Source organism: Xiphias gladius, chromosome 14 (assembly GCF_016859285.1).
Source record: "Xiphias gladius isolate SHS-SW01 ecotype Sanya breed wild chromosome 14, ASM1685928v1, whole genome shotgun sequence".
NCBI lineage: Eukaryota > Metazoa > Chordata > Actinopteri > Istiophoriformes > Xiphiidae > Xiphias > Xiphias gladius.
The window spans coordinates 17880302-17952390 of NC_053413.1; the positions used below are offsets into that span (position 1 = coordinate 17880302).

Here is a 72089-nt window from a genome sequence, read left to right on the forward strand (position 1 = left end):
TTGCAGTTAATCATACAACATTGTGGCATTGTAATTCAAACAACTTCACCCCCCTCTTGTTCAACAATCATCATTTTCTTCATCCCCTCCTCCCAAATTACCACCACACTTCACTGAACAAGGTCAACGGTCTAAGATAAGGGTGGCTACAAAGGGTCTCACTTGTGCTGATGGAAATAGCCCAATTAACAGAGGGTTCCAGGCCCCGGATTTCAGTTAATATAGTTTTCCATCATCCATATCCTGATGATGTACACACACACACACACACACACACACACACACACACAACAACCTTTGTCTTAAATAGAAGCACAAAGGCATATCCTTTTATAGTCCTCCCCCTATTGTTGGCAGTGTGGTTGGGAATGGAGGGGTGGGGGGTGAAGATGACACCTGTGGATAGTGGATAAAGGGACCTAGCCTCTAATGGGCCGCCTCCAGCCGCAGTGTGCTACATCCCTCTAGATCTAGATCCCTCTGCAGTGTCAGTCCTCCCCATTTGTCTCCTGAGAGCTTCTTGCAATGGCCCCTAAGAAGAAGGAAGAGCCTAAACCCGCAGCACCAGCGGCCCCAAAACCCCCAGAGCCAGAGCGCCCCAAGACCCCGGTGTTTGACCCTGCATCAGTGACGGTAAAACAACATGAACAGCAATATTAAGCAATGCCGGAAGACTGTAAATTGACTTGAGATGAAGATAGATTTGAATGTGTTAGTCCTTTACTGATGATTACTCACACTGGAAATTACACTTAACATCTATAGATTTGTTTATTAAAATAGGGAAAATAGTCACGTTTGTATTTCTCTCACAATTAGTTTATAGCTAATAAGGGTGATTTCATAGAAACTGTTCAATGGTTACTAGCCAAGTTGGTGTTTAAAGAGCATCAGAGACCCCATGTGACCTAAACTTGGCAGTGCAAGCAAAACAGACTGCTATGACTTCTTGGTGGAGTTCAGAGGAAAACTAGCTGATACCACATATTATGGAAAGATCTTCTGCTGACTTGGCCCCTTCTCAATGGATACATTTTTCCCTGGTTGAATGAGCCGCGATGTTACAATGGAGCGCCGTTAAAGCCACAAAATATGATCTTCATTATGTCTGTGAATAGCAGAGCACCCGCACCATTCCTGCGAGGGAGAAAAGGGTGGAAAAACCAAGAGGAAGAAAAATCTAGATAATTACATCCACCACCATCCCTCTTTAAACATGCTTAGATAAGTTTTTAGATAACATTTTTACACAGCCTCATGGAAGGGGATGGGGTTTGTAGATATCCAGACATCAAGTGAGGGCAGCATCTGATGAGAGTCCAAAAAATACATGTATAAATAGTCAACATTTGTCATGGGTATTCAGAACTAGGCTTTATTTTTAGACTTAGAATGACACATTAAACGGGAGTGCAATGCAGATTGTAAACGTGAACTGTCTTACAGTTTAGCTTGGCTTCTCATCTCTTTACACTTGAGAACACCAACATACTATGTTGTACTGAACTGAACATAAATTAAAAAAAAAAAAACTAACAAGATAGGAGCACATGTTTTAACTCAACGCATTTCAGTAATTCTAAATCTAAATTGTGTGGGACTGTGAAATGAATCAGCTTCATTAATTTTTTTTAAAAGTTCAGCACATGTACACGCAAATATCCAGCCCAATCAGTAGGCTGTGAATTACTGACCTTGCTGGTGTTTATAGTACCAATGATTCTTGGCCAAATATTGCATCCAAAAATAAACTCAAATGAATCTAACAGTAGCTGACAGTATACATACTGTAAGAAGGGGGTGTTAGACCCAAGGTCACCGATAAACAATGTACTATGATCAGAACAGATGCATACTGTAACTTGATCTGCTGGAATGGCATGATGAGGGTGGAGGCATGGTTAGGGGTCATGCTTAACAGTTTATCTGGTTTTTCAAATGAATTTCCTCTTCCGTCAATCCCGTTCACGTGCACTGTGAGCTGCACTAATTCCTGAATGAGCAGCAGCATCTAATGGCCCTGTTTGCTTTGTGTCTTTTCAGCTGGGATTCACCCCTGAGCAAATTGAGGGTAAGGTCGAGTTCATTGTTACAGTTGTCATTTGTGTTGCATGGACTGTCTGCTATTTATGGAGGGAATGAATGTTTTTTTGTGATCGTGCTCTCCATTAGTGTGTGAGAGATGTTCAACAACAGCTGAGGATACAGCGGTTCAGCGATGTGCTATTATTTTAAAGTAAACACATCATTCGAAGTTTGAAAGGAGGCGTATGTCAGTCAAGGTAGAGTCATACACCTTAGGGTTTGACTCTTTGTCTTCAACAGAGGACCCTTTTATCCGAGGCATGCCATTATACATCATTGCTCTGCTACACAGGCAGTATCTTCAAGGCGTCTCGTCAAAGATTCTTCACTCTTAGATCACAATGAACTGAAAGGAATTCAAAAAGAATAACCTTTTTTTTTCATTTTTCTTCACAGATTTCAAAGATGCTTTCCAGCTGTTTGACAGGACTCCAAACAATGAGATGAAAATCACTTACGCCCAGTGTGGTGACCTGGTTAGGGCTTTGGGCCAGAATCCTACCAATGCAGAGATCTTGTATGTCCTTGGAAAGCCCAAGCCTGAAGGTTGGTAGTATGCAAATCAGTATACTGTATGTGCATAGACAGACTGGCGTCAATAGTCTTTGCTGAATCTGGTTCAAAGGCAGCGTCTGTTGAATACAGAGGAAGGTTCAAATACGGTTCAACACTGGTCCATGGCTAAAAACCATTCGGTTTTGTTTTTTTTTCCTTTGGTAAAATCACCACTTTCGTTATTTTCCACAGAAATGCAGATCAAGATGCTCGACTTTGACCAGTTTCTTCCCATACACCAACACCTTTGCAAGGCCAAAGACCGTGGAACATTTGAGGACTTTGTGGAGGGTTTGAGGGTGTTTGACAAGGAGGGGAACGGCACAGTCATGGGAGCTGAGCTCAGGCATGTTCTGGCAACACTGGGTGAGTCGAGCAGTCGTACGGCAAAGAGATTTAACTAAGCTTCCATTATAAGAATACACACTGACCCCACAGTTCTCCTGCTTTCTTCCTTATGGACCACAGGTGAGAAGATGAGGGAGGACGAGGTGGAGCAGCTAATGCAAAACCAAGAGGATGCTAATGGATGCATAAATTATGAAGCCTTTGTAAAATACATTATGGCATCTTAAAGAGGGTACATGTGTATTTATTGTTAATCTGGTGCAACATCACTCTGCATTATGAAATCAGTATGAGTGAGTAATCCGTTTGTGTCTCCTTCACTAGAAAACCAAGACCCTGATTTCTTCACTGCAGAAGACCTTTATGTTTCTGTAAATCCAATCTTGTATATTTCTCATTTCCATGCCTCTCAAATGGATCTATAACTCATCAATACTTCACCTTGTTTGTCTAAGACCGCTTGTGTTAATGCTTTGAATGCATTGAACATTGCCCCTGTTCGTATTGTAGATCATGGTAAATAAATAAATACATTTTGATGGTGCTCCCTTTTTCAAAACAACGCTCCTTAGCTGTGGTTTATTGTCTGTATGCTCTGCAGGTGTTTGCAGTGTTTGGAAAAAAGTTTTGCTGCAGAGAGAGTTATACACTTTATGTCATTAGAGAAAATAGTAATTGAAGTAAATTAAGAGTCAAATTAAAAGAGGGAAGATTTTCTCCGTTTTCTCTTGCTTTGATTCCTGCTTTCATCAGGATGGAAATTATTAACAGATTGAAAATTGTTTGTCCCTTTAGAGATTAAAAAATAACTATACAAGAACATGTGTTTCAAACCAGCACTGACACACACCACAACAAATTACATTATATCTCTGAAACAAAAATAAAAATCTTTTTCTGGTTTATTAAGTTTAATGACCCTAAAAACGCATTACCTACAATACACAGATATTTATTTTGTCAGTTTAATTTTAATTTCCATTATCTATTGAAGTGGTTGAAAATTTTGGCCACCATATCTTCTTGAAATGAGAACACTGAAGTTCAAAGGGAAACAAAAAGTTCAAGAATTATAAAACAATACAAATACGATGAAATTTCGTTTCTCTTAGGATCATGGCATGAAAAAACAGATAACATTTGATGGCTGTGAGTTAATCAAAAACCAAATCAGGTGTAAAAGAGAAAAAAAAAAAAAAAAAAAAAAAAATATATATATATATATATATATATATATATAATATGGATCCAATAATGGGTGTCATCATTTGAAGGAAATGTGAAGAAAAGTAGTATGTCTTCTCTTTGGCCAGCAGATGGCGAAGTTGCTCAACAAAATACAACATCAGGCCATTCCTTTGCTGAATAAATGAAGGGTCCTGAAAGTTTGGTTAAGGTTTTTGACTCCTTCAGTACAGATTCAAAGCGCCAGTGCTGTTTTCACATACAAATGAGAGCATAATAAACAAATCAGGGCAAAATGACACGACAGCCCATCCATGCCAGAGTACTGAGAGTCACTCATTTTCAAATTCCCATTCAAATTCCCATTTGCACCGTTGCATACACATAGCTGATGAATGTAGATCTTTCAACACTTAGAAAAAAGACTAGTAATCAGCCTAATTAACATAAGTGCTAGAAGCTTCTTCCTTCAGAAATGCAAAGCACACATGCATTTACTTCTGGCTGTTGAATAAGCCCTCTCTTTTTCTCTCTGTTCCGTTTACTAACTCACACTTCCAGTTACCGTGAAACAACACAACCCCCTCAGAGAACTGAATATGACGGCTATGATATATATGATTGTTACACTGCTGGTTTGTGTTTGCTTATTGCTTAGCTGTGTTTTGCCAACTGCCGTGTTGCTAACAGTGGGCTGACTAGCCCCATGAAATACCAGTAGGTTCACGTTGGCCGAGCCGACTGAGGCTAAAGATAGCGAGCCCCTTAAGTTTTCCACATTTATTTCCGATCATCAATCTGATGTGCATCATTTTATACATATATCCCCAAAATATATACACGTTTCGCCTCTTCGAAAATGGGTTTGAACATTGTTTGGCTGCACAACATGAGTTGGTAATGACTCACCCATCGGCTTGTCAGGGGATAAACAAATTTGGAAACAAATTCATACATGCTATTTTAATTTTAATATTAATATGTCAGGTCATCTCTGCTGGCCTTCAACACACATCGAACATCTCTGCCAGTCAGGTCTCAACTTCCAGCCTGAGCGTCAGGCTATATATTTAGCCATTATTTGTGCACAGCCAATTTTCCACTGGACCTCCAGCACAGCACCAGTTTATGGTTGCTGGGATATTCTGACTCAACTTCTGAGCTTCAGTAATTCAGTCAACCAGCTGTATCATAATGAAATCATTTCCTTGATGTGATTCCAGGTAAAGAGCAATGCTGTCCTTGTCAAAATGCATTTTAATCTTATTCAACCCCAGTTCCCAATGGCTCTTCCTTAGGACAAATATATTGCTGAAATCAAACATTCTCCTTTTACATTCTTTGTCTTGGCTTGATTGCTTTGATTCATCAGACAGATACTGTATTTCTCATTCCATTTACATTTTTATTGGCCAAAGGATTGAGCTAAAGCATATAAATCTATTGGCACCTCTGATTTTCAGCTTACATAAAATAAGCCCAAATGCATACCACCATACCGCCACCAAGAGCATCAGTTTAACATTGTTTCCCAGTAGTGAATGATTTGTTGGCAACAGGTGCTTCATGGAACAGTCACGTTACTTTACTCTAACCAATGGAAAAAATATTTTACATGTTGAACATTGTAATGGAAATTAATTAGGATTTAATTTAATATACTCAACCTAGACATTTTGCATCTGCTGTTACTATTATAAACATAAAGGTTGTGGTGCTTCACTTGAACTGTACAACAGTTAAAGGTGGAACTATTTAGTATTGCACTTCCTTTAAGTTGGGTCACTAAAGACACCTTAAAAAAAGAAGAGACCCCACAGTGTGGGACCCCGCAGTTCCCATCATGCAACCAGTAGTATTTTCATCAGACCCCCCCCCCCAAAAAAAATGTCAAACTCCATGGCCCCATTTTGTAACACAGGCAGGGTCCTGTCCTCCGTATTTTTCTGGGAATTTTGAGTACTAGCAACTTTAGGGGAAATTACATTACATTCTAAACAATATAGGCTCCTTAATCTTGACTGCTCCTACGCCAACAAACTAAATCAATAATTAAAGGATATTCACTTTTACCACCCTGAATGGTATTCTTTGATGTGTGTAAAAGGCTTTGAAACAACATTTAGAGTTTGATGTTGGGAAATAACACCTTCAAAAATGTAATTGAAGATTTCAAATAATTAAAACATTTTTTTTATCCTTTCCATTTCATGTCTGGCCAAAATTTTCAAGGTTGAGGATAGAAGCAATTGCAGGGACTTGGACCGAAGAGCTTAGTATTTCTAAAATTCCTGGCTAGAGCCTGAACACAGACTGTTTTAAATTACTCTCCAACACTTGACTGGTCAGACTTGACAAGCCTCCCCAGGAGCCACTGAAAACATTATACAGCTGTTTTCACAGGCTGAGTAGTAATCCCAATGACAAATAAACTGACTTTGTGTGTAAAAAAATAGGGTGCTCTTTAAAGGATGCCACTCAGGATTTATATTTTGGAGGAGACCATTCTTTCTAAAAGTAATAATTCCTCAAGTGATCAATCACCCTTGACATATCTTTGTTTTTTGTTTTGAAGTTAATACATAGTGTTATGGGAGTCACCTCATCATAAGATTATAAATGACAAAGCATTGTTAAGGCTGTAGTTGTAGCCTCAGGTTGTCATGCCAGTCATTTACTGGCATGACAACCATGACTGGTGAAATAGAGTTCAATATAGACACAAGGGAGCTCAGGGCAATCAATCCACAATGAAGTGCAGATGTGCTGCTCGCTCTGGCATTGGCACACTGCATAATATCTCATCTACTGTCTGCCTTTCATGCTGTTGTCAACAATCAAAAGCATTAATCGTCACAACAAGCCTTTATTAGGCTGCATCAGAGTCCTGACTAATTGTTTGGGGATGCATAACTCAAGTCCTGAGGGTTCTAGGCACAGGCAGTAGTTTCTGCTCCACTTCACTCCAGCACATCCTGACATGTATGAAACTATATCTCGATTCATATTAGATAAATGAGCAGGCACTCTCTCAGGGCATCTTCAATTCCATCACTAAAAACTATATTTAAAAGACAATTACATGCCACAGTGCCAGTGAAGCTGCAGTAGTCTACTATATCATAAGAATAATTACTTGATTGAGTCATTACAAGATTTTATTTCATACACTGCTTGGAGATAGGAGAGATAAATAGCAAATGAGTCAACTAAACAGATCCTATTAGTGCAGTCTGTGGTTAATGTCAAATTGCCCAGTGTAACTGAACAGACAAAATGCATCCTATCCTCTTGCAAGCACTGATAACTGTTGTTTACAAGCTCCCTCGAATATGTGAGAAGTTTGTTCTCATGAAAAGCCAGAGAACAGAAATAAGTAATGAGTATGATTTTTAATTTAAATATTTTTCATTTCGCATGTGCATGTACAAATGTATATCAGTAACACAATGATATATCATTTACAGAGACATTAGCTTCCTTTTCACAAAAAAAAAAGAAAAAGAAAATGCATTTCCTTTTGTTTGTAAGGCAACATGGCTGGTTCAACAAAGAGTTTTCCATAAAGTCAGTTGGTCAAATGTTCAGTTATAGGTTACCAAATCTGACACACACTGCATTGAATACATTTAATCATGTACAAGAAATGGTGTACAAAATAACGCCAACAATATTTGGTCCACGAAGTACAGTGGGAACAATAGAAATATGTAGACAATAGAAATTCTGCATGTTGGTAAACATAGTTTGTCTCTTTGGTGAGTTTGAATAAATTATTTATTTACTTATTTATGTATGAAAATATTTCACAACGATTCTGTAATGGACTTTCTGTGTTTCATATGAGGCGACGACAGCGTGTGCAGTGTGTTACAGCTGCACAAGCTCTGATGCAGGAAACAGAGATGAAAATATTTAAAATCACTTTGGATGATCGACATTTGACATAACAGATAATATCAGTCCACTTTAGCAGCACATCAACAAAAAACATGTCTGAAGTAATGTAACAAAAGTTTACAAAATACAAATTCGAAATTTACATTTTAAAACAAAGACTGCTGAATTATTTTATACTCTGTACAACACCCTCAAATACATTTCATCACAGATCTCACAGAAGTTTAGAATATTTTACTTTTTTTTTACTCCAACGCATGACTGCAGATCCAGTGGATTTTATTCCTGTATCAAATCCTTGTAAAAAATATAAAGAGATAAATAACACACAAATAAATAAATACAAACCAAAGTAAATATATAATAAAACAAGATTATTATTTTTTTAAAATGTCCAATATTTTGGGGAAATATGCTTGTTCACTCTCTTACCAAGAGTTAGATGAGAAGATCAATACCACTGTCATGGCTCTACACTAAACATGAATCTACAAATAGGGGCCGCTTAGCTTAGCATAAAGACTGTGATTTCCCGGAGTCTTATTGCCGCCACAAGGTTGCTAGGCAACCTTCAAAGACTCCTTCGGACACGGCCGGGCTAGCTGTTTCCCAGTTTCCAGTCTTTATGCTAGCTAAGCTAACCAGCTGCCGGCTTCAACTTCATAATTAAAAAAAAGACATGACAGTTGAATAGATCGTCTCATCTAATTCTTTGCAACAAATTGAATGAGCATATATCCCAAAATTTCAAACTATTCTTAATTGTTCCACCTGACAGACCAAAATAGTCTTTCTGATGAATATAGGGACACACAGAGGAACATCTGCATGAAAGCAGACCTTTTTTGATGTTCAAATCCTATTCAAAACTAAGGCTTCCTCTCCCCTCTTTATCCTTTTGTAGAAAACAAAGGCAGTTTTGTTAGTCATTGCACATAGATAGCGGTTCCAAGTATTACTGTGTGAGCAGCCTGAGTAAGAGTTGTTGTTGTTGCCCGGCAGTATGTTGATCTGACCAGGGACAGCGATTGGTGCTCACTACATCAAGCTTCTCTTCTCTTGAACCAGCAGCTTAGTTCTGACACTGAGAGAGAAAGCCTCATGGATTTTAAAAGGCCAAAAGAATTTAATCTGCTTCCACTGTGCTTGCATGATAAAGCCATGCATGGCACTTAACACACATATAACTTATAATACATAAATGACTTCAAATCACTTTCATACACACACACACACACACGTATATATATATATAAATGCATATATATGTATATATACACGCACATATACATATATATACACATATATATATCTGTGTGTGTATATATATATATGTGCGTATATATATATATATATATATATATATATATATATGTGTGTGTGTATATACATATATACACACACATATACACACACACACATATATATATACACACACACATATACATATTCATAATATATATGTATATATATGTGTGTGTGTATATATATATATATATATATATATATATATATATATATATATATACATATATACATAAAAACCTTTATCTTTACTAGTTGGGGAGAGAGCTTTAATTGAGGACTGCTCATCCATCAGCCTCAGGAAATTCAAACACATAACACAAAAAATTGCTCTTTATGTTTGCACCCTCCTCTGAAGGGAAAAAAGCTAAATCCAACAAGGGGGAAAAAACAATGGTGGAAACAAATAGCTGGAACACAGCATTAGAGAGGAAGCTTATCTTGTGAATAACTATTTTAAAACAGTACAGTACGAGACTAAAACTTCAACATTGTATAAAAGAACACAGACTTAAAGGAGGAGACTCCTCTGAGGAAACATTATAAAGACTCCATGAGAATGGCATAGTTGTAATAAATCACATTGAGCAAAACGTTCAGTATACCTGTTAGGAAAGTGTTCTGGTGAATACAAATTATTCACTTCACACTTAAATTATTTTGAGTCCCTTTTCAGTGCAGAGAGCAGTGGCACTTTTAAATCGTATGCCTTTTGTTCTGTACAGTTTTTTTTATATTTAATTCAGGTGAACCATCTTCTTCCCCAAAGCTTCTTTCCAAGCTGTCAAAAGCAGGCTGTTGATGCCAGGGAGCAGTTAACTCAAAAAGCATTTTTTTAATTTTTATGTTTAACATACAGCATAATACAAATGGCTGTTTTGGCAACATTATGAATGCATCTTAGTCAATGCAAGTATTCCTCGTTGCACTCACACAAACTAACAACGGAGCCACATTCCCACAAGTGTATGAAGTATCCTGCTGCGAATCTCGTAGGATTATCTTGCTCCACTTATAACCACAGAGCAGTAAGATGACAACAACAAGAAGACTGTAAGATCAGACGATAAGACTTGTTGTGATGTGACAGTTTGATGATGATGTCTGTTTTATGTCTTTTAAATACGCCCTCAAACCCTCATACCTCATGTACAGTATGTTACGGGGTATAAATCCACCATCTTATGTGTCCATTCTACTTCATGTGCAGTTAAAGTGTAATTTTAGGTGCTGTTTGTTTTTCTCACCAGTCAACAGAAGTCACATCTGACACACTGTGGCCTTGTCAGAGGAATCAGTTTGTTCTGTAAATCACTTCATTATTCGGACCGGGGAAAAAAAAAAAAAACGAGTAAGTCTGTTCCCTCAGATGCTTTAGTGGAGATTACAGCATGTGCTTGTCCCCCTGGTCACACAGCTGTGGTCTGTTTGATGCTGTGGAAGCTGATCCTGGTTGGAGATGTGGGGATGGACATGGCTCGTGCCACTCTCACTCGAAGGGCGTGGTTGTCCTGCCAGCGATGCCACCGTTTCCTTACTGCAGAACGTACCTTAAATGTTGAGGATAAAGAGTGGTATTATTAGACTTATTGTAACTACTTAATGTGCGCAGAGAAGAGGAAATGCTACAACTTCATACCTTTACCTTGGTTTTTTGTTGAGGTAATAGTTTGACATTCCATTGAGTACGAAGCTAACGGCCAGGATACAGTTAGCTTAGCCCAGCATAATGACTGGAAGCCCTTTTAAAGATCACTAATTAACACCTTACTTGTTTGGTTTTTGTGGGCCTACGGATTAAACAAACAAATATAATGTGTTAATTGCGTGAGGCGCTGGTAGGCAGATTTTTTAATTCTTTTTTTTTTTTTTTGGAGAGAGTCAGACCAGCTATTCTGTCTCTGGCTTTCATTCCAAAAGCTAAATGGGAAAACAGTTAGCTTAGCATAAAGACAGAAAACCGAGGGGAAAAAGCTATAGATATAAGATAAGCCGGATATAAGATACAAAATGTTAATTAGTGAGATTCAAAGGTTTTGGTAGGCAGATTTTTGTTTTTATCTTTGAACAGACCCAGACTAGCTGTTTCCCCTTGTTTTCAGTCTTTATGCTAAGCTAAGTGTCTCCTGGCAGTAGCTTCATACTTAAGAGACATATATGAGAGGTGTGTCAATTTTCTTGTTTAAGGAAATAAAAAGATCCACTCATCTAACTTTTGGCAAGAAAGTGAACAAGCTCATTTCAAGCTCCTTCTTTAATGTTGAATCCTACAAACAGTCCAGAAACAATGTAAGAGCAAAGTGTACCATATGTGGAATTTCTTAAAGAATTTACATTTTTGGGTTTATTGAAATAACCTTTTGTTATCACTGTAAATGTTTTACAGGCCAAATGTGGAAACATTTTGAACCATGCCCAACAAAGCATTTCCCCACCTTTTTATTACCTTTCAAATCAGGTACCAGGCGAGAGGAAGAAGAATTACTACAAACAAGAAAACTCCCCGCATCTGTGTAAGCACATGACCTTAACACATAACCTTAACACCACGCAATCTTTTCTTCCAGTCGCAATCTTGAACTTGCATTAAATAATTTTACAAGAGGGGGGTGACTTAAATTCCTCACAATTAATCATCAAATTAACCGTCTCTCCACCCCAGCATTTCAATTATTCGGGGGCTGGGAGAGAGCTACAAGAGGGTCCTTTATTTTTCACAATTACTGACAAATGTGTAATATTTAAATGGCATTGATGACTTTCAAACAGCTGGATATCAAGCCATGGGCTTTTATTTCAATTAGATGAAAATGACGGAGCTCAATTAAGGGGTTTTATCATCATATTGGTACAATTTCACTGATGGAACAGAAACTCTTTTAGCAGTTTTTTTCTCTCTTTTGAAAGCTACCTGATCATACCTCTGTTTGAACTTTAAAAGTGTCACCTATGAGGTAAGTCCAATAAATATTACCAAACTAATCAAGGAAATACATTTGGGATTTTATATCAAGAAAGACATTTCAAAATTAAATGAAATTCATAAATACTGAGTCTTTTGCAAAACTCCAGTGACTCACCTCTCCATTAAGAAAGCAGTAAAATACTGACACAAAGAACCCCTGCAGAATAAGACATATTACAATTAGAAGTAGGAAGTGTGAAAGTATTGTGTAAAGGCACCTTAATTAAACATAAGAGCATTCAGATGCTGCAGTCATGAAATAAAAGGGCAAAGTATGTGTTAAATTTTATGAGAAATGTTTTCATGCCAAAAATTATTCTTTAATATGAAGAAACTCTGCTTGAAATCCCTTTTTCCTTTTTCCTCCCGCTCAGTCTTACATTTAAACACAGTACATAGAGAGATTCAAAAAATAAATAAATATAAAAATAAAAAAAATAGACCACAGAGCAGAGCTCGTGCCCATGTGCCCCTGTTAATCCTGACAGCTGAGAGCACTGAACATGAGGCAGAAGGGCCATATTGTGTGTAAGCCCAGCCAGAATGCTACTTCAAATCATCTTCCCACAAGCAGGCTCATAACCTGAAAAGACATCCTAAAAGAAGTGATACAACTCGATGATAAAACACATTATGAAATCACATTCACACGCTCGCTTTATGGTCAGTGTGTGCCGGTTCTCTAGGCCAGCGTCACATTGTATCATTATCCTTATTCTCACCTGGAAAGACTGTAAAAAGGAGTTGAAATAGATGAAAACAATTTGTGAGATGTCATCCTCCCCCGGATTCACAAAGAAGAGCATGTAGGTGATGCCCAGCAGAGGTAGCAAGACCAGTGTTGCTTTCACGGCTTTTCTGTGAAGACAAGGATGGAACCTCATTTATAACAACGCTACAACAAGAACTTGGATTTCATCTGAGTTGGTTTTTAGAAAATACGTCATCCTGCGTCAGTGGCAGAGTGGGAAAAACACACCTACTACCACTTTGCTTCTCACAGTATCAAAACATTATTATGAAGTCTACTTTGCAAGATGGGTACCACTTTCTATCAAGGCACTCTTTATAAAGGGTTTATGAGATGCACTCTAACTGACAAACTTTATAAATAGTTAACAAATCATTCACTAAGGCTTTGAAGATCAGTTGTAAGCACTGTGAAAACTAGATTTTTTTTAAAGTGTTTATCCTTTTTATTTGGTAATGTAGTCATACATTTTCGTGATGCATTAACAAAGACTGTGCTTTTTCTTCCCGATAATAAAAGATGTTAATAAGTCAAAAAGAGTTTTTAAAATAATCACTTGAGCTGCCCATTAGACGGGGTCCTTCCTGATGGAATAAAGAGCGAGCTAAAAAGACAAAGCAAGTGTAATGCTGGAGGAGGACGAACGCCAACCAAAGGCGTTTTTCAAAATCTCGAAACTCAAGATGTTTAAAGCGAAGAAATATTATTCAAAAAAATATTTTCTGCCAATGGTCTCGACGTGTTGTGACAGGCCAGAACTTTAAAGAAAAATCCCATCTTTCCTTGTCAAATTCACTTCCTTGTCTACCCTGTTCATGCAATTCAGTTAAAACCAGCAGCATTTTCGAAAGGAACCATTATGTTCTATTCTGAGGTCAACAATTCATGACTGACACACATATCCCCCACTCATTTAAATCTGCATGGCTCACATCAGCATATCTGTCGCCCCAACAACCATTAATCCAGCTCTAGTCTGAAAAGCCTGAATTTAAGTTGTGAGACCTGTGACACCGTAAACACCGCCATAAATTCGAAACAATCCCTGTTAGGAGGAAAATACACTTGACACGGCAATAAAAGGCGAATGAAAATAAACTCACAATTTCAGTAGTCACATGCACAGCATAACAGCATAAAAAAGGATGGCACACGGCTCACCTTTCTCAAGTACAAACCAAATCTCTGCAATTACTCACTCATCAAGTCCTCTCAGAAACATGACAGGTTTTCCCACCTCTGAAGTTTACCGGTGGGACTAAATGAAATGGCCTCTTGCATACAAGGACTGCAACTACCTTGTGCTCACTCAGGTCAATTTGTTTTTTTTGACTTCATTAAAAAAAAAAAAAAAAAAAAACTCTGAAAGGCACATCCACCGCAGCATTTTTTAGAACATAGTCCTCAATCCTTTCTACTGTCTCCCATCGGCTTTAGAGGAGATTACTGTAACACGACAAATTAAATTTCACCTTTGATTTTCAAGGAAACTGCCATGTAACTTAATTTGACCATCTGTCCTATAATTTTGGAAGTTTTGTAGGAAACGTACTGAAACTACAACTGAAAAAATTAACACGTGAATGATTAGAAAGGATTTTGGGGGAGATTTTTTGACCACTTTGTGCCCAAAAAAAATGCTTTACTTGTTTGAAGTGTCACTGTTTGAGTAAAACACATAAAAAAACAGTTCTAAGGTCTTATTGTGATTTATTGTTTTTCATTTACCAGCAATAACTGCAATTACAGACAATACTTAGCCTGAATGAGCACACAGCCATAAAAAGCCATAAAAACAATAATGGTTCTCCACTATTACAGTACTTGCAGTGATTTGATTTTATTGTCATTTACATCAGCTTTCTAAATTAGCTACTTCGATGCTAAAAATGCATTTCTTCACAGCCTTAAAGCGCTGCACGTTGTCCTTGGAAGGAGCAAACAGCAGGAGAAGGAGCGTTCATTTCTATATTGTACGCAATCAGGCACAGAATCCACTCACCTGTATTGTATTGTTTCAGACGTAGTTGAAGCTCTTAGTTTGGTCATAAGAATTCTTACTATGTTGAAGAGGAAAACAAAGTTTATCTAGAAAAAAAAAGGAAATAATTAGTTTTGAAACCTGTTCTAATGTATTCCGCTGAAATAAACCGAGAGCAATTTTTTGGCTGCGAACAGACTTTTCCCATTGAATATTGAGTAGGAGGAGTAGAGGGCGACAGTCAAAAACAGGACAGTGTCAGAGGAGCACACGAATCAGAACTGGTCACTGCACTACAACATGCTGGTGACAGCTTGTACATAACCATCAGTGGATACATTTCTATGAATACAATTAATTATTTTTCAGGATTCTTGAGTGTGAAAATGCCTTAACCCATCAGGAAGATTAATTCCACCTTTCCACGGGCTAGTTGCAGGATGGAAATGGCTTACATTATAAAACCATTTTCCTTTCAGGGGCAGATTTTTAAAAAAAAATCAGTTTACACCCACAAGCAGACATTAGTCATAAATCTTATGTTAGTGTAAAATGTGTGTTTTATGAAAAAACACTACGAGCATATAATGTGAAAATAATGGCCATGTGTGCACAATGCAATGGCTTCCTGCGTTGTCACTTACCAGAAGCACAAGAATAACTGGTCCCTGGTAAATGTAATCCATATATTTCCCAGGTTCTTTACCAAACCAACATCTGTTGACAGAGGAGAAAAAAGAATCAACAGTATTTAATTGAGGAAAATTTTAGGAAAACATTAAAGGAACTTGGCAATAGATTTGAATACTTACTGTTCGTTTTCATAGTACAACTTTCCAATGGCCCAGGCTACTATTATAGGGAATGGAATACCTGTAAAAAAGAAACAAAAAGATGAGTGAACAAGGAACAACATAAAACATTTATAATTGTCACAGCTCATTCATGCATTAATTCATCCTCTGCCTTCTCCATATTACTAACTCTCCTGTCATTTCTGACCCTGACCTGCCCTCTAATCACCGATTCCCTAATCACCCCTTAGTACTTATACCGGCCAATTTTTGTTTCATTCCCTGCCAGGTTGTCTACTGTGCTTTTCACACTGTCCTTCTTGCCAGTTGCCTGCCTGACCGTTTTGGGATTTTGCCTGACTGTTACCAATCTCTGCCCACACCCTGACTTTGCCTACTGTTTGCCCTTGCCTGCCTCTGCCTGCCGAGCTTTAATAAAGGTGAACTGTTTTGAACTTTCACCGGTGTCTCTGAGTCATGCTACTAATTCCTCCTGAACCTGAGCCATGACAATAAGGGGCATAGAATATTGTTGGAAAAAACTTTTAATAAAACCATAGGTATACTATAGATTTTTTTTTAAAAAGCGTGCTATACTGTACATATGAAAATCATTGTTAAAGTTAGTTTAAATTATCCCAGAAAAATACCAACTCATGTTAAATGCTACCACTTCTTCAAATGCAGAGGCACCATTCCCCATTTCGTGTAGGCCTATTTGCAGATCTCTATGCTGAAAACAGACCACGTTTCAACAGCAATCTGTGATCAGCATGAGTTGTTCACTATAGGCACACCACAAGAAGATTTTTATGCAGCACTTTTTTTTTTTCACTCTTTTTTTTTTTTTAATTTAACCTTTTCACACTACAACACTTGCATCTAGCAAATGAATCTACTATCCTTTGTATTCATGTCAACACATGGTCTGTGTTTCAGAGCTTACAGCTATATATTTAGAAAGTGTTTTGAAATCTTTTTGCTGCATGCTCAGATGAAGGTTAAAAAGTAAACCCCTTTGGCATATCTTACTGCTACCCCAAAGTACTCAGGACTGAAGTTCAAGGAAAGTCCACTCCTTTTAAACATTGATTCTTGACTTTTTCACCCTGCCAGTGACCCAAAAAGCTAACTGAGCACAACCACCTCTAGATAAATATCAGACAAAGTGGATCAGATTATCGAAAAGGTGAAACAATCAGTAAAATGACCTTTAATGGAGCTGAGAGAAAACAGATATAAACCTTTTCTGATCCCAGCTAAAGTCAGGCGTCTAGTGGAGGACAAATGTAATCTGCCCCAATTCCTTCATGTCCTAATGAATTCTTATTAACAGTCTCTCAAGAGTAATATCAGTGGCACAGTGATAATCCAGTCTCTTTACTGGCTCCTGGTTTCCTGCAAGCAGGTGTAGTAATGATGAAAGAATAAGAGAATTTTTGTAGATTATTACTGTATTCATACTATTTTCTTATATTTATATTACTGTATGTGTAGTACGTTCCCTGTAGCTACTGTACCTGTTTCTATTTGAGCATGACTCTTAACAAGTCATTTTAGTTTCTTATTCTATACTATGTATTGCATTTAAATAATTGTTCCTATATATGATTCACAGATGAAAGATTGTGCAGTAGATGATGGGTATCAATTGCAGAAACTGAAAATATTATTATATAAGATATTGTGTGCAAGGAAAATACATCCGACAGGGTATGTAGTCAGACTGTAAAACTGGATTAAGGCAATACCCGGGTTTAATCTACACCTGCAGGAGTGCTTTGTGAATTTCAAGTACCGGTGAGTCGAGAGTCCTCAAAGAGGAAGCCGCACAGATAATATAATCATCATAAGAAAAGCTGTCAGTTTCTTAATATTTTAATCTTACCAGGTAATCAAAACTAGATTGAAATGTGGGATATGTCCCTTTGGTTATTTCTGTTTTAAGGCCCATATGAGCTTCCCAGTCATGTCATCCAATTGTTATTACCAATAATATGTTAACCGCTAGTTTTCTATTTATATTTCATTCCTGTGTTAAGCTCTGTTGCTTCATTTTAGCATGACCTATATGTAGTAAATTATCTGCTTTTTCTTTCTACAAGAACACACAATGTCCATTGCATAAAAAGAAAGGCAGGAAATGACACGCAGTCTCAGCGAAGCAATGAAGCATGTTTCCAAGGACATTTTTCTGCCTCAAGATGGAATATTCTGAAGCTGGTTTTGGTTCTGTCCAACTTACAACATGCTTCCTCCGACAATTTAAGTTAAGGTGCGCATAGGATTAGTATGTTTTCAATGTATGTAAGCATCAGTGATGCCAACATAATCATGTATGTTCAAAATTAATAAAACACATTTATAATAATTCATAATCTCAGGAAGAAGATTGTGTGATCAAGTGATCAAAAGCTCCAGAAGAGCCTTTAAATGGACCTTGAGTTGAGACTTGTTTTATCTTGTTTTCCTGGTTAAGAATTAAATTTGAAACTCAATTGTTAAGCAACAATGGATGATAAGTCCTTAAAGGACTCATCTACTGATGAAGATTATGTGATATGATCAAAAGTTCTAAATTAGCTACTAAATGAGCTTTTTCCCCCGTTTTTTTTTTTTTTTTTTGCTGTTTCCAAGGTCAAGAATGAGCTTCACCAAATACATATCAATCTACAAAATCACTGCCTTTGAGTTAATATTAAGTTTAAATTGGGTTTCATGGCCTGGTCGACTCAGGTCCTAATTTTTGCATTAAAATCCCTAAGAAAAGTGTTATAAAAATTAGAAAAAGGTTCAACCAGAAAACCTTGTTTTAATACATTACCATGCATTAGAAGGAGTAAACAATTCTACTGCCATTTAGCATGTTCAGTTTGAATTAAAAGAATTTAAATGCACCAAATCATCAATCCTGTGTATTGCATAGAACCAAGAGTTGAAGTGTAGCGTTAATAATGTGCTGTCAGCATGAACATACTCACACCACCCAATGAAAAGGAAGACCCACTTTCTGAGCTTATCGGTTGAATAAGTCATTACAATGGCTGTGTGAAGGTAACATCCTTCAACAAACATCCAAAAAAAGTTTGTCACCACAAAGTAGTTGTATATTGTCGTGATTATTCGACACCACGGCTGAAAAAGAGGAAGAAAAGGACCAGACGCAAAGTCATTAAACAGAAACACAACTACTTTTCTTGGCAGGAAGTCGTTCATATCTTATTCAGACTAACTTATTAAGACTTTTTAATGGCTTTCTGTACTCTCATCTTAAGTAATAATACATGACAACAGCAAATAATACATCAGTGCTGTTACCTCGTTGCTCTCATGAATATTGTGGTCGATCAACTGAAGCAAAAACCACATAACATTCCTCAGTATGAAGGTGGTGATCAAATTCCAGTGGATGATGTTTCGAAGACATCGTATGCTCCTAAACCACAAGTCAAATGGACGACATGTTTGATTATCACGCTTTCATAGAGACAGTATTCATACTGCAGTAGTAGGGTTAGATGAGAATGTGTTTCTTATACTTTCAATGTTTGGGTAGTCATGTTACTGCAGATAAAGGCTTCTTCTTTCCAGTCTTATCTTTTAAAAGAAAATGTTCTTAAAAGTATGCCGAATTAGCTATTAGTTCGAGTCTGCACTATATCCATGGAAGTACAGACAACTATCAATGAATTTCCTTGATACTGAAGAAAACCTAAAAATGGGACAATTCTCCAGCAAGTTCTGGAATTATAAGAAGCACCCTTTTATTCTATTATATCTGAGTAGATTTATGGGCATTTATTCGCAGACATCAGAGATATTTATATCCCCAGAAAGTACAAGTCACACTGAATATGTGATCATGTGTATCATGTGTGTGTGTGTGTGAAGATTTGACTCAGTTGTGACTCAGAGAAAAAGGAGTGTGATCTTGATGCAAATTGGGGTTTTTAGAACTCCCACTACTAAATATTTTAGATATGGCGGGTAATCATGCTTTAAAAAGCTATTAAAAGTTGAATAATTTAATTTGTCAGGCTTTTAATGCAGAGTTTTAGGTTCAGATGATGGTCAGAATGCTTTTCTAACAACTTTCTATCCTGCAGAGAATATACTTCCATGGGTAAAAAACACACAAAGTGGTTGTAGATTGTTCCATGAAATCTAAAGAGATTTAATCCCGGAACAAAATATTGACTATTTTGGTCTTTGATCTGAAGAAATCAATATTTTGTTTCAGAAGCCCACATTGACCAAACCTCATTGCACAACCCAGCTGAGGCTGCTTAGTGTTTGCCCTTTTCCTGTCATAGCAGATGTAGGGGTGTGTGTGTGTGTGTGTGTGTGTGTGTGTGTGTGTGTGTGTGTGTGTGTGTGTGTGTGTGCGTGCATGCATGTGTGTGTATTTAAACCAGGACATGAAAAGAGGTACAACTGCCTTGATAAAAAAGTGTTATGAAATACACATTATGCCTTTCCAGAGTCCATTTGACATATGCGAGTTAATGATAAGCATTCTGAGGCTATTACATTCATTTTCCTGATTGTCTCCTATGAGTTCTCAGGCATACAGGACACATTTAGATAGGCACTATTTCTGTACTTGCCTTAAGCACAAGAAGAGAATGAAGGCCACGACTAGAGCTCCCACAGAGATACAGTGGCCTAGGTAGTTGATGATCAGCGCTATTTTATAATGCATTGGATATTTTCTCTGGAAAGACAACAGGTGAATTACTTCTTTAATGCACATATGGATAACAGAACAAAGAAAAGAGGTTAGGAATACATGAAAACATGAAAAGAACCAGTGCGGATCTACCTATCAGTCTGGGCTGCACTGCATTGAGAGAAAGAAAATGTCATTGACATATTTAAGATGTCGTGGCTTAAAATGATCTGAGAAAATAGAGCAAGGCCCAGAAATACATATAATCAGGAGACACGATGTGAGGTAATCAGGCCAAAACGCGTTACGTACTATATATCAGTCTTGCAGTTTGCCCTCAGGCTTTGCTTACAGGGACACAGACAATATTGTATTTATGTGGTTGTTAAGTCACCTGGAAACAAATATATGAAGTGTTTGAAACAAAATGCAGTTCAGTAAGCTTTAAGCGATCAAAACACCACAGTTACTTTCCTATATCTGACTGGTTTTTGCTGTGTTCCATTAGTGTAATGATGAGAGACTGTGATGAGCATTCATCTCAGATGATTAACAGATTGTGTACAGAATGAAGGACATAGCAGGAATACGCCTGTGTCGCCACACTAACCTTCTCCTCCAAAATGGGCTCACAATTGGAGTAATTGCTCTTCAACGCCCACGTCCCATTTTCCATGCACTCCCTGTAAGCACTCCCTGCAAGAGAAGAGTTAGAAGCACGGCTAAGAAAGCTGTAGTTGTAGAATTGTTGCAAATATTGTTAGTGTTACTTGGTGACATTTATTGAGAGATAGATAGAGAGATTTCCCATCTCAATCTGTCTACATCATCAGACACTGCATTCAGCCGGGTCAATGCTGGTGTAAGGCATCTATTTGTGGTGGCAAGTTTATAGAAGTAGTTTGCCAAGCAGGTAATTTCAAACATCCTTGTGATTTCTTCAAAGCTCAGTTCAAAGTTGAGCACCACCATCTGTCTGAGTCTTACACAGAGCACCGATTTAGAAATACAAAATGTTATTCATGGTGGGGAAATGCAAAGCCTCTTACTCTGTCAGTTTATTTGCATATCTTTTAAAACCCGCCCTCTATAATCAACTTTGAACTGAATATTTCATTTTGCACTCCCTCACCGTGCATTCAGCCCGCTCTTTATCTCTTTAACACTGACAAATTTACAAAAGGTTGCAGGGACACGGAGCAGCAATAAATTTGTAAAGGTTATTCTCTTCTATTCTATTATAACTGGTCACTTAAAGTGATAATTTTAATCACTCTGCTGCTAAAATACTCATCATGTATTTAGGTTTTTTATTGTGGTGCATAAAAACTCCTATCTATTATACTGCTGTCAGAAGTCACCACTGTCAGATTTATACTCAAAATAAACATAAAAACTGTTAGTATCTTTTATTGTTATTGTACGAAAACAGTCTTCTCAAAGGCCATGGCCTCCAGTGTGTATTATTCAACTCCAAATGCTTGTATGTCAGATTACTGTATTCTGAATTCACTGTATGATGAGTTTAGCTCAACATTATTTGATAAATATGTTCTTTGTTGTATCAAATGATTCAATTTCTCGTGAGTATATGAGCCTTAGAGGCTTTATTATATTTATTATACTTCCCAGAATACATGAACGGATAAACGAATAAATATATTCGACTCAGTGTTCAGAAAGTTGCATAATACTGATGTTTTCCCATTGGGGATTAGCAGTTTAGACAAGTCTCACACAAGTGAATTTTTTGTAATGTTTATATTCACTCATCCTGACTCAGAGATTCTTGTAAACAACAGCGGGGAAACCAACCACCTCAGAGATTCCTACAGCGACTCTTCAAGCAATGGCAGCAGCAGCAGCAGCAGCAGAGTAAGATCCTTTGCATTGGAATTAATGTTGCGTAATATGACATTTGTGTTTAGAGAGCAGAGAGCAGAAATCTGCTTGTGGCAGCTAGAAACAAAGAAGTAGAAACAGCTCCTTTAAGAAAGCTCACATTAAGCTTTTCATTCGTCTTACGGCAATAAGTGCTGTATTTTGACTAGACAATGCTTTGTGTTCTGTTTACAAGGGACAATCCCAACTCTGAGCTATTTGAGTCAGTGCGGTTTAGCACAGAGGAGAGTGGTAAATCAAAGTCAGTTAACCACTACAGCTCTTGAACGAGTAGAATGTGCATCCCCTGAGACGCAGTGAAATAGTCAATTGCAGTACATTCTAAAGCAAACTGTGCTTGTTTGTTTGACTTTGTGAAAAACTGCCTTGACATTTCCATTGATCAGTTGCCATGTGGGATTTATTAATTTGGGTTCCTGTGCAGTCAAAGCAACCGTGATAGGACAGCTAATGTCTCACGCATGGTTTGAACGTGAACTAAGACAAATAAGCCAGTCAATCGGGGCTGCAGATTGTGTTTGTACCATCAGTGAGGACATGCGGTGATGAAGGTAGTGATTCAACTCTATGGTCCTTTTCAAAGCTGTTTCTGTTGTTGGATTGGGCTCCTCACACCATATGGGATACATCCTTGACAATAATGCAGTCCAATACAGCAACAACACAAACTACCCCTGAATCAAGAGCTCTTTTTACACAATAATAGGCTTTATTGAAGGGATTCACATTTTCATCTTTGTATTTACTCTATTGTGCAAATGTTGTGTCCACTTTCTAATGAAGAGTTCGTAAGCTGTAACTGATGTCTTTATTAATAGATAATAAATCATTTGCTGATGCTTCATAGATCAGTTATAAGCCTTTAATATTAACAGCTTCTTGGGTTGCCAGGTTGTAAAAAAATCCTTCTGGCAGGTTTATCCAGCATGGCATTTTTTTTTTGGTCATATTGGCCCTTTAATTTATCATGAAAACCTTCCAATCTGACCATTTGACCTCTGACCTTCTGGCCTTCTAACCACTGCAGACTCGATGGGTCATTGTTAAAACCCCTTTATTAATGATTTATTAACATTTATATCTGCAGGCTTGATGGCTTATAGAAAGAAACCCATAAATATTTATTGATCACCAACATCTATAACTGTATTATAATATGATGCAGAGCATAAACATCAGCCAAAAGGTTTTTTTTTCCCGTGCTGGTAAACCAAAAAGTGTTCTTATGAATGGTCTATAACTTGATGATGTACATTTCAAATCTATTACAAAAAGCCAATTAAAGGGCTCCTTGGACAGTGGAACATTAACATCAAACATGTGGTTTCACTTATATCCACTTGTTTTTACACACAGTTTCAAGCTAACCCCACTTTAATTCAAAGCTATTTATAGAAAAAGAAATTAAAAAGAAATTATTGAAGAAATCCTTACTCAGCATTTGAAGGAAAGTGGAAAATTACAACACATGTTTGTTTATTTGTTTACAAATTAGAATACACCAAATTAAATGGGACGGGGCGATACTTTGTGTAAATTTGATTATATAGAATATATGTTGATTTCAGCGAGACGTCTGCTTCAATTCCCTATCGATTCAGCAGTTCCTAGAGAGAGATTTACTGTTGACTCTTCTACAATGAATTCTTTTAGGATTAATCAAACTTTTCTATTTCCATTTCCATTCCAAACTGTCCATTTCTATTTGCACTCTGCCTGATTGTCTATTGTGCCATCTCAGCTGTAGCTTTCCAGCCTCACTTGCCTGTTTTCCTGCCTGTTTTGAGCTCCTGCTTGTTTTTGGACTTTGCCTTTTGCCTGCTCTTTAGCCTTCTTTTTTGTGCATGTTGCCCGGTCCTGTTTGTCCTTGCTGGCTCTTGTCTGCTGAGCCTAATAACGGTGAACTGTTTTGAACTTTTTATCGGTGTCTCTGAGTTGTGCATTTGAATCCTTCCAGTTCTGAGCTGCGACAAAGCGATTATATTTCTATTCCTTATCCCAACACAATCATTAAAATAAAATGCATGATAGATAATCTGCGCAGATCATCGTAATCATATGCCCTTTATGTCATTGAGACAGTTTTCGGTAATCTAGCTGAGAGTCGGCCCGACATCATCTACAGGACACTGGCATCACTTCAGGTCAACAACAGCTAAAATTCCCCCAGTCAGGGAAGTCTGCAACATCTGAAGTAACAACCAAGCAAGTCAGAGAGCCGGTGTTCTCTGCCAGTCCAAGATATTACTCTTTTCAACTCCATCATGTTTCACTTGCAAAACATGATATCAAACTGCACCTTTATGTCGCCTGAGCTAATATTACCTTAGCAGTGCAAGGTGCTTCCCAGATAAAGTTCTCAGTCTCTCCAGGCAAATATCACACTGGGTTTGTGAAACAAGCAGTGATGGTGCAGAAATAGAGGAAGGGGAGCAGGTTGTGAGGTTTGTCCCTGTGAGCTATTCCACTGAGGCAGGACTAATTCAAGGCACTGGTACAGGGAGAGCGTATTTCTGTCCAACCATCTGTCCATTACGCATGATAAAGCTATTCTCTTCACATTTTTTTCCTTACGGTGCGTTATATTTACACTGTTACAATAAAAATCACATAATGACTCAGTCTCTGTCGAGTTTGGGATGAATATGAGGTGTTAAAAATGCTGTAAGCAACCTAACACTGATCAAACCTCACTGATGTAAAGATTAAAGGAGGAGAGGAGATTAAAGAAATGTGCAATTCCCAGTTGGCCTACTCTGTGCCAACGTTGCCCACCTCCTCTACCAGCCACCCCGCCAACTTTCTTGCTTTTCATGGATACCCAAATAGGTGTATGGAAACAAACACCATATGATTGTTCACGGATTAGAAGATTGGAAGCTTGTTTGTCGAGATAACTGAGGAAATGAGCTTTGAATTACGTAAGATACAATAAGTGATGCTTCAATTAGGGATGGAAAACATGATAGATTCAGTTATCAACTGTGAAATAAATTAGTAATAAATTATCCAAATTAATCTGGCAGACAAACCAAACAGTCTGTGGCTTCACTGCTGCTGAGCTTGACCTGTTTCTTTCAGCTGATTGTTGCTGTGCTACCAACCGTGGGATCTGCAACAATGCCACAGGAATAATACAGTACAACATTTTTCACTTAAAGGTTGTGTAAGCCTGCCTTTCTTTCTCTGGTGTTTGATTGCTCTGTGCTTGAGCTTGTCATCTGTCTCTTAAGCTTTGTGTTACTTTTGTGCTAGGAGGTTGGTTTTCTGATGGATGGACTCAAAAAAAATAAAGTAATAAAAAGACATGACTGCTATGCGTCCTCAAAGCACCAAGCTGCTGCTCACAGCTTATCACAAATTACTCACTTCTTTCAAGTTGTTTTGTGAAATAGTCAGGAAAACTGGAGCCCTCTATTTGGATGAGTTTCAAATTGTTGAAAAGCTCAAAGGCTATAATATCTCAGAGTTGAGTGATCAAAACAGCTCATGCTAGTTATACACCTGAACCAGTTCCAACAGTGTTTCCCTCAAGCCATATGAAATGTAATTTCAGATTTTGTGCGGATTAAGTAAAGTAGGCCATACCATAACAGCGTCAGAATATCACAGCTCATTGCAGTTTGGTATTTCATTTAGGCAGCAGGAACGGGAGCAAAGCTGCAATGTTATCTCCACAGACGTCAGAAGACAAGTTAGGACACGAAGGCAGGAGTCGAGGGGGCGCAAATAAAACATGACATTACAGAGAGCATGGTGAGGGAATAATGAGAAAGAGTAACAGTTCAATCAAAACTTTTTACAGCACTTACCACCTGCAGTGATTTAGCAGAGGTAAAATTCACAACTACTGTAGTCACATATACTAAATGATGTGAATATCACAAATATTTAACTATTTTATTAAACTGGGCCATGTTTCCCAAAAGCATCTTTATCTTAACCTGGTCATAAAATCCACTTTAGGAGTGTTTCCTAAAGCCGTCGTAATTTAAGATGCTCTGGGAAATGATCCCAGATTAACAAGTCCCTCCCACCTTTGTAGAATGATAAATCCATTTTAAAAGCTGCAAGAGGAGCTGAAAACTGCATGTTTTACTGATGACTTTATTTTTTTTTTAAATTATTTTAAAATCTGATTAGGTCTTAAGCCACTTGGTAAGTGACAAATTTTCTTAAGACTAGCGTCTGCCTCATACATCTGTTAAAAACCTTCTTAAACTTCATTCTACCCAGTAATGAGCTTTACAGGGTAGCAAGCTGAAAGCTCCGACTGTTGACTGTGCATTAAAGGGGAATGCCATCGATTTTACATATCAAAGTCTGTTTACAGATCTTGGTGAGTACCACTGCATAAGTGACAAACCTGGAGGTGTAGAGTTTGAGAGAAGTGAGCTGACCAGACGTCTGCAGCCCACTCCTCATCTCTGCTTGAGCCTGGTGCTTTGAGGCTACGTTGGCTATTAATAGAAGAGCACACCAGAACTGATCGGAAGAATTCCAATGAAAAAAACTAGCTTTGTGTCGTTTAAGCTTACACTTTGTGATTTATGTATTCTTAATGTAGAATGCTTTTATGTCACTTCAATTTAAAGGTGCCATATGTAAGTTTTTGTGTTATGTTTGTTCTTTAATTGTCATGATGGTTCCTATAATTCTCTGTCGTTGTTTTTGCTTTTTTTTTGTGTGGTCCAGCAGCCCCTCCTGCCCTTTTTGTCTTCAATGCAAAAGTGTGCTTTTCAAAGAGCAAATAAAAACTTTTTATCATAGCTGGAAGGAATGCCCTCAACTATATATTTAGCCAAAAGACATACCAGAAGACACTCGGCAGACAGGTTTGAAAGATTGATGCAGAATTAAATCACATGAGAAAACGGGACAAAGGCGCTCCCTCTGTGCAATATGATGAAAAACCCAAGCTGTTCTCTATCTGGAGAGAAATGATAGGACCGTCTCCAGGTTCCAAAAATCATATATTAATGACCCAGATGACCTGTGGCTCAGATCATAAAATGTTAGTCTCCAGTGAGTCTAACCTGTCAACATTAATTTGACAACATCACCACATTAAAATGCAACTGTTCCCAAGCCCTTGTTTGATCAAACAAAACATGGCAGCTAAACCACTTCACAAAAAATAATACTGTCATGTCCTTGTCACATTCACTCTTTTTGTCAGAGGTGCTGATCCTTTTCAAAGCAAAACAGGGTGCCTGGCTCTCTGGCATTATCAGTGCACACTCCAGAAATGACCGGATTACCCCAAACAAATCTCTGGGAGGTTTATTCTGAGGAGGCAGTCAAAGCCCAGACTCTGTTAGATCCGTAATCACACATACATTACAAAACTATTTGAACTCATCCCACCAGGTAAGAGCTTTTCTGGTACTGTGGCACTATTACTCTGATGCTCAGAGCTGTTATAGCTTCAGATATATGCATTTGTAATTAGCACTTCATTTTTTAAATAGGCTAACAGAAAAAAACCTTAACTCATAACCTGACATGTCTCATTTAAAAATCAGTTTTAGGGGATTATTTACGCATCTAATTATGTCCTTTAAATTCTTCGGGGAAAATGAACTTCTTGCATTAAACAGAGCCAATGGAATAAATGTTACACAGTACATACACGGTTTAATGGTTTAAAAATCAAATACACATTTAACAAACTGTGCTGAATATCTTTGTTTTGTCATCTATTCCATCTGTGAAATCTCGACACACTCATGGCTTCTATAAAGGGAACAGCCCAAGGGGAGGAACAACTCCAGAGAAAGATGTTAAAACTTTTTCTGTCATGCTCATTTGTAGCTAGTGCAGAAATGTTACTGACATATTTTTGTCGACAAAATTAGTCACCCACTTCTACTGTAGTTGCTTCTTGTATTTAAAAATATACCTTGGAAACATAACTAGCGTGGGTGTCGACATTAGTTGGATAACAAAAAGGCTATCATTTGTACTAAAGCCAACGAGAAGGGAAAATCTAGTGCAGGAGAGAAAAAATTCCATTGTTTCTTTACTGTTTTCTCTACTGTGTCATGCTCTTCCTCCTACGGCTGACGGTGGAGATGGCAGATGGAGACGTGGCTATAGAAATACTGCACCAGGTTTAAAGACCGAAATTTGTCAGAGTGACTGGGTCTTGGCGCAACCACGCAAGCTCAGGTCAAAGTGCACTGAGCCAATCAACAAAAGACATATGGGGTTAGTCTCAAAAGCTTTAGCTGCTTGCCTGACCAACCTGCTACAGTACCAACAAAGTACAGTACAGTGGCTCACTTTGGTGTCTTTAACCCAAACCCATGCTGCATAAAGAGTGCAGGAACATCTTTCCCTGCAAATTGACACGATAGACCCATATATATGTTCTATTTTGAAGGAATTTTGAAGGGATTTTTTTTTGGGGTGAAATACTGCTGTGCAATTTTATCTCTTAAGCCCTCATACTCATCGATTAATCTCTGCATTTTAAACTAGAAACAGCTTTAAGATGAATCAAAATAACTCTTTTAAATTCGGCAATTGCAACCCGAGGGAAAAATAAAAATTTCACACCTCTGACACAAGATTATTTGGTCACCCCACAATCTTTGCAAATAAAGCAAAAAAACTACAAATCAAAATCTTCCAAGCACAGAACATGATAACAACGGTTTTTATTACAGGCCAGGGACTTCATGCATCAGTGGCAGAGTAAAAGCTGAGGCTCAAATGCAGTGGGTAGGCCAGTGCCTCTCGATTGTCGTACTGAAGCAATGTTCTCATGAGCTAAGTGTAATTAATTGTGATGATCTATTAGCACATTGAACATACAGTAAAAGAATGATATGCATGTGAATTTCCTCTCTGTTTTCCACTTTGACTGGTTAAACACACCATTGTGCTTAAGTATAGCCTCACAGAGCTACTACCATGGCTGTAGGCTTTTAGTCTTGTAAGTAGAAGACCAGTCTCTTTTCACATGATTTGACCCCAGGAGTAATTTTGTATTGTTTTTTGGTGTCCAGGAGGATGGAAAGTGTGATTAGGTATTATTGACATTTTTACTTCTTATCACTGGGTTAAAATGTATTCTACACATGTACCTTCATTTAGGATTACTTGGAGTCCTTCTCATTGAAAACCAGCATCTTGTTTAAGAGATCAATAAAAACAACTGGAAAAACAAACACATTTTTTCCCCTGTGGATTCACACATCACACATAGTGTAGGGAGTGATGTTTAACATTCTCTGAAGGACTCAGAACAAACCACCTGTCTGTGTGACTTGGTGATCTGATCAGCGAGTGCTGCTCCCTCATTAGGTTGCAGAAACTATTTCAAGAAGCAAAACGGCGGCTGAGCAACCTCGTGGAAATTATGCCAGTTTACAAAGAATAGCTTGTTCGGCTTCAGGGCAAATTTGAACGCACGTTTCAGTAGGATGTCAGCAGACAATTGGAGGTTAATGAACACTTTTGTGAGATTTCTGTGTCAGCTCTGCTGGAAATTGGAGGATTTTTTATGTCTCATAACATGTCAATTGTACATATGGGGCTGAAGAATTACTGTAAACATTTCCCCAGAGGAGGGAGGGCGGGAAGAAATATGATTGGCACTCTCATTACACTTGAGATGGTTCACTGAATTTAATAAATGAACTAATCGGAAGGAGCATGATGTACGTACATGACATACGTTTTAATGTATTACCTGCTTATGCCCTATGGCGAGGATGTATGGGCATTACTTATATTCATGAATCCAAATAGTAAAACATTAATGAACCTGAAATGAATATGTTCTTTTTTCAATTCGCCCAGTATTACTTAGATAACTAAATGGGCGCTTATTTTCAATATGAAGAGAATTTAAAGCGAGAAGAAAGTGACTTTCCTCAGTTGAACTAAAAGGAAGGGGGCAGGTTTTGTTTGGATTTCAGAGTAAGTCAGCTGGAACCGAGAGAGAGAGTAAGCAACTGCTATTATTCTTCTAAGTAAAGATTTTGTTAATTTTTCTTTATAATTGAATATGCAGATTTGAAGAGTTGTGAATGTCATTGCATAAAATTAAGTTTATGACCCCAGCTGGAGAACATGCGAGACATGATGCACAGTTCAAGGTGGGGATTTTTATTCATTTTAATAATTATTCATGGATGTTTATATCTGGGTTTATAAAACCCCTATGTTAAATTCCCCCCAAAAAAATCAAACTCTGTTTTTACTGTAAATTATTAGTTCTCATATACAAATGTTTTGCATTTAGAATTCCATATGATTGATAAAACATTGTAATACCATTCTGTGCACAAGTTTAATACACAACAGGAGCCAAGCTATTTATATAGCTAAATACAGTGGGTTTCAACTAACGACTAATTCCATTCTGCTGATCATTTTCTTGATTAATTAAGTGATCAATGTGGTCCATAAAATTCCATAAAATTGTGAAAAATGTCCATCACAATTTCTCAAAACTCAAGTTTTATTTTTTTTGTCAACTGACTAATCTCTTAAACCCTCTCAATGTTCAGTTTGATCCAAATTCAGATAAAAATAATGTGGATGGTTGAACAAATAGTAGCTTCACTGCCTGTGTCTTGTAAGCATCACACCATGAACTGCAGTGAAAGGGAGTTTGGGTAACTCTATTGCCTCTTGTTTAGCAGGGAACACTGAATCGACTAAAAAGCATTGTGCCTTGAGCAATAGCTACTGATGCAGACAGGCCAACAGAGCCTGAGGAAGAGTAGCTGGTTAATCTTTTACTCGCAGCTGTGTCTCTTACACTATCCTGTTTGTCTTCATGCCCTCATAACACATTAGATATAGCTACAACTGTAACTCACAGATTCTTGCTTGCTGTCAAACTCCCTCACCTCGAAGCCGTTCTGAAGTCAGTTGGTGAGAAAAAATGAGGAAAAGGCAGTGTGCTACAAGTCCGTGGTCCTGAGGGAAGCCAACCAGCCAAACATGGAGCATAGCGTGTCTGGGTAATGGAAACATATTATATCACATGACACAAGTAAGAAGCATGCGTATGCTATCACAACTGATAAGACATCATCCAAGTAATTTAGAGCAGGTCACTGCAATTACAAAAAACACTTTTCAGTCTGACCATTGTCATTAGAATCAAACAGTTCAGTTGTATCGGTCTTGTGGACTTTGACTTTTACATAATAGCACCACATCACAGAGCTCCTAATCCCATTTTTCACTGTCAAAAATGTGTTATTCCATTTGTTTTGGAGGAAACATTGGTATAGCTACCTCTGGGCTGGGGATTTACTGTATACCTTCCTAAAAACCATACAACATCAGGAAAATCATGCCTTACCTGACTCAGTACGCCACCCCAACTCTTGGTACAGGCCATGGTTATCTCTCACCTCGACTACTGCAATGCCTTTCTAGTGGGCCTCCCAGCATGCAAAGCGAAACCCTTACAGATGGTCCAGAATGCGGTGGCACGTGGTGTTTTCAATTAACCTAAAAGGGCACATGTCACTCCACTGGTCATTGACCTCCACTGGTTCCCATGGCCGCCCGAATCAAATTCAAGTCTCCAATGCTTGCCTACAGAATGCCTTCTGGGTCTGCATCCTTCTACTTTAACTCAATCACACAGACTTATGCTTCTTTTGGCCACTGCGTTCCTCCAAGGAACATCATCTGGCATTGCCATCCCTACATACAAGGCAATCACAGCCCAGACTGGTCTTATTAATGGTTCCCCAATGGTGGAACGAGCTACCAAATGTTATCAGAGCAGGGGTGTCCCTCTCTATCTTCAAGAATCTCTTGAAGACTCATCTCTTCTGAGAGCACCTCCTCTCCTAACACCTCTTACACCCTAGCATGCCTAACTAGCACTTGATACATACTTTCGGCGCACATCTTTACCTGATCTCCTTGCACTTTGGCTCATTGAAAAGATTTAGTACTTCGTGCATCCTCCAAGGTCTCCTACTGTATTGAATCATGAGTGTTTCGCTTTGGACAAAAGCCAAATCAGTAAATGTAATGTAGATGAGTGTAGTTGAAGCAGAAGTTAACTAATCTTGCAGATAATGTATGCACAGCTACAAATATGAAGTAAACACATCAAAGTGTAGTATATGTGGATGCTGTGACAGTGGTGAGTGTAGCCAGGGGAGGCTGGTGCTTATGGGACCCCCTGGGGGACTTGGTGTGCAATGGCTAGTGAAATGTTTGTTTTGCTGCACATGCTGACCTGAATTTGTTGACTGACTAACCTCTTACCTCTTACTCAAAGATTTCAAGGATGTAGATTCACTGTGGGAGAAGTAATTTAAAAGAGGACTTTAGTGCAATCACTGGATTCAGTGAAGAAAAAAGCACGAGTTGTGGCAGCAAGAAGTGCATGATTCTTGGCAGGAGAAACTGCACATGGGAAAATCGATTGCATAGAGTGGGATGAATGTCTAAATATGTGGTGTGTAAATGTCCAATCCAATAAATATACAGCAATTCTGTCTACATTCAAGCAGTAACATGCCCTTTTCACAACTTTTTAAGGTAGAAATATGAGTTTAATATTACTCTTCCACGGGGGAACTCTGTGGGGACATGACAGCTCACTGAAAAGAAGACACAAAGCATTATCATGTCAATGTCAGTGGATGGATTTGATTGGCACAGGTGCCGCAGCAACTGTCCAAACAATCATTATGCTGCTAAAGTAAAATATGATGTACGACATGATGGCGCCTCCGAAACATCATAATCTTTAGGTTCTGCCAAAAGAAAAATTAAGAAAACAAAGACAGAGAGCGGAAGGTGGGATTCAGGTATGTGTTGTGTGCCCACAGTCATGAGACATGTCAATCTGTCTTACAGTAACTGCTACCACAGCCTTCAAACGCACAGTGGGTTTATGCTTACTTGGCGAAAGAGAAGGACTGCCGTGGGTGTGTTTGTGTGTGCCTGTGCGAGATGTTTGCTTTCAGAAGTTCATTGTGTGTGTGCAGTTGTCATGGAACAATGAAATCTGTATCAGATGACTTAAGGCTGGATGTAACTCTTGTCCATACTGCATTTAGGTGTGGGTTGTATTCACATCCGTTATTTAAGTAAAAGTACCAATACAGCAATGTAAAATTACTCCATTACAAGTAAAAGTACTGCAAGTCCTGAAAAATCCTACTTAAGTAAAAGTACATAAGTATATGCAGCAAAATGTAGTTAAAGTAACCAAGTAAAAGTACTGGTTTGGTCCCTTTGACTGATATATTTTTCTATATGACATCATTAGATGATTAATACTGAAGTATGAATGTGTAAGCAGCATGTTACTGTTGTGGCTGCTGGAGGTGGGGCTGGTTTAAACTACTTTACATAGAGGTTTATATACAGGGACACCAGATAAATCTGAGGGGTCATCATTAATGTAAGAGGGAAGAAGAAAAAACAAAGTTCTGACACACAAATTTGTTTTCAGTTATTGGACTTCTTCTGTCATCTTTGATTTTTGGGGAGATATTGGAGCATTTGAATATTTATTGAAATGAGACCATGTGAGAAGTTTAGAGGGAAAAATCAGTATTTGGTGGAGCTTAACAACTCAGAAATGTAACCCCAACTATATACTGCTTTTTTTAAGATGTCAGAGGCCAAAAAGGTTGGAAACCACTGGTTCAGTCCTTAACAATGTGTTTTATTTTAAAAGCTTGTTATATTATCTATTGTGTAAAATCTTCATCTTAAAAGTAACTAGTAACTAAAGCGCTCATATAAATGAAGTGGAGTCAAAAGTAAAGTTTTCCCTCTGAAATGTAGTAGAGTGGAAGTATAAAGTAGCACAAAGTGGAAACCACTTGAAGAAAGAAAGCAAACAACGCAGCCACACAACCAGCAGGCCTGTAAAACAAAAGGCTCTTTAAGAAAGTCCTTTATAAACACTCTCTTCCTGGAGACTTGGCTAGTATCCCTGTGTTCTGTCTCTTTTTTCTTCTCTCTCTCTCTCTCTCTCCCTCACACACACAAACACACACACACACACACACAATCAGTCAAATAGAAAAAAATCTTTACAGCTTTAGGGAAACCACAGATTGCCAAGTTAAAGATGAATGTTTCCACCACTTTATTTTTTTAAACATGTTTTGAAACATTATACTTTCCTCGTCTTATCTTTTGCCCAGTTTTATTTTTGGCCATAGAAGTTAAAGATTATGTTTCGGATGTAACTTTGTCACTACAGGCTTGCATTGTAGCTAATCCAGTATCAAACTGGAATCTGTTTTTGTTGTTTGTCACATTTGGCCATTTATCTCTCATATATTGTACTTGGGTATTTACAGGATATCAGTTGTGATCCCATCAAGCATAATTAAATCTCTCCAGTCACTCTGAAAGTTCCACTTCATGGCTATTGGAAACCTATTTTCTATATATGTATAGTTACTTACTGTAGATATAGTTTATAGTTATGTTGCATAGTTTTCTGCTCGAGGCAAAGGATGAAGGGCCCCCGGAAGACAATCTTGCCTAGGGCGCCCTGTCGTCTAAAGCTGGCCCTGTTGGTGAGTCATTACGTTATGATGATTGTACACTGAATAAGCTTTGACAAGCGGAAGGACTTATTTTACACTGGTTGCTTAAATATCCTTAACTTCTTAAATCGGTTACAAAACCACGCCTCCCGCCAAAGAGGCATTATATCATCAGTCACTCTTGAAAGATTTGCACCTACAGGTCTTTCCTCCAATGTCACTAGTGGCCTTTGAACAATTTTAATAAGAGATTTATCCTTCAAATGAAACATCCAAATGATTTCAAGTAGTATTTTTTCTTAGGGAAAAGATCTTTTATGCTGGTGTTTGATGCTTTCTGACACATAATGAAAGACATAACAAAAATGCAAATAGCATCTTCAAAATCGTCACCATGAACTTCCCCTGTTATTCACTGCCGTATTTCAATTTCATGCTTACCTCTAAAAGATGAGGTACTGTTGCACAGACTCATCTCTTATTTGAAATAAAGCATTCAAGATGTATGCTCAACATGCAACGCTGCAGCAGCTCCCCTCTGATATGTCTCGGACTTTATTAATCCTGATAAGACAATCAATAAACTCATAGAGGGGAAACAGCAGTCCTGACTTTGAGCTGTGTAGACTAAACAGGCACATTATGTGCCGACTGGATGTGTCCTCTGTGACGGCGAACGGGGACACACACGGATGAGGGGAGTTTCCCGAAGGAAGAGGCATGAATCACTGAGAAATTACAGTTACACTCTGGGATTCCAAACAGAGAAAGCTCACAAGTCACCAAGAAACGGCTTGAATTTGCAAAACTGACACATAAGTGTTCATGTCATTCATCTTTACTGCTGTGAACATCTTGCCTTGCCTGAGGCTTGACAGAAAGCACACCACATGTGACACAGTGACAAGGCAGAGACAATGAATGGACCTTAAACCACATTTAATAACTCTGCCTCAACTGTGGTGATGTGCGTTCCATGTAAACAAGAGAACAGAATAAATGCACAGAAAAAAAAGGACACGGGAAGGTTTAAAAATGTATAAACCTCTTAAGCCACTCTGCACCGACATTAATATTTATATATGCTTTAAGAAATGGAAAGGAATTTATAGCCCCTTACCTGAGCGAGTCTGTTGGGCCTGTGAGACCTCTGATTTTTCTACGAGAATTGCAACATTTTGCTGACATTAAACTTCAGCCGTTTATAAAGTAATACAGAAAACCTATGAGGTTATACAAGATACTGCGTTTATATCTTCGAGGGCTCAACTGTTGGGAGTACAGAGCACAGGGGCTTCTCCTTAAAATACAATAGTGGCCCATACTGGGTCATTCTTTTCTCATATGCAGGCCTGTGCATTAAATGTGTAGCTCAGACACAAATCAAGGAGGCAAATGGAAGAGAATCTATCGTTAGTCCCGTAGGTCAGACACTACATGTGCCAAAAGCGAGAGACACACGTCCCTCATATCACATCAATTAATTTTCTAAGCCTACTTCATTTCGGGACTCTCTGCGTAACTGCACTGTGTTAATTAAAACCTGCTGATGTGATGTTAGGGCCTACTTCTATACTTAGTCTGACCTATTTTGTGATTTAAATTTTTTATTCGTAAGGGTGCTGCTGCTGTGACCTGGCAGGTTCAAGATAATCACCTCCATTGTCTCAGGACCCATCTCCCTTTGTTGTAAAAACATGCAGCATCCTTCATTTAAGTATCAGTTATGCAAGAGTTTCGCAAAGGCTAACCTGCTCTGTTATAATAATAATTCGGTAATAATAATAATAATAATAATATATACTGCTCTACCTACGACCAATACGTTTAAACTTGACACAGACAATTAAACTTTGGGGAAATTAATCAAACCTGCCTCACGTTAACAACAAGTTATTTGCCATTAACTTGTCAGGGGTTACATTTCTATAAGAATTCAAAAAACAGCATTGCTGAACTGAAATTAGAGTGAAAAGGACTGAGGAACACATTTGCAGCAGTGAGTAGTTTGTTTTGTTGGTGTAAATGCGGTGATCTACTGGAAGGCTACAGAGTTTCAAAGTGCATAGACATGTTGGATCTTTGCATCCAGCACTTGGCAAAAAAAACTTAACAAGCATATTTTCCAAAATGTCAAACTGGTCCTTGAATTTCAACTCTGCCCCCTCTCTGAACCTACTTTAACAACTACACTGACATGGCTTTTATCCAGTCATTTAACCCCATAATTTGGGGTTAAAGTGGGCCAGAATAATCTGGAACAGCACCTTCAATTAACAAGTAAATAAATCTGATTGGCAGTTTCATACTAATAATGTGGGCCAGTGGACTGTCAAAAAAATCCATTAAAAAATCCCAGAGTTTTCAATTTAGGTTTTGGATTCTTAAAAGTGCATGTTCGGCCTAATCATGCAATGTTTAAACACATCATGATACAGACATCAGCCATCAACCTCCCCAAAAGACTCCATACTCATGAGCATCTCTGTCAGGCTGTACATAGACTGTAATGCTCTTTCACATGCTCAAACATGCATTAAAGAACTTTGTACAGCACGTTTCACCAGCCTATCAAATCTTCCTGTGGGATTCCTGGAGTTCTTAAGGCAGGACCATTGATCACAGACAGCTATACCGATCAAGTCTGCCACGGTGGTTGTAATACAATGATCCCATGATCAGAAAGTCTATTATCTTCTGCTGAGCTGGGACTTGTGGAGAAAAACAACTTGAAGGCCCAAGACACTGCAGTCATTGTGTGAAACAAGCTGTAAAAAAAACTTTCAGTTATATGACTGCAAAGTAGACAGAATAGTAAAATTCCCTCATGTTCTCTACTTCCCTTCTTTGTCCCTCCCTGAAACCTCTTCCACCGTGTTCCGAGATAAATTAAAGGATATTGAAAACTCTAACAGGCAACAAGACCATGTAGGATGTTTGTCTCCACCCTCTAATACGACCCATAGGAGCGTTTAGGAGATGATGCCACATTATGTCAGATAAACTATTAAAAACTGTGAGTTCACTGTTGAAAAACAAATAACTAACCCTTATACGATGTGGCGCAGGCAAGTACTTTGTTCAGGTTGGACGACTTTTGTTGTCATGGTTACCATAACAAACAGATGGTTAGGGTTATAGAATGACGGTGGCAATGGTTAAAAGAAACAACGTTGACCATCGGTTTGAAACAGGGAACAAGAGTCCAACGTTTCAACCCATCCATCCACCAAGAACTCCTCCCAATGCAGACTTGGTCGCTGCATAACAACGTCACACGACTTCCTCCTTTGCTGCCGTCGTAATTACTACAGCCACTAGTGGGCTTTGTCACTTGAACGTATACATGTTGTTTTGGGGCTTTTGCTGAGAAGACTGATGCTGTCTCACATGCTCACTAAATGTCGCCTAAAAATAAAAGGTGACTATGGGTCGTAATAACCTGCATGCACAATTCTGTATGCTCTTTTAATAATGTCGTTAATGGCAACAATGAAACCCTGAACAATCTCCTGCTGGAAAGACTGATTCCTGTAATTACCTTACTCAGGGGCTCTACGCAAGGGGGAACAAAAATGTGTCACCAGCTTCATTTCACCTCAGAACTGCAATCTCTTCAATAATGTGACTTAATCTCCCTGAAAGAGTTTATTTTTTCTGTGATTCTCGTGCTCTCTCTTTCCTTTCTGATTTGTCAAGCATAGTAAAACGGCAGAGGGCAACAGGAAAAGTACAGTTCTCTGTGCATTTACAGTATATTATAACCTCCTGCACCCACAATATGCCACTGTACTCCGGTGAATGTGACAGGCCTATTGCTTGACTGGAAGATCAATTTTACAGAATCATTCAGTCACTGCAAACCCACCAGAATGTCTACTTCCTGTCAAAGATATTATATCAATCAACGAGGGTGTCAAAAAAGGAAATTACATGTCCAGGAAAGTGTTGGCACATGTTGTCAATGTAAATGACTGTGCTTTCCATACCATTTGGATCAAACCACCAGGCATGTCCAACTAATACTGGGCACTAGCAAAGCGAAGGGTGAATTAATGCAGTAAGACGTGACTGGGCAGACGGCAGGGTGTGAGTGAGTGTTTGTGGTGGGGGGTTAGTGGGTAATGACCCTGCGCCTGAGTCCCATACAGAGATAACTTTTACGTCCCGCCCTGCTCATGGGGACATTTCTTACTTTGTTTCTTGTTTAGTTTCTCTGTGCTACCTGTCTTATTTTGAAATCACTTAGCAGTTGTGGATATGGTTGTTTTTCTTCACGCCCTTATGTGTTCCTCGCATTTGTGACTGTCTGTCCCGCCCTGATTAGTCTCACCTGTGACTCATTGACTTTGAGTATTTATGTTCTGGGTCCCCCCCTCACTGCCAGTTCATTGTGTTATTCCTAGTGTCAAGCATTGTACCTTTGTCTCAAGAGTTCAAGCATTTTTTCCTAGTTTCCTGTTTTTTTTTGGTTTTGTATCCCTGCTTGTTTTCCCAACATCCAGTGCATTCCCTATTGTTTATCTCCTGGTTTTTGGATCCTTGCTTGTTTGGGACACTTCCCCTTTTGCTATTGCATCTCCTGCTTTGCATCAACCCGCCTGCCTTTGTGTGTGCATTTTGGGTCTTCCATCTTGTTTCCCTGCATTGTGACGGTAACAGCCTTGAGCTCTCATCCTGGACCCGGAGCCTCAGTGCGCTACCGGAGCGGTTTGTGGTGTTGTTTAGTGAAATGAATGCTGTAATTGACTTTCTGAGTGTGTCAACAGCTTCATCAGGCTCGTGGCTAATACTGGAGTTGCATAATGTGACAGTGTTTTTGTGATATGCTTTTCTCAATTCTTAGCAAAGCTCCTGGCTGACACAGTTTGGGTTTGGAATTGTGCAATCTTTCAAGCCAGCAGATTAAAACTATCCTTTCAGCTTCCTGTTGAAATCACCAGGAAGCTGAAAGGTGTTGCTGAGAACCACGGATAGCACCAATGACTTTTTTTTTTTGCCGCTGCTTTAAATCAGTGGGCTGATGGGCTCTATGGTGACAGGTGTGGTTAAGGTAGAGCTAGATTCAGCAACACATCAGTGATAGGAGGAGACCTTGTGAACTCAGCTCTGTACCAGATAATGTGGGGAGAAAATGCTGCTACCCGGCCGACAGTCGTGTATGTTACAGCACAAACTTCAGACTGCAGTGCGTTCTAGTTTTTTGAGGCTGTTGTCCAGGCAGATGTTTGCATCTCTGATTTGTTTAATTGTGTGTTGAGCATCTTTACAAAACTAAAAATCATGCAAATATCGTGATGTGATATCACATTTTTCAAATCTGGCCAGTTATCCGTTGGAACAATAAATTCAACACCAGGCAACAATTGAAGCCCGAGTACTGCCATTACATCACAAGAAGCTGTTTTTTCTCTCTCTCTCTCCTGGAAATGTATGCAAATAAGTGCATATTTAATTAGATACTGCCTCATTTGCACATTTAAACATAAAAATTCAGAAAACCTCTAATACAAAAAATTGTCTTAATGTAAGTAATCAACTGGGTATATTTATATATTTCTTCTTTCCAGAACAGACAAACCAGTTTTGTAAAATCAACGGTTTTCCAAACAAATGCATGTTAAGGAACTTTTGCCATGACAGCCAAATATCTTACTGGTCGTGTTGTACTTCACCCCATTGATGTACTCAGGGCAGGGTCTCTCTACAATCCTCCCGGTGCTACTCCGTGGCCAGCAGGTTCCAATCTCGTCGGTTGTGGCATTACAATATAAACCTTTGAAAATAAAGTGAAAGGAAAAGCGGCGGAGGCTTATAGTTTTCCTTTTTCCTAGACGCAATAAAAACACTTCAATATTGAACGGTGGGGGAGTAATTCCATCTTACCATCAGTGCTCAGCAAAGACAAGGAAGCGTTTTCCAAAAAAGTGTCATGGAAAGCATCTACCAAACTACAGTTTAGCTCCGCGAGCTCTCCAAATATGATCTGATAAATAGTAGCGTCCATGGTGCGAGCTTTAAATAACGCGAGATTAATTACAAGTCCGCGAGGCGGTGGACACACCGGAGCCCGGCCGGTGCTCACGGGCTTGTGAAGCGGAGCGACAGCAGCGACGAGCGGGGAGCCCGGCGCTCCGGCCGGGAGCGCGCTGCGCGCCTGGCCGACGGGAGCGGCGCACCGGCTCGTCCAGCCGCGTGCCCGCGGCGACCCGGTGCCAGGCGGCCGACACCACCGAAGTGACTTAGATCGATGGGCTTCGTCACGCTGACAGCTCACACCTGCCACCCAGCTGTCTCGTGTGTTTTATGCGGGGAAAGGTCGGCTGCGTTGACGTCGGAAAAGTAAGCGTGCCAGAGAGATTGAGAATATGCGTGGCGCGCAGAAGTTGTTGTTGTGGCCTGAATGTAAAAGACAAAACAAAAAAACAATCAGTTCACTGGCCAGGTACAACAAAAAAGGGGGAATGATGTTGGCCAGTGTTTTTTTTTTTAATTAAAAAAAATAAAACAAATGTGACCATCAATTTAATATTTCAGTTATCACCAAACTCAATTGGTTGATAAGTTCGATCATAAAGGTGGTATTTCAAAAATGACTTGATTTTTTTCCTTGTTTAATTTTTTTTTTTTTTTTTTTGAGGGGGGGGGGGTATCTACAAGTGCTAAATCACTAGCAACTGCATTTGTTGTAAATTGCATCCAGATTCCAGGTAATGTTTACTACGAGGCCAGGCAGGTATCCCCAGGAACTATGCCCGTATTGGACAAACGCCTAAAGTAAAGGGTGTGGTGGTCAGGGTGGTGGATAAAGGTGGAGCATATCTTATTTCCCTGCTAGGAAACTGGCTTCTGTCCCGCCACAAACTTGCAATTAATGTTTGTGTTTTTATTATCTCTAATCATGATCTTTCCCTAACCTTAGCCACATGTTTGAATTGTGTAACCCTACCTCCATCCACTCCACCACCATAGTATGGCATAATGTTTGCCCAACCTTAACCACATTCGAGTTGCCATGCACACAGTGCAGAAGGCTAGAATTTTTCTAAACCTTGGCACTGGACAATAATTGATTTTTGCAGAATCACTCGGTATTGATGTTCTTGTATTGCGACAGGGTTGGAAAATGCACTACTGTTTTCCAAAGCCAAAAGGTGAAGAGCTGACTGTTGAATATGACCCTACACTGAGATGTGAGGTCAGAGTTTGCACCACAGGTACTGAGTTGGTCTATGGCCCACGCAGTACTTTAATGACAGTACTTGAAGTTTTTGTTATTGCTGCCTAAAGTGACCCAGACCTTAACCTCTGTAATTAAGGTCTGGTTACGTTTAGCCGCTAAAACTACTTGGCGAAGGTTAAGGAAGGATGTGGCTGTGGTTAAAAGAACCCACACTGACTGTTGGTAAGAGACAGGATGCAGGCCATGCTCTCTGGTGTCAAAGTCAGACACTATGTATACTCACCCTTCTAACTGGCTTTGTGACAACATCCCGCTGTTTCCACCCTTGTTCTCCGGAGACTGAACATTCTCCAAACAACTCCAAAAGGTCGGTTGTCCCGAAATCTTAAGTCATTTTAAACATTGGAACAAACAATGCTGTCGTTTTTCAGGTGGGGGCAGTCTCAGTTCTGACTCCTACCTGTCAGCTATAATGGAATACAAACAAAATAATTTAGTGTAACTGCCCTTACTTAGTGTGACACCACACACTCAGTGCTCCATTATTTTTCTGTGGAGCAAAGCTGGATTTTACACTTCACTGACTATAGCTTTAGAAACAATGAAGGTTCTTAAATTGGATGGCTTTCCCTTTAACATAATAGGCCCATTTGTGATTATTCAAAATGTGAAAATGAATGTGACACACAATGATAATTTGTGTGTAGTCCAGTACTCCCAACACTTACCATTTTCCAAAAGAACTGCCAATTAGAGTAAGGCTGAGGGACTCTCCTCTCTAACAGTCTGTGCACCGGTTGGGTTTGGTGTACAGTTTAGTTTTAAGAGTTTTGTGAAAACTAAAACCCCTTCACAGTACAGTAGCATGCAATACATTAGTAAGTGCATTCAATGGATAAACACTTTTCAATGTCATATGCACCATGGAGCCATAGCAAAACAAAAAATACATCAAAACAAAAATGGTCAGTTGGTACAATGGACGGTTTGAATTTCATTGTGGACTGGCGAAAAAAAAGTATCCCTTAATACAAGTTTGCTTATAATTTTGTTTGAATGTTGTGATTCCTGAGAAGTATAAAACTCTATAACTAAAATATTCAAAATTATGACTCAAAGACTCGTCTAGTGTCTAGACTACGCGCGCATCTCATAACTGAGTCTAGTGTCTTGGCTGTTAACCTGTTAAAAGTGACGCCTGACCTTTTCCCCAGCGTGTGGCCCCTGAGCCTCCACATGTAGCACTCCATCTCATCCTACCTCGCTGGGCTTTCACGCCACGTACACGCAGATCGGTAACACGCAGTGCTGCGTCCACAGCATCTGAATGTTGACTGTGTGATAAACAATATAATGACCCCCCCCCCACTATTAATAGTACACAAAAAGTTGATGAAATCTCCCACCCATTCTGTACTACACTGCTTTTAGTGATGGGAAGAGAGAGGCATGTTATCATTATTGTTTGAATTTGATTGTTGGTGATGGAACAATATTTGAACTGAATATTTCTACATTGTCTTGTGTTGTATGTTATAACACAGTCAGATTATGAGTCTCTCATGTACAATTGAGCAGACCACTTCAAACCTCTTTCATCCTTCGGCTAAAGAGAGTTAGTACCAAATTCTAATAATCATTACCATAACAATGGTGATAACCATAATGTCCACCTGGGGTTGAATACATCTTTGTGGCTTCACAGATCAAATAGTGTACTTCATGTTTAATCGTGTGTAAATGAGCTGAGATTAAAGTAACAGTATTACATGTTGCTGTCTAATGGACCATACACAAACATGGTCCCGGGGGGGAGCTGAATCTTTGATTGTGTTTATTAAAAAAGAGAGAACTATTGTCGTGTGCAAATGGTCGAGCACACCTTAATGATCCATGATGCACACAAAAGGCATCTTGTTGATGTAACTATTTGATTTTTTTTTTTTTTTAAATACAGTAAATCTCACAAGGGAGGGTGGAAATTAAATATAAAGATAGAATGAAGAAAAAGTTAAAAGAACAGACAATTTTAATTTCACATAAATTTTTAGATACTTTGCTTATTACTCAGATTGGGCATAGACTGAATTTTGTACTAATTAATCCATAGGTTTTGGAAAATTATACAAACTTGTTTGGAGCATAAAATTGCACTTATCTGTGTTTATTAAGATAGAGGTAAGGGAACTGTAAATCGCAGTCAGCTTGAAGAGCACATTTGTTAAATAATGTGTAATTGATCCCGTTGCCTAGGATTTCAGCTCAGTAAAGATGTGAATCTTGAGGGGAAAGGGAATAACATGATATTCTCTTCTGCTTACATGACATTACATGATACATATAGTATGTGTTCATGCTTTCAGCAATCTGTACTTTTTGTTTGAACAACAGTGCGTTCGCTATAGCTTAGACAAGGGACATTTCATCAGGGTTGCGTGCGCCCAAAGCTTGCATCTATGAGCCTCTGATCTGGGAGCCTAAGTATCCGGAGACCTGAAGGCATTTAAGCCAAATCCCACATAACTAAACTCAACCAAGGATTGTGTGGAGATTCTAAGCCGCAGGGTGATTAATGACTCAGGGTTTTATTTGGTAATGTAAGTTTAGGTTTCAGATAAGAAGCCAGTTTCAACTGGCTGGGGATTACTATCAGGTGCACAGTTGACTGTGGTGTAGAAATGTAACTTGCTATTATTACTGTTTTTCTACATGTGCTTTTGAGGCTTTTCAAATGGTTACAACCCAAATGAATCACTTGAAACTGTTGTTGGTTTATGTCAGTTTTATTGAAACTGGCATGATGAAAGCTGTTTGAGGGAAATTCTTGTATTCTTTGAGCCTAGTTGGCCTAAAGAGTATAATTTCTTCAAGTGAGCTGTTTTGCTAAAAAAAAAAAAAGGGGCACTTTTTTTTTTTTTTCATTGAGCTAACAAAGACAGAGCCAAACTCCAAAAATGAAAGAATCTGAAGGCTGACTATGTTTCAAAAGTTAATGGAGCTGTGGCTCAGAGCAAGGGCACAGCATTGGATGGGGAATCTAACTACGGAGAGACAACAAGAGGGGGTGGGATACAATGGGCGCCTTGGAGCACCTAAAGTACCTTCTGGGTTCAGAACGATTCGCTAAATGAGACACAACAAAACAATACCGTTGGCTAAATACAACAAAATGACACAGTGATAACATATTGTGTAGAATATAAAAAGCCAATACCAGCTATATTTTATACAGCATATAGGACAGGAATGTACACAATTCCCTACAGTATAGAAGGGCAAAATGATCTCATGAGTCAGCCTGTGCAGCGTTGCATCGTTGCATCGTTGGTTTAGCGTGAGCTACTTACTGCACTCAGTGAAATGACAGCTGCCGAATAAATATTCTCGTGCATAGTGGTGCAGGCCTCAAGGTGACTTAATCAAAGCTTAAAGCTATTTGACAGTGCAGCTCAGCAGCCACATAATGAACCCTGCTCAGGTGGCAGAAGTGATAAGCTCACTCATTGCAGACATTTGACTCCCAGTTCATTTGGCTCAGGATGAGAGCAGTTGAGTCCAGTCAGTGTGTCCTGCCGCTGCCAGCCACAACCTCCTACTCTGAGTCATTGTGCCACAAAACACTAGAACGACATGTTGTGCACATGCCTCTCGGAGGAAAGCCTTTGATCACTATGCTAACTGAACTGAGTGGCAGTGCCGACATAAAGCAGTGGTTAAACCCTCCTGCTCATTCCACCTTTTAAAGGGACCTTCATGTTAAAAGACCTCACTGGGGGTTGAGGTAGGCTACTGCAATTAATATGCTAAACCAAGTGAGCTGTTGTAGGTGGCATCTTTGTAAATATCTGCCTACATCGCAATGCTTACTCTGCTTGCACTCCAAGCCATGACAAATGCAGTGTGTTATCACAAGCAGGGAACTGACCATGCATTATGAAGCTGAAATGGAAATCCCACATTGTTTGCCAAAGCAGATATTTATAGTGGGCTGAGCTGAAACTGAGGCGCTGCATATCCTGCTGGTGCAATGTAGATGAACATAATAGCTTTGTACTATTGATGCTGACTTTGTTTCTTTTATCTCGCACCTTGTTTTACACTATATTTTTATCTGGCTACATTGTGAGTAACAACTTTGAATGGCGAGGAATCGTATTAGTATATACATTTATCAAAAGAAAATATGTTACCCACCTGAACCAAATAAGAGAGAATTTGCAGAACTGATTGCTGCAAAAGTGTTTTACCAAGTTGTTCTATAGGTAATGTGGGTAGGTCATTGTGATAGTAAGTCAATTAAAAAGGAATAATGATGTTTTGAAACATACATATTAACATAATAGTGGTTGTGTAATATTTCAAATTACAATGTTAAGTTGAATCCCATTTCAAGTTGGAATGGTGAAATAATTAATGCAGTAGGATAACTGCTGGTAGTTTTACCACTTTTTTTTTTATTTAATTTGTGCAATTAAAAGGTGACAAGACAAAACAAGACAGTTACCTGACATTTAGACAATGTAAATACAGTGATAGTGTGTGTTTTACAGAAGTGGCGAAAGTGAGTTGGATTTGACGTGTGTGTGTGTGCGTGTTATGAGCGTGCGGTTGTGTGTGTGCGCACCTGTGAGGGTTTGAGTGTAGGGCAAATAAAGGAGACCACATTCACGTTGACACTGAAATTGTCTCAGTCCCTAAGGACAAACATTGTGCTAAAGAGAAACAAGCCTGACATTGTCCAATTTATGAAACAGAGTAGGAACATAAAAAAGAATAACATGGGTCTGGAGGTACAAGACGCAGCTCTATAATGAGACCAGTCCAACTATATGGGTGGAGAGTAAATCTTTAAAAGCTTACACATACACTTACACACACACAGACACAGCTTTGACTTTTTATCCTCCTGATGTGTTAGTCTATTTGTGTGCATGCATGAGTCTGTGCGTGTGCATTTGCATGGATTTGTTTCTTTGCCACTATGAGGATATGTTAAGTGTTTTTGCAACGTGGAGCTCAAGTGGATGATCTGAAATGACTCTTAGTAGTCTCTGTTACCACCGAGACTCCTGAGACGCTGAAGTGTGAGTTATTGTGGTGAAGATGAGAAAGGACTTGCCAGCCGCAGTCTTTGTGTTTCTAAAGCCTTTGTCTCAGAGCATGTGCTTTTTTCATCTCTTTGCATTTTGTACAAAGAGTATACAGCACACCTTACAAGAATGGTGCTGCCTGAATAAATCTGTTTTTGTATACAGCTGTTTTGTTCTTTGTGGCAGAAATCTTCTCATGCCATTGCTATCAGACTTGTTTTTGTAGACAACAAAGATTGCTATTTACAGCCCGGCTCTGTTCTCAGGCAACAGAAGTGATATGCGGGTACATGCTGCATATACTCACGTCTTCATATCTGCTCTGAAAACACAAATTTCTATTAAGCTGAATATTTTAAACTGGTGTTTCATGGACGACTTGTACAGTAAAATACGATGTTTGAAATAATGACATGACATTAAACCTTATTCTGTGTTCTTGAGAAATATCTTTGGTCCATGAACAATATTTTTGATATTAGTATTGATGAATCCCAGAGGCAGCTTTCAGTTAATTAGCTAATTAGTTTTCCAGACCACTCTATCTGGTTGAATCCCTTCAGCTCCAAACAACCCCCCTCATATGACAGCACAGGCAGCAAAGGAACTCAGACAAGCCAACTACCTGCTCTGTTAGTAAGTGGTTAGTAAAGGAAGTGGAATATTTAGCAAGCCAAAGCCTAATACATTTGAATCAAAAGAGACTAAGACTCGGGATTGCTGAAATGGTGATTAAATGAATTTATTTGATATAATGTGCACAGCAGGAAAAGTTAAGAGATATCTGAGTCTTTGAAAGAGGGAAGAATAAAACTTACTGAAGATGTGGCTAGACATTGTTTGGATCATTTGCTCACTGGAAGGACCCATTAGACAGCTGTTTCCCATTAAAACACAAAGATATATGGTATAACTTTTTTAAAGCTCACCAGAAATCTTGTTACACTGTTGGTCCAGGACTGGATCCAACAGCCTACACAACCCTTAGGGCTTTACAAAATTAGTTGTTTTTTTTGTTTTGTTTTGTTTTTGTTTGTTTTGTTTTTTTTTCTCCGCTTGAGCCAAATGTAGCCAAGACTATTTTTCAAAATATTATTGTCATTTAAATTTAGAAATTTTTTTTCTTTAACCCATAAGTTACTGTACTTGTCTTTAAGTTTCCTTGAATTAATAAAACAAACAGGTAATTTTTGTGAATTGACATGAATTGACACATTTTTATGTGAACACATTACATAAAACCCTTTTAAATATTACCTGTTTGATGATTTTGTTACATTCTGCCACTGATCTGTGCATCCACCTTCAATTCCAAGTATCCACGTTGGCAATAAGATGTTCAATACTGTGTAAATGTATGTTTAAGAACGGCTTGATATATGTACAGTTTCCTCTTGAAGAGAATTCATCATTTCTTTAAATGTCATCATGCTGTTTACTATGATTGAATGTTATGTGTTTTTGTATTCCTCTAACCATGCAAAGGTACTTCCAAGATAAAATATATGTTTGTAAAGGAGGCTTCGTCTCTCTCTCTCTCTGTGCCTTATTTCCGGAGGACCCATCTGACTTTTCTTCCTCTAAGATTCTTTCGTAACTGCACCACAACATTGCTAAAGTGTTCATGCTTACTCTAGGGTTAATTTATTTGGCCTTGCTAAAAGTTCAGTCGGCCTCAGTCTGACCCTTGTTGTTTAAATGAACCAGACTCACTTCTGCTTTGATGCTTTCTACAACCTCAAAGAAGAATCCAATATACTAAACACTGAAATAAAAACGGTGTCTGAGATTGCTTCTCCCTGAAGGAAAAATAAAGTTAATTTTGTGCATGAAATTATTATTCAAACGCAGTTTAAAAAGCATCGCTGGCAGCAGAAATGAAGCTTTGTTTCATTTAGAGTGCTACACAAAGCTTACTAATTTCATAGCAATGCTCAAATCCTCAATTCGTCTTTTTTAAAGTGGAGAGGAGGTGTAGTGCACTGCCGGGGAAGGCATGAAAAAATATTTCTTCACTTATGTTAAGGTATGTAACTCAGTGAGCAAAACCTCCCAGGCTGGAGATGATGCTCTTGTGTGGAGAAGCACTCATATAGTATAATAAGAGAGTGCCACACTGAGCTGCTTGTGTGAGCTGGCATGTCAGACACCACAGCTACTCAACGTAGGATGAAGACTGATGTTGAGTGCGGCCACTTTATTTCACTGGGGTGATTCCCTCCTTGTGCTTCATCGTCATCATTGCATGCTAGACTGACACGAGCGCTGGAAGCCTTTGTCAAATCACCTGGCAAAGAGCTCTGCCTTACGGGATTAAACTTTGCGTGAAATGGTTTTGGTTCTGAGGCTTTTTTAAATACGATGGTGTGCACCATACATGTCACAGTGTTTGAAATTGCGCCGAGGTGTTGCGTGAGATGTCTGCTTTAAACACTTCTCGGGACCTCTCAATGGCAACGGCGCAATAGCAAAGCCACACATTACCCGAGTTCAAGATTCATTTCACCTGTAATGCTATGTTGTGCCTCTTGGTCCATGAAAATAGAAGATTAAGCTGTACCATGATGTTTTCAGAGCTCAAATTCAAACCTTTTTTAGAGACTTGAGACATCTGCTGCTCCTCACCGCTTAGTTTGAAGTGAAATTAGGCGATCGTATCAAACATTTTTATTAAAGACCAACTGTGTATCCAGGAGACTGTAGCTACGTGGTTTCCCCAGGTTTGAGCAAAAGCACTGAAAACACTATTATTGCAATATATCAGTATTAGTTGCAAGAGAAACTCCACAAGCATTATCCTGGCGACAGGGTCATTCTCAGGATATCTTTTGAGTCTTTGCAGTGGTTTCAATAGAAACTACATTTCATAAACTGAGTTGATTTTTCTGGTTTCTTAGAAATATAAGCAGCGTAATGTTTTGTCCTTGTCAGTGTTCTTTGGTTATCTGTTTCTTGATTTGCCTCTAAGGCAGAGTTTTACTCTGAGGGAATATTTGCACGGTTGACTACACACATCATCAGTGAAGAGTGAATGACAAACACATGCCGTCAGAAGACTCAGACCATTCCTAGCCTTCATGCTTTCCATGATGGGTTTGTAGATTTGCAACTGCAAAAAAAAAAATCAAAATTATTCCCTGAATTGCGACTGCAAATTTAAAATTTTGGAAATCAATGACAAAAAAAAAACTTGTATTTGTAGCAACTATTATTTTAAATCTGCATTAATTGGTGTTTTGACCACATGGGCACAGAACAACAAGCTATGCAACATTTACATATTTCTCATCATATAAAGTTGGTTCAATGTGTAGCATTCAGAAAACCCTTGTTATTAATGACACCGGTGGCCGTTAAGTGAACTGCATTTAGCATCCTGTTGCTCGCACTCTGTAGGTAGGCGCTAGTGAGCATCCCAGGCATCGGCAAAAACAGTGACATGGCATACACGAGACTGAACATGATTGCTCAGCGTCATCTCGATAGATGAGATAACTAAAGTTACACTGTTATTATAGTTTCACTGTAAACTATTTGAGGACTATAGACTATATTTGATTCTCCAGAACTAGCACTAAACAAAGTGTGGTCTGGCTATGCGAGACAAAAGTTTCACATTGTTTTGTTTAAATAGGATTTATAAAGCGTGATATTATCAGCTTGCTATCTAGCACAGTATAGGGTAGTGACGAACGAATCCATGCTCGATGCATGATAAATTGATCGCAACTCTTTATTTCGCTAAATCGATGTACTAATGTTTTAGCACAATAGAATAGACCTTTTTATATTGTGAAAATAACTTTACCGTACTAAATGGGTCTGGCAGTTGGTTGAGACAACGATAATCCTAAACTAATGTCAGTTATAAACAGACAATAGGAGAGGAGTGAGTAACGTTAGACTGGAGATCATTCACATAGAACCTGTTACTTTGTAGATTTTAACGAACAGACATTGTTTTGTGCTGGGAGCCGGTCGTTTGTCGACGTTAGCGGACTCACATTCTGGAACTAATGTTAGCTAGTGTTGCACAATGTTGGCGCTGTAGGGCAACGGAAGAGAGGTATTGAGCCAAGGCACTGGGGAGTGAGCATAAACGTCACATCGAATTAGTCCACAGGCTTTTACAGGCAACCGAGAAAGTCAGGGAAGGTCATATATTTTTTTAAGTTAAATTACAATCCATTCACACATTGGCAATAAAAAAACAATTAATAGCCTACATGTACATTGCTTCACAGTCTTACATATATTACCTTCAATAGGATCCTAAACTGGCACGAATATGTAAATACAATGGAAGAAGCCAAGAGGCAGGGAATGAGTTTTAAGAAGAATTAAGAAAACAATTTACATCGTAAGTATTTCTTTGACGGCTGAGTCAGCTTGTTTTGACATGATGTGAATATGGAATACTCTGTCTTGTATACCAAGTTTCTGTTCTGACTAAATGGAAAGGCATTTTAGTACAGTCCCCATCACTGGTGTTTGTATTGCAAAAAGTTTATCCCACAAGTAAATAAATAAATAAATAAATAGCGTGGCCACTGAAATCTAATCTCACAGACTACCATGAGTAGAACTCACATTATGCATCATCTGGATTTACTACAGCTCCTCTTTTAATAAAGAACTGACTGACTGAAACTGAGTTCCTAGCCATCTGAATCATGGATAATAGATGTGATAGTTTTGCCACTAACTGTTATATGACGGGCAAAGCAATTCTCCATTCCCTGTACCTTTTTGAACGTGTGTCATTATACAGAAGATTCCTCCCTGCACTTGTCTCGAAATTGAAGACACGCAGGCCAGGGTGGTGAGGAAGTCTAAAGAGGATTTCTGATAAAGCCCTTTTGGGTGTTCAAGAGACTGAACGAGTCAAAGAAATGTCAAAAACATAGCAGTGCTGCCTGACCTGAGTTTAAGATGCCACATCTCCTCACTATAACATGATTTACATATTCATTATGTTAAATTTAGTGCAATATATCAATGCACAATCTTGCAATTTTCTGGATTAATTCATTACTGCAATTTATTGAAATCTCAAATGTCACTCAAATGTCATCTTTAGATCGCTGGTTTCGACAAAAACCTCCAAGAAAGTGTGACAGCCCACAAGTTAACAAAGCTTATTTCATGTCTTAGCTGGGATTTAATCTGTGGTGTGGTTCAGTGTGGGATAGGCATGGCCTTTTAGTGAAGCCCCTAATCCTTTAAAGACTTATGATAGCTGCGGTTTGTGTTATTTATTTCCACCTTCTATGCAGGGATGGAGATACTGTATTTTGAGCACAAAACCTGAGCTGGAAAAAAACGTGATGATTGGGGTCTGAAATGGGAGTGAAACAGATTTACCCAGCTTTATCTTTGGCTATGAGTTGTTTTTCAACGCATCATGAAAGAAAGCCCTTCCATATATAATTTGGACCATGATATGCAGTATTTTGGATTGTGATCGTTTGCCATCTGTCCTGTGCTGTTTTTGAATGTACTGTAGGTACCACAGGAACATAAACTCTCTGCCTTCGGGCTTGAGCTTCCCCAAGAGATGTCAGGCTCATGTCGGAGAGAGGAGCTATGTGAACAGAATGCAGCAAAGGACATATAGTACTGAGTTGCTTCCCTCAGGATGTCTAAACATGCTCAACACAACATTTTTTTTGCTTTTTGTTTTTTTGTTTTTGCAGTGAAGCATGGGTGTGGTTTCCAACATTGTTTACAACTTTTTAACATAAACATGCTCTATTAACGGGATACTGGCACAACAGATAAGGCTGTTTGGCTTAGGGGGAACACAAATACATAAAAAGGAAACTTATTCTAATAAGGTACACAAAATCATGGGAAGTTACCAAGGAGCAAGTGAGGTAACAATTCATAAAGTAATTGCTAATAAGGTAGTTTATAATGAATAAATTATTGGGGGGAGAGATTAAGTATTTTTTCTTTTTACTTCAGAGTGGGTAGTCTTTTATTTTTCTTGCCCCCTTTTTTTCCATCCTTCATTACTTCCTACATTTAATGTTTTAAAAAAAGAGAAAACAAGACTGAATAGTTTCGCCGAAATAACTACATAAAAAAACCTGCCCTTTGTATGTGCCATTTGCCATATGCAGAGGACAGATAGATGTCTCTGTATCAGGGCTTTATTGACTATTATGGTACAACCAACAAACAGTTGCTGTAGATCATTAACTCATCATCATTTTTGGCAATTGCTGATTCCACTTCTAATGTGTGATGTAGACTATGTAAAAACAATTGTTCCATGAACATATTTAGATGGGTGTCTTGTGAAATTAGGGTGGAGTGTGTTGCAGGTTTTATTCTATGTTAAGAGGACAGTCCTACTATTAATAACCCTGGCTTTTTAAAAAAAGTCAAACATAAAGTTAAGCCCCCCTCCCCATCCCAATAATTTTCAAACCTTTACACAGCAAGAGGTGACAACAGGGACTATGATACAAAAATGTTCACATATTCACACATACTGTATTGTAGGTCCCTAAAATTCTGATTAAAGTTTTGTCTCTTGTTCCATTGCATGTTACACTGGAAAATGAAAACAATTGAACCAAGTGCTTTCAAATTTTGAATTTTGACTTAAGCCGAGCATGGACTTTAGTTTGTTTTTAAATGAGAAAATGTTGAACTGTGAACTGCAGGTACAGTGCTGTACGTCCTCTGCTTGAAAAGAGAGACAAACACATTTTACCAACAAATCCCCCTACCTGAATGACCATATACGTCGTTCGTCCTTCTCCTCTGATACGACCCATAGAAGTATCTCCTGAGATGGCGCCCCTCATTGTCATGGTCATAATAATGAAACGCACAGTCACGATTATGGAACCGTCACGGCCTCGTAAGGTTTAGGCACAAAGACGACTTAGCTACTACAGTCGCTAGAGGTCGCCTGGGAATAAAACATAACTTTGGGTCGCGATAAGCTACTTGAACAGACGACCTATGGGCTCGTTTTTTACAAGAGGACGGTCTCCATTTTACATTACGAAAGGATCAGGTAAAAGAGAATCGAGTAGAAGCAAGTGCTCCATGGTGATGGGCGTATACCACAGACAATAGGGAAACGCAGCCGTACCATGTATGGCATCACTCTTTGGACATTTTGAAGCCTTATCTTTGCACCAAGTTACTTGAAAAGTTTCTAAGGTGTAGACAGCTTTAAAAGAGTAATTTATAATTTGGGGAAATACTTGTATTCTCTGTTTTACCAAGAGTTATTTTAGAAGATCAATACCATTCTCAATATGAAGCTAAAAGAGACAGTTACCTTATTAGTGTAATGACTGGAAATGGGGAAACAGCAAAACTTGTTTTTTTTGTATGGAATAAAAAAAGCACAAGATATAACATGTTAATTAGTGAGCTTTGGAGGTGCTGGTAGGTTTTTTTGTTTTTAAAAATATATATAAATAAATACATTTAGCTGTTTCCCGCTGTTTCCAGTCTGTTAATCTAAAATAATTTACTGGTGACTGACAGATAATCTCTCTAAGCAAGACAGCTCAATAAACCAATTTCATAAAGTGTTAAACTGTTCATTTTATATTTTATCAGTGATGATATCTCTTAATTGACTCCTAACCACACACATCAAAAAGACGGAAATAGGACTTGAGACCATAATGTGTTTTGTTGAAGGATTTGGCAGGATTTATTTATTGTGAGGCAACACCTACCATCCATTGCTGGTGCAGAAATCTCAGGCTCCTCTATATTGTCTTTGAGTTTTGGTGCTGGGTCCTTGGTATCTACAGTATTTTTCATCTGCTGTCAATTTTTTCCATACATAAGGTGTTTAGCTGCCAACGCCCATCCATTAGTTAACTTCTTCATTTGAATGGCAGATGCTTTTTCTTATATGCTGTGTCTGACAATAATTTTCCCCACTAACCAAATTTATGGTATTTAGTGTCCACAACACCTAACGCCGAACTAGATGCAATTTGCATCTGTAAATTGAATCTATTAAGTCTGCATTTACCAATTAACGACTAAACCATCTCTGAACAGTACAGAAATAATAGATTGTTGCAACAGATGGGTGCATATTCTAAGATGCACAAATAAACTGAAAGCTAACACTACACAAGACATGCATAATTTTTTATTTAAATGATAACAGATTGAATCGGCAGGCATTCAGCAGCCCAGCCCCCCCACTGCACCACCGATTCATCTCCAAGACAGGAGAGACACCTTTGGCCCTCTGCTCTGATTTGTAATTGAACAATTAAGCAACTAGAGTTTGCACCTGTGAGCAGCCAGTGCAGCCAACTGGTTATTTCAAATTCAGCATTTTGGTCAGCAGCACTTTCCAAGTCAACTCAAGAGACTTCAGTAACAAGGAGAGAAAATGTTCCTATGTTGCTGTTGTTGTTCTTTTATCTGAACAGCTTTAAGTGCATCTGCGGATTCATAATGTGAAAGTGTTATTTTCTTATAAATAATGATAAGATGTTTTTACAAACGATGCATCTCAGCTGTTTTTTCAGAAATGAATGTGTGATGTGTATGTGTGTTGACTTTCATTTTCAGTGTAGGTTTGCCTTACACTTTAATTTCCTGTTTTCTCTTTTCTCTAAGATAAAATCACAAAGCCAATCCCTGATAGGTTTTCATACGGTATATACAGTATGTAGCCTAACGGAGGGAGTGGAGGTGGGCCCACTGATAATCATAATATGCAGTTCAGTTCAGTGTAATTACAATAGCACTTTGTTATGAAATATGAATGGATACATGTATAAATCATTTCATAATGATTCTCCCTCCTGGATGCAAAAAGAAGTTTATCTCCCAGGCCTTCACCTAACCTATGACCTGTCCCATTTTAACGGTTATTTGCAATAAATCCTCCATTAACCTACAGTTAAACAGTTTTTTTTTTTTTTTTCTGGCCTGAATTAAATTTTCCAGACTCCTAATCTGTAATCTGACTCTACTAATATTCAGCAAACATAAAAACTGACAGAATATTTTGTGCAAATCTAAATTTAAGTCTTTGTCTAATAGTTTTATGGCAATAAATCAGTTCAAAAGCTTGTGTGTGTAACTATTAAGTGATTATTATAATTGAAAAGTTTAATTTGTGCAAATGGACTCCAGCATTCATTTCCATAGAGATTAATCTCCATAAAATCATGGACCTCAAATGGTCAATGTGATACTACCATATGCCATATATAGTACTGAATGTCCCCCTGAAAGTTCATGATCAAGTCACAAAGAGATTAGTGTGAAATGCTTCTCACACATAAATTATTTATAAATTGTTTTAAATCTGTTGTAATATTTTCTACATCATAGTATTTTATGTTATAATCCAGAAAAGTGACATAAAATGATTATATATGTGATACAAGAAGGAATGGCATTGGAATAGAAGCAAAACCTGTAAATATAAATCTATTATATTATAACGCAGTACATCAACCATGACAACTGGCTCACAGAAAGCTGGATAGATGCATGACTGGACAAAGACAATCTATCAACAGGCACTAAACACAGAATAATGCCACCAAAACTCAGTTTATCCACCAGAATTGTATCGTTGTTTTACCTCATTGGCATCTCCACCAATCAGCCGCAACAATAAAACCATTTACTGGTTTTAATGTTGTGGCTGATTGGTGTACTGTGGGGCTGCAAAGTGTTCAGCTGAAGGTCTTAACAAAAACAATACAAATACTTTTATTGAAGGGACAACTGTTTTCATTTTATGCCAAGAAATTCCAAGAATGCAGATATACTCCAGTAATCTTAACCTTGCTGAAAAGGCTTCTAAGACAGCATTTAAACCACATGAGACATTAAAGTTGCTCTAATCAATACTTTATTAAGTACTTTATTAACCATGAATTAAATTACTATGTGTACTGTTAAAGGGGTCACTCATAGTGACAAACCCACGGAGTATTATCGACCCGCTCTGCATTTTCCCTCAGTTTTGGTATCATTCAGCTCATTGTTTTGGTTTTACTGCTTGCAACCTTGAGGTTTTGGTTCATTCACACTGCCTCTCATCAATCAAGCTCTGATAAACCCACTGTTCTCTACTCAGTCAGCACCCAAAAGCAGACGGACACAGTCAGCCACAAGCTGGTGAACGTAGTGGAGCTTTTAGCAGCTATGGAGCCAGATATTTTTCTCAGGGACTAATTATTGAACTTTCATTTATCAGTTAGACATAACATGACTCCAACTGAGTGCTGTTGTTCCGTGTCTGCTGGATGTGGGAATGAGAAACCGTTTGCCAACATGTTAAATGTAATTTTAGCTTTTACAAACTGCTATTAATCATCTCCACCAGACATGACCCTAACCTTAACCCATAACCAATATTTATATTACTGCTTATACTGTACATTCTCAGGGTAATGCAGCTCACAGGGGTTACCTACTGTAATCCATCATTAAATACGTTTTCCTTCACCTCCACTATCCTGTCTGCAAGTATCAGATGCTACTGTTACAAGTCATAGTTAAAATGAGGCCGAGCACTCAGGGGTTCCCATCTCCCCTTACAACACCTCAACTTGGCTTCAACATCCATGAAATGCTTCTCTTTTCCCTAGACGTCACTTGTATGTCACTATCATACTTAAAACTGTCCATCTTCCCACCTTCTTCCTGCCTTCTCCCCCTCCCGGGCTGATCTAAGACAGAGCCCTGGTCCATTAACACTCAGCTGTCATTCTTCTAATCTATCTCAGCACCCGTTTCAGATGCCACTTCTCCTCGAGTTAAGCTTGAAGAAAACATTCAAAAGGGTGAGTAATTGAAGGTCACATGCCAGTTTAAGAGTCATGCAGCAGTCTGATAGCTCCCAAATACACTTCAGAAGGATCTGCGAGAGTCTTGTGCATCAGCAGGTGTTTTTGTTGTACGATTCTAACAATGACTTTCACAGCTTTCCACTGAGAGAAAAGTGAAATCCCCCACTGGGATCTTGGGGAAGTGACAAAAAAAAAAGATGCTCAATTTGCACCCATGCAGCTTCACTTCAGTCAGTTTGAATTCATGTAAGATCTTTTTGTAAAGCATAGAAAGACCATGCTCAACAAAAAAGGGAAAAGGTTTAACTGGAAATTTATCATGTAGGCTTTCTAATTCCTTTTTGTCTAAAGTATACCAATAGACGTCTGTCTCTGACTGTGAAATGTTTGTCTTTGAACTAATCTCCTTCATTCTGAATACCCAATTAGTTACTCATGCCTTTACACTGTCAGCTTCTACCATTTGTCAAAGGCTTTTTCAGCATTACTGTTTTACCAGTCCACTCCCTCTAATATCCACTATTAGTCCCTGGCATGTAGCTGTGACAACAGATGACTCAGTGGTGCTGACTTTAGTCTGGATATTACTTTGTCTCATTAAAGACCCTGCCCCTGCAAATAAAGGATGCATGCCCGTATACAAACACTCACAAAAACATATACACACATACACAACAGTAGCCATCGGGAATTCTAATTCTGTCTTTTCCTTTCTTGCTTAGTTTCCCTTCTCCTGCACATTGCCTTTATTTTGTAGTTCGTGTCAAACACATTTATGTCCCCCTGTTTCTGGGGGCAGAAAAATGCAGTCCCTAATAATGGATGGTATGTGTAGTAGCAGGAAAGAGTCCTGATATCAGTGTATGCAAGTTCAACCCCTGGATTAACAAATTGAGAAGAGTCAATGCATTTTTAATGTTCCCTGTGGGGATACTGGATTGATGGAGTTTTAAAGCAGTAGTAGAACACAACAAATATTATATAAACAAGAATATGGGAAATGGAGAGTATTGAACATAATCAAAGTGGGGACATATTATGCAAATTTATTAATGGAATATGAAGAACAAGAAACATTTTACCAAGTGCCTATAGAATCAATGCAGAACAAATTGAAAAAAAGAAAAAAAATTGTAAAACAATATGTATGAATTTAAAATTACACATTTAAAATATATAACATGTAAAAATGCAAATATATATTTAAAATATATAATTAATTTACCTACTGTGCCATAACTGATTCATGGACTCAACCACATGCAAAGTCATACAGGCTACATGGCTTTACATATGCGTATGTGTAAACTTCAGCTACATAGGCACTGAGAGGTCATAGAGGTCCCTGCAGAAAATTGGTTGAAATGGCAAAGTTAACTTTGCAGTTCAGAAGCATGGCAAAGGTTGAATGTCTCTTTGCTGAATGATGGTGAGTGTATGCATTTTTGAAGGAGTATAATGAGGGAGACAAACATCCTCAGCTTCATCTGGAAACACAGTTTGATGTGTATAGTCTTGCGTGTTAATTGGTGTGTAATGTTTTTTACGGGGGTACACAGGCAAATGTCATACTATATCTTACTCAGAAGACCTGGATCTAATATCATATTGGCCATAAGGTTTGGTGCAAGTGGCACTCACGCAGCCTGGTTTCTGTAGCCTGCAAATAGCACTTCTTGATTCATGGCGTCTGCAACTGCCACTGCAAATGATTTATTGTTCAATCGCAGGAACACAGAAATCACATTCACAAACAACTGCAAACAAAAACATCCCTACCTTTAACTAAAGACTTTAGACTGCCCAACAGCTCTTTTTGTATATCAGTACAGTTAGATTTCTGAACAACTCAGAAAATCCACAAAATTTAACTTGTCATCAGTATTATTTCTCCATGCAGTTCTACTATTTCAGTGTTGGCCATATTTTTTCTTTTATATCAATTTCTACATCTACACTACATCTTTCTTTGAAATATAATGTGTCAAATCTGATTTGCCAAACTATAATCCTGACCCTAATATATCAGTATTTTTCAACACCACAGCTGCAAATGAACAGACCTGCTTCACCCAGCTAGTACTCTTTAAAACTGAAAATTCACACTGATTTGCAACAACAGCTATGGCTGACATATATCCTCATTTCCCACACTCAGAAACCAAGATTTAAAAAAAAAAACTCTAAAAAGCTCTACACGCAAAAGCCAATTTTACACCCAGATGCAGTTTGTCATCAGTCTCTTCTCAGTCTAAATTTGCGGGGGGGGGGTCCAGCTTAATTCAAAATGAGCAAATTTGAGTAACCTATTTCCATTCGAGTAAAGTTTGTAATACGGACATTTTGGCTGTAATGGAGGTGGACTTTTATGAAGATTTAAGCAAACAGCTGTCCCAGTTCTGCTCAACTCTATGTCCTTCACTCAGTCACTTTGCTTTTCAGTGCGTTCCTTTTAGGAGACAACTGGCAGTAAGGGAGAAGAAACAGGCAAGAGGAACGACAAATGAACTGCCACACGGGAGTGATGTGGTCATGAAGGCTTCAAGTGATCACAAGGAAAATAGGGCCATGACAATTTGTGAAATACAACAGAAAAAACCAACACAAGTTGAATACATTCTCTCCTATATTTTTAAGATACAATTAAATGACTGTTTCCTTTGGGCCATAATAAATCCTTCTGGACACTATCCAAACGTATCACGTAAACTTGACTTAGGGGGATAATTGGCTTACTGGAATCCATGTAAAAGCTTTAATGTCACCATAGCACTGATCTAATCATTCTCAGTAATCAAGCTACACTGTGCAACGGCAGGCTTTAAACTAAATGTATTGATTCTCCTTATTTAATTTTGTTTTACCTTTTCTGAAAAATCTGACAGCCTTCTCTGATATCGTTGGTGAATGGAGAGTGCTTTGTGCGCCAGTTCCCCCTTAACAATAGATATGCTGCATGATTTGCATAGGGTATTTATACTTATCATTCAGCTTAGCAAAGCAGTCTTTTTGTTCATGGTACCACTGTAGACATAGCTGCGATACGTACCCCGTTAAGTGGGAGACAAGTAATTCCCCACTGCCCTTTCTTACCAACCAGTCACTCTGATGTTCTAAGGATTACCTCCATCACCTCCATGAAGGGTTGACGGTGCATCCGGCCATGCCACCAGCTTAGAGGACCTTCCATGCTGAAGTAAATTACACTGTAGAAATGTCTTCTATGACATTCTGCACAATGCACAAACCATGTTCGTCTTAGTTTGTTCATATATTTAAGAATAATTTGTATTCAATTGATGCATTCATGAGCATTGCCCTTGATATTTCCGGACCATATTTTGTATGCAAAGTTGCACCTCGTGTTAGCAATTCAATTAAGAGCATATACTTATATATGCTAAATCTATAATTCTGGCATAAAACAGTCACAAGTGACTTGCTAATCAGCTTTTGTGCCTTGAAGAGATAACATGTCAATCATATTCTTTTTCTGAATTAAATTAGGTGGAGGTGAATCATGTGGAGTAAAGTGAGGCACACACAGGAGATGACTGCATACAACTAATTTTGTGCACCACAATGAGCCAGGAGGTTATTATGCATTTTCTGCACAAGATGGATAAACTTGGAGCCAAGAAAAAACTTTTAGTTACTGACTGCTAGCTATATTTTCTCAAAATCTGTTCTATAGTTTTGGATGTAGGGTGAAATTACCTCACCAGCTCAATTTCTTTGATTTGAATCACAGAATATGGGCTGTAAACTAAAACTTACTTTATTTCTAACTCCACAGTTTTGAGCCCAACAAAACTTGTACACAAAAACCACAGAGACTCACAAGTACCTCTACTTGAGTTTTGTAACCACTCATTGCCAGGTCAGAGACATCAATGGAAAAATTTTCTTGTTTTTCGAACACACTAGAAAACATTTCAGGACTGCGCAGCACATTTTCAGACATCTTGATGAAGTTCTTTGGTCTACAGTCCAATTTGATTGGCATTGATCTACCCTGCCACCTAACTGAAAAAATATATATATAAATCTCAAAAACTGGAATAAAGCTCTCCAAATGGAGTTGTTGTAAATGTGCCCTCAGATGAACTTTCCACCGCCCCCTCTTCAGATGCTTGTTTACAGCACAATGGATCCAGAGAGGGGTAGCAACAAAGACGTTATCGCTTTCATCTTCTGTCTTCGCAGGTATCAAAGTTACATGGAGGCCAGCATGCCATTCAGCAGTACCTGCACATTAAAGGAGGCGGTTTTGACATGAAACAAAGGGCACAGCGACACTTGTTATAAAAATGTATGCGGATGAGGAATAAATAGCAGTAAATTAGATGTTTGGCTGTGGGAAAGTGGTGGAACTGTTTCAATCCTGTGTGTTTGTCTATCTGATTTTTATTATGCAGCTGGCTCATTACCACCCCTCTTGTTCCGTTGTCATTGCCAAAGACCACATAAAGATATTAGGAGATTAGCATAATGAAGATCTCTCCAATAACTGACTAATTGTGTGTAAACACTGCTCTTACAGGAGCACTTCTATGTGAGGACCTGTATAGAGGTTATATCTAAGGAGATAGTTCAAATAACCAAAGAGAAAGTGAAAATGCATTCAAACCCCAGAGAATTAAGCTCAGAAACTCTGTCTTTCACTTATCTATCAGCTCCATCTCTCATTAATATGCTAACAAGCTTTGAAAACACCATCTAATCACTTCATAGGTTGCAGTGATAGTGGAAATGATCAAAAAATCAGGAAGTTTCAGGTCATTTGAGCTCCTTCATTAACTGTACCACCAGGCCACAGCAATAGTGAGATGATGAAGAGTCTCCACTTTGTAAACCAGAACAGTGAGGATAGTGTCAATACCAGTAGTTGAAAAAAAAAAATACATCTGCTCACCTAATCTATCTACGTGCTGAGGAAAGACTGTGTGATGCAGCCTACCCACCTAGGTGTGTTTTCTTTTTTTTTTTTACGTGATTTTTATTTTTAATATACCAATACATGTCCTACCCTTTTAATTTACACTTCACATAACAAAAAAAAACAGATATGTGCAATCCTACTGATGACCAGACCCACAAAAAACACATCTTTACCAAATACTCGAGACAAGCAAGATCAACTTAATCATCTTAATATCTTCTTACCTGGTGTACATAAAACATGAATTAACCTAAACGTAAATCCAACACATCAACTACAGCCCTTTCATCCACAAACAATTAAACATCTTATTCAAAGCACAACAATGTTGGCCTCATTGTTTTCATCCTGTTTTACACCCTGATGCTCAGATTACCATTTAAAAAGTCAGAAATGTAATGTACTCACAGCTTGTAGTACTTTTCATTCTCAAATGATATGTTTTCCTTTTGTAAGTGGATCCGCAATTTTCAAGTATGAGTTTCTTACGGTAAATAAATTTGATAAGGATAAAAGAATAATCTAACTTCTTACCTCACCGTGTAACTGTGTAGTATATATTGGAAAATATAGATTGATCACTTACATTTGTTGAAATTTGAAGTTTCACCCCTAATATCACCCCTAATATATCCGATAACCTATCTTGAACTGACATCATGAGTAATCGTATTTTCTTTTAGGATATTTAGTTGAGATTTGATTTGAGCATGAGGGAATTATCCTTGTTACAAATGTGTCATCACAGTTGATGAAAAATTAATGCAGGGATTCATCCTAATATTCCAATCCTTCATTTAATTAGAAGCTTCTCTTCATAATTTCTGCAGTCAGATGAAGAATGAAGCTCAGACCCACTGTGATACGGGGGGGGCTGGGCACAGCCTGGATGCTGGCTGCTGTCTGGTCAAAATCTGCAGTTTTAGTGATATTCATAACATCATCTGAAGGATTTGTTGTACCTCTGTGGGTTTGGAAAACCATAATTTCTGAAACAACTGATGAATGAAAAAATGCATGGTGGCCGATGTGAAACAAGGTTGTTTTTCCCAGGTTCTGACAAAAAAGACTTGGGTGTTGCCTTAACTGCCTTTGATTTTCACCTTGGGGTGCTTATAATACTGTGGCTCATTGGTAAACACATGCAAATATTTTTTTAAACCTGCATTATGCAATTTTTTTAAAATCTATTTCGTGCTGTTTTCATGCTTTTTTTTTTAAATATATATATAACTTAGCTTCATTTGTTCCCAGTCTGGTGTAATAGCTACTTCTAATAATACTGTTATGCCTTTGATTCTATTTAACACTTGCAGTTGTTGAAAGAACAGTAGGTTGTGTCAAGAAATTAAAAATACATTGTTATCATAATCAGTGGAGAGTATGCATCTTTTATTAGATGCTGGTTTACGATCCATTTAATTATCTCCCTTTTCAAATGAGATCACCAGGGGGCAATCACCTCTGACCATATATAATAAGTTTGCTTGTTTCTATTCCGTGATAACCAGAATGCTGAGCAATCAGCATTTTGACAAATGGTCAATCTACGGAAGACTGCATTCTTTCTACAGTACCCATGAGGGGCTAAGGCTCACTGATCTAGCTGAGCCTCTGACTCTGGAACATCACTGGTAATTTGTATTCATCTGTCATGTAATGCTGCTTTGTTTGCTATATAGGGATGTTCAATAACTAAGGCATCACCTGCAGGTCACCCGCTGTTTTCGAGTAGCTATATTCTATGTCGAGGTACACCCAGACGATGATGCACATCGGTACATCTCTCTCCAAATACAGGGTTGTGTTTGATTGAGGCAGAAATCACTGGATCAGGCGGTAGATGACAGAGCACCCACTGTAGCGCACTTCAAGAGCCAGTAAGCTAATAAGCGCTGCTTTGCGGTCACATGATTTCCACTTGAGATACAAAAAAATCTAATTTTTCAGAGAAATTTATCAAAAACAATTAGATGGATGGATGAAATTTGGTACACACATTCATGTCCCCTTGAACGAATAGTAATATATTTGGTCGCCCCTTAACTTCATTAACTTCTCATCTAGCGCTACCATTAGGTCAAAAATAATAATAATAAGAAGAATATTGCTGCCCACTTTGGTTTATGATCAAATACTGTGCTACAAAACCAATGACATTCTCATCAGTTTCAGCTGTTCTTTGTGTTTAGCGCTGATTAGCAATGCTAGCATGCTAACATTCTAAACTTACATGGTAAACATTATACCTGCTCAGGTTAGCATGTTAGCGTTGTTACTCAACGTTAGCTTGCGGATGTTAACATCTAGCTTGGAGCACTGCTGTGCTCTATTACAGCCTCCTGGAGCCGCTAGCATGGCTGTAGACTCTTAGTCCTGTTACACACTTGACGTGTTTTACAACCTGCATCCCGCTGTATCACTGAAGTTTGATGCATTTACAAAAATGTGCCTCGAGCAATGTTCTTCTGATCAACCCAAGGAAGATTTGAATACTGTGAAAACTCAGTTGAAAGTTTAATAGTAACGCACTGAGAGGTGTTTTAATTATTTAGTCCACCCCAATTATATCAATTAAGCTGGGCTAAACAGCAGAAACGCCTCTCTGTTTAACACAATGCAGTTCAACAGCAACACAAAATACATCCTCCAAAATGATCATAACACTGAATTAACACCTCTCTGAAAAAGTGTCAACAGAAACTGAACATAATTTTCATTCAGGTAGGATTTATTGCAGGTCTGTTGTATTACACTGCATTAGTTTGACCTAGGTGTACCTAATAAACTGCCAACTGTATATGATGTTTAGTATTTGCCTCTAAACTCCTTTTTATTTGAATTCTATATTTTGAATTCATTTGTGTTATTTTTCAGCTCACCTGTGTGTTTGGCCAGGGAATTGAGAAAAGTGCTTTAGCAGAGCCAGCTCAGTTTGAACTTGTGGTTGAGATATGGTTTCCATTACTTTCATCGATAAGGTTGCTACCTATTTTTAGCTGTAAAGATGAGCTACATAGGCAGTCAGAATAGAAAATCCTGTTCAGTGTGATATCAAATAACACTCTGGGTAATTTTCAGAGGGACTGTTTTCAGTTATGGAGCTGCTGAGAAAAAAAATCAATTATTTATAGAATTGCCTCGTCTCCCAGTCTAATCCAGCAGTTGAACTGTGTAAAATGTGTAAAATGCTGTATGTATTCTCTTTGGATATGTGATTATTTTTTAATTGTGAAAGATCATCCCCGCCCTTTTTAATAATTAATATTGAAATTTTAATATTCAAAAGACTATTCAGCAAACTGTTCTACTACGCACTTAATGTAAGCTTAATGAGAGCTACGTGGGGTTTGTGGTTATTTGTGGTTCTATGTATTTGTACATTATATACAAGGATAATAATAAAAACAAAACTGCCCAAAAGCAGCACGCAAACAGAAAAATAGTGCAGTGCGCCATGAGGGAGAGTGGTTTCCTTAATCCAGTTCATCCAGGTTTCAGTGTAAAGCCACAGCTCAGCCAAAGTTTACCCTCACTCACCTCCGACTCTCTCTTTGCCTTTTCAATGTGAAATGTCACATAAACAAGCTTAAAATGATCTCTATTCAAAAGTTGTCCCAGTTTCACATGAGAATTTGTGTCCGAGTTCATTCAGTGTGGGTTCTCCACTGCATTTTCTCATTTGTTGGCTATGCGCTCCTTTCTGACTGTTAAGTCTAAAAGATCTGTGTTCTGTATGTTGGTGAAAATAGGTCATTATTTATGCCGGCCCATCAATAAACTTATGTCACCACTCAATTTTGAATGTGCATATCAATTTTTGACCTTTTTCAAGTACTTTACAAGCCCAATTACCAAACCAAGGACCTGACATGAAATCTCAGCAACAGCTGGAGTTTTACATAACAATAACACTATCTTTCCTGCCACATTGTGAACTAACATTGAATAATTATCATGTGCAATATTACCATTAATCATGCATGCCACTTGTGTTTTCTGACACTATTTCCCGAGTGGTGTAATTGAATAACCTCTCATGCATCTGTTCAGTGCCACTAAGTGCATACTCAGTGACTGTGAATGGCCTTTTTAGCGCTTTTTAATGCACTACAAACAATGCCCAAAGAGAAATGGCAATCATAAAGCCCTGGGGTTTGACTTCACATGAAACAAGCAGCCCAGTTTTGTTCACAATTAACAGTAGACATTTCAATATTGCTGACAGTCAGTTATTTGTATAATCAGTAACATCATATTAGTCCAGTGGGAAGCGTTTGGTGAAAAAACTGCATATGCTTCCAAAATGATTTACTATGTTACCCTGACTGTGACCTTTATTCTAACCCAAAAAGTAACGTTGGCTTTAGTTTTAACTTTAAGCACAAATCTTAGCTGGACCTATTTCAAAAATTATCATTAATCCTTAAAATACATGCTGTGTCTCCAGGGATGGCGATCATGGTCTGTCAGTCAGGCGGTCCACCACTCTGGTCCAGACTGAAATATCTCAACAACTCTTACATCAAATGAAATAAAATTTTGTGAAGGCATTCATGGTCCCCAGAGGATGAATTGTACTGACTTTGTTGATCCCCTGACTTTTTATATAGTGGCACCAAAAAGTTGACATTTTTGTTTTTTTTGTGTAAATGTCTCAACAGCTATTGGGTGGGTTGTAATCAAATTTTGTGCACTGCAACACTACTTTCGCATCACTCTCAGCTGTCACTTGGGTTTAGCGCTAAATAGTAAATGCTAGCATGCTAACATGCTAAACTAAGATGGTGAACATGTTAATCATTATACCTGCTAAATATCAGCATGCTAGCATTGTCACCGAGCATTTTAGTAGGCTGACATTGGCATTTAGTTCAAAACACTGCTGTGCCTAAGTACAGCCTGGCAGAGCCGCCAATGTGACTGCACATTTTAATGTTGTTTTTTACATTATTGTGAACATCGCCTGAAAATTTTCAGCGAAAGATGTAACAATCATTGAGCTATGTGAATAAAGTGAGCCTAGATATTTGGATGTTCATCCTCAAAAAAGTATTTATATCTACCTATATAAAATCGTATTTCAAAACAAACTGCGGTAAACCTGGGAATCAGAAATTACATTATTAATTATTCATATAATCATTAAGACTCCTAACAAGAGCAGAGCTTTAAAAATGCCAAAAAATTACTATACCTTTGCTCCTACATGACTTTAGAAATGATTTCGGGTAGACAGATTAAGCAACATATTTGTCGCACTTTTATTTTGTTTTTGTTTATTTCTTTGTTTTGTTTTATTGTTTTGCATGTATTATACAAACATCATGTAATATACATCTGGGACAGAAAGCAGAGAATCCAACAGACTCTGTAGCAGAGGTGTTTGTCCGTACAGATACATGTCTCTATTTTGTGATCATGGCAAATTGCCCGATGGTGAATCAGGTCCCTAATTGAGAGAAGAATTCGATTAAATGTGAATGATCCCCTGCAGTTTCATCAACAAAACTGTTGTTCATGTATTTATCCTCCACATCCTCAGAACACTGTGGCGACACTGTGGACTTTTGTATTTGACTGTGCAAGCTTGGTGAATGTGTCTGTGTGTAATTGCAGTAATCTGCCTAGTGTAGAAGAAAAATGCTTCTGTTCCGCTATGCTGTACAATTCTCTAAGGTATGGCAACGAACTGGATTTGCATATGCTGCAGATCATCCAGTCATTACTAAAGGCAGATTGGCGTGAAAATTGTTGACACACAGACAGAAGCTGACAGGGGGTTTGACAGAGTCAAACGTATTTCCAACTGATTAGAAGTGCAACAAACAAGAGCTGAACTGAAATAAACTACAGGCTCAGGGTAGGATTGAACTTTAAAGCTTAGCTAAGACCTCGAAACTCTGAGAGAGTAGGATCAAATAGATTATAGATAGAGAGTGGGGAGAAAGTTGGATTGACATTTGCTCCAGATTATCCTGTTATCACAGTAGAAGTGTTTCATGGAGTTTGCCTCTAGTGTTAAACCGAGTTAGGGCTCCGATCGCTGATGCTGTAATCCAGCCTCTGCATCACATCACACACACCGAGCGTCTAGTAATTAACCCGATGCCCAGTTGGCATTTTGGAGCAAGGGGATTTTAAATACTACAACTCATATTGTCACGATGACACTTTTTCACTACAACTGCTGGGCTTTGCTGGAAATCCACACAAAGTTGAACGGAAGGTTTGTTTTTATTAGGAAATTATGTCACTATTCACACCTCCATCAAACTCCCAGACACGTGCACAAACACCCAGAAGTACACACACAGTGATGACAAGTTTTATTTTTCGTAATATTAATATTATATCCTTTGTGGTTTTCGGCACACACAGAGATGCTGAGCTCACCCAGCATGCCGCAATAACACCTCTGATCTCAGACAGCCTGCTGAATAAACATTATTTTCAAGTAAAAAATTTTACACCCACATTAAAAGCTGAAGCCTCACAACTTGTGAAATGTTTTGCAACATTTCACAAGTTGAAAGTCAGACTGAATAGCAGAAGAGCGAGCGAGCGCAGAGGGTATGAGTCAGTGCTTTCATTTCAAAGCCTTAAATAAATCCTTGAACTAAAATTCAGATTAATTCTCGATGGATTAATAGTTGTACCTGTGGGTTTTATGAAGATCCGTTCTCTCACAGGTATTCATATCAAGGTCTTAAAACCTAATTTTTTGAATGGTACATTCCCGAGAGGAGGGCAAAATTGTTAATCTAAACCTGTATTTCATTCAGGCAAGTCAATTAAAAAACTGAATTTTAGTCATGTTGAAGGTCCAGAAAGAGTGGAGATGGGAATTGGAGGGAGGGGGGTGGCAAAAGCAGAGAGACAAGACAAGCAGTGATGCAGGAGGCAGATATTAGACACAGAGACATGCAACAGTGTAAAAATAAGAAGACGAAACTATTAAACATGTAGCAGAAAATGCGCAAAAACGAGGGAAAGAATCATGCAAAGGGTATGAGCAACATTTTGAATGTTGTGAGGAATATTAAAAAGACAATGTTGATCAATTTCTGCCCTCTGCTGGACACTGGTCTCACCCTCAGTGAAAGCCATTCATTCATCACACCGCATATTCACATTTCATTTCTTTAGACAAATAACCTGATGTTGTTTTCAGACTTTTTTTTTCCCCCCAGCCGATGGTCTTTTTAGGATTATGGTAATACTGTATGTATTACTTCAGTCCTTCAGTCGGTGCCGTTCCGTCGGGACAGCGGAGGCAAGCACCACACCGCGGCGGAACCGGTATCTCTCCTGTCATCTCGTAACAGATGTAAGGAGATCTGATATTGCTTTTTTTTTTTTTTTTTTTTTTGGATGTATCCTATCACTTACTGCCCACTTGCGGCCGCAGTAGGCCACTGTCTCTGGAAGTTAGTTTGACTACCAGCCTTTTTGTCCCCATCGCTTCTGTCAAGTCTCGTGTGCGTGGGCACGGGCGCGTCCCACTGACAAAGGCGGGGGCTTGTCAAGCGGAGAGGGCAGCGGGAGACTTTTGGACGCGTGCGCAGGCGCACTGTGCACAAAGCCTCGGGCTCTTTGGACGGACAAGTGGCCTCGTCCAGCTGCCCCCCTTGACTCGGCTTCCACCCGTTCTGAGATCATCAGAACGGGTATAACGATGTATAACATCATGATTGTTATACACATGCGCAGATGTGTGCGTGGCAACTGTACTTCCAACCAACCTTTTCTTCCTGAACTCTTAAGAGGCAGCAGTAGCAAGTGAACAAGCAAATAACACCGTGATTTGTCACCTCAAACTGGTGTAAGTTGTCTGGCTAATCGTCTTGGCCAACATGTGTGATGATAAGGAGTTAGGGTGTATTGTGGAGCAGCTTTTGATAACTCCTTTTGCAAGAAAGATTTCACAGACATACTTACTCACTTTACATATTTACAGTTTACTATGTGAACAATAGCCAATCCCTGTCGTTCTGTTCTAGTTTTTAGTTACATTAATATCTTGTAGGGTTCTCTGTGCGTGATCTGCGGTAGGTTTGAGAAGTTAGAGACGGCAAATTGAGGCAGGAAAATACGGGATTCTGCACTGTCACTGGAGTGTGTCATTGTCAGTTAATGGGAAATATTTTAAGTGAGTTGTTTTTTAATATATTTTCCCTCTACATTGCACATTTGATATGATAACTGACAGTTCAAAAGCAAGATGCAGGAGAGAGACTTTCAGCACAGTAAAAGACAGGCAGCACAAAATCACAAGACCTCTGATGTTTTATTTATTTCTTGTCCCCTAAAATATATGTTATGTCCCCAAAAGTGGAGCTGATTTGCATAAGAAAATGCTAATTTTACAAAAGAATGCAGTGTTGTAACCGGTCCTAATGAAGAAAATTACACAACAACTAAACAACTCTACTATAACAGGTAGGATTGTAAAGGGGCTTTGATAATAGCAACATTTTAATACTACAGTCTCAAGATGAAGCGTGACTGTTGCATTATGGCCATAATTTTCTGTCAGTTGTTGTGTTACTTTGTGAACCGAAGCATACTGGACTTTACTACGGCATATTTTCAGGGACAAACATTTGAAGAGATAGTGAACTGCTATATATGCGTCTGAAAAAGAATGCTCTTCATTTATCACAACATCAGCGGGGAGATAGACATTTTGTCTCCATCATTCCTCTTGTTTCAGGTGTTTGTTTCATGTTCCTCTGTTTCTGGCTTTCAGGCAGACTTCTGTCTCATTACAACTCTCAGCAACTTGGAAGCCCAGTCACTTCAAATCTATGCAGATGGACTGAAGTCAAGTGAGATCAATTTCACAGATAGCCCATACAACACAATACTGTTCGAATGATTCAACTCAGCTTGTGGCAGTGAAATAAACTCTAACTGAGAGCCGTGCAGAGATGCATGATGAGATAATCCATTTTCCTCTGCTGCGCTGATTATTTATTGTATTATTTTGGAACAATGTGGTATAAATAACATCAGTTATACTGATACTGTTAAGGCTTAATGTACTGTGGCCTGATGTGATTAGGGATGAAGGCAAGATGTCAGGAGAGGGTTAGATACGTATATTTTTTG

General features: G+C 38.5%; 2 protein-coding genes across 5 annotated transcripts; one reads left to right on the forward strand and one right to left on the reverse strand.

Moving 5' to 3' along the window:
* The first annotated feature begins 510 nt into the window (after positions 1-510).
* On the forward strand, positions 511-3215 carry myl13 (myosin, light chain 13). The gene is made up of 5 exons (XM_040142921.1): positions 511-633; positions 2044-2071; positions 2482-2631; positions 2833-3006; positions 3109-3215. The coding sequence occupies exons 1-5, from the start codon at positions 526-528 to the stop codon at positions 3213-3215; spliced, it is 567 nt and encodes a 188-aa protein (XP_039998855.1). The 5' UTR covers positions 511-525.
* A 6416-nt stretch (positions 3216-9631) lies between these two features.
* On the reverse strand, positions 9632-41032 carry LOC120798558 (corticotropin-releasing factor receptor 2). 4 transcript variants are annotated; one of them, XM_040142914.1, is made up of 12 exons: positions 40833-41032; positions 40603-40722; positions 21149-21234; positions 20477-20583; positions 19188-19305; positions 18851-19004; positions 15888-15948; positions 15720-15792; positions 15097-15182; positions 13066-13201; positions 12459-12500; positions 9632-10928 (listed from the first exon to the last, which is right to left on the reverse strand). In XM_040142914.1, exons 1-12 carry the CDS (start codon positions 40951-40953, stop codon positions 10788-10790), a joined length of 1245 nt encoding a protein of 414 aa, XP_039998848.1. In that variant the 5' UTR covers positions 40954-41032; the 3' UTR covers positions 9632-10787. The 4 variants fall into 4 exon arrangements, with proteins under 4 accessions (XP_039998848.1, XP_039998849.1, XP_039998851.1 ...); XM_040142917.1 differs by lacking the exon at positions 9632-10928 and adding an exon at positions 11030-11168; XM_040142915.1 differs by lacking the exon at positions 12459-12500.
* Positions 41033-72089: the final 31057 nt, after the last annotated feature.

Excerpts from the sequence above, each read along its gene's own strand:
- myl13 (XM_040142921.1), top strand. The coding sequence starts at position 526 with ATGGCCCCTAAGAAGAAGGAAGAGCCTAAACCCGCAGCACCAGCGGCC. Across the intron at positions 2,072-2,481 it reads CACCCCTGAGCAAATTGAGG|ATTTCAAAGATGCTTTCCAG; the intron begins GTAAGGTCGAGT and ends TTTTCTTCACAG. Across the intron at positions 3,007-3,108 it reads GCATGTTCTGGCAACACTGG|GTGAGAAGATGAGGGAGGAC; the intron begins GTGAGTCGAGCA and ends TATGGACCACAG.
- LOC120798558 (XM_040142914.1), bottom strand. The coding sequence starts at position 40,953 with ATGGACGCTACTATTTATCAGATCATATTTGGAGAGCTCGCGGAGCTA. Across the intron at positions 19,005-19,187 it reads ATATTCATGAGAGCAACGAG|CCGTGGTGTCGAATAATCAC; the intron begins GTAACAGCACTG and ends CCTCTTTTTCAG. Across the intron at positions 12,501-13,065 it reads CCTTTTTACAGTCTTTCCAG|GGGTTCTTTGTGTCAGTATT; the intron begins GTGAGAATAAGG and ends CTTATTCTGCAG.